General features: G+C 50.9%; 3 protein-coding genes across 3 annotated transcripts; 1 reads left to right on the forward strand and 2 right to left on the reverse strand.

The window, feature by feature from the left end:
* Positions 1–31928: 31928 nt before the first annotated feature.
* Positions 31929–32981, reverse strand: LOC141039194 (uncharacterized). The gene is made up of 2 exons (XM_073506516.1): positions 32513–32981; positions 31929–32374 (listed from the first exon to the last, which is right to left on the reverse strand). Exons 1-2 carry the CDS (start codon positions 32979–32981, stop codon positions 31929–31931), a joined length of 915 nt encoding a protein of 304 aa, XP_073362617.1.
* An 18485-nt stretch (positions 32982–51466) lies between these two features.
* LOC120969429 (uncharacterized) lies at positions 51467–53432 on the forward strand. Its single transcript, XM_045232396.2, has 2 exons — positions 51467–52876; positions 52971–53432. Exons 1-2 carry the CDS (start codon positions 52043–52045, stop codon positions 53301–53303), a joined length of 1167 nt encoding a protein of 388 aa, XP_045088331.1. The 5' UTR covers positions 51467–52042; the 3' UTR covers positions 53304–53432.
* Positions 53433–54940: 1508 nt separating this feature from the next.
* Positions 54941–56218, reverse strand: LOC123493357 (uncharacterized). The gene is made up of 2 exons (XM_040396666.3): positions 56026–56218; positions 54941–55665 (listed from the first exon to the last, which is right to left on the reverse strand). Exons 1-2 carry the CDS (start codon positions 56119–56121, stop codon positions 54994–54996), a joined length of 768 nt encoding a protein of 255 aa, XP_040252600.2. The 5' UTR covers positions 56122–56218; the 3' UTR covers positions 54941–54993.
* Positions 56219–71180: the final 14962 nt, after the last annotated feature.

Here is a 71180-nt window from a genome sequence, read left to right on the forward strand (position 1 = left end):
CCAACTTCACGTCTCCAGCGAGCCTGCTGCGGACATGGAGTCGGTCGGCTCCACCGACCCGATGCTCATCGACTCCGACACCGCGTCGCTTAACGCTTACCCCTCCGACGTGGTGGTCTTCGACGACCCCCTCCCTCGAGCTGACAGCGGCAGCAGCGCTGTCACCGAAGTGCTGGTCATCAGCCACGTCTCCAACTCGGGCGAAAATGCCCGCGATGCTCAGCAAGCGGCGATGCACGACCTCTCCGTCCCCATCCCGGCCGACACCGACGCCGAGACCCTGGAGGCACGCCGCCTTGCCCTCAGCGCGGAGGGCCAGAAGATAGCCTCGATGAGACGCCTCACCGAGGCTCACCAGCGCAAAGTCGACCGCGCCGCCTTCGGTACGCCGCCGCCTAGCGGCCCGAGCCGAGCCGGCTTCGTCCAGAAGCGCGGCGCAGCCGTTGCCAGCATGCTGGGCGCAGATCGCCCCGTCTACGCCACCCCGCTCGAGAATCTGCGAGCCGCTCAGGCGGCTGCAGAGGAGCTCAATGGGCTGGGAGCCGACGAGCTCCCCTACATGACAAGACGGATCCAACACCTAATCGACGCGGCTGCAGAACGGCACGAAGCCGGCGCCCGTGCTGATAGTCATCCCCCGCGCCGGGAGCACGCCGCGACGTCCCACTCGCCGACTGCGAGCGGCGCGCGCCAGAAGAAAGACAAGGAGCCGGCTGCCAGCCGCAGCCGGATTCGCATCACTATCGAGCGCGACGCCGAGGGCCGCCCTCGAGCAGTAGAGCACCAAGGAAACCTGCCTCCTCCCCCGCCTCGAAGAGAAAGACGCCTCACTCCGCCGCCCATCACACATCGGACTCTTGGCGACCGACTCGGCCGCCGAGAAGGAGTCGGCGAGAGTGACGCCCGCCACAGGATCGACCGCCTTGCTCGATCCTTGGCGTTAGAAGAAGAAGACGATGTCGGCCCGCCATGCTTTGGCCCCCGCATCCGCGACGAGCCCTTCCCTAAAGGGTTCTCGCTCCCCAGAGACACGCCCAAGTACAACGGCTCGGTGAAGCCGGAAGACTGGCTCATCGACTACTCCACGGCCGTCAGCATAGCCAACGGCAATCGGCGCGTTGCCGTGAAGTATGTCCCCCTCATGCTGCAAGGCACGGCACACACATGGCTCAACAACCTCAAGCCCTACAGCATCAACAGTTGGCTGGACTTCACCGAAGTCTTCGTCCGCAACTTCACCAGCACCTACAAGCGGCCTCCCAAGCCTCGCCAGCTCTCCCTCTGCGTCCAGGGGCCCAAAGAGTCAACCCGCGACTACCTCACACGATGGGCCGAGCTCCGCAACTCCTGCGAGGGAGTGCGTGAGCTCCAGGCCATCGAGTACTTCACCGCCGGGTGCCGAGAGGGCACCCTCCTCAAACACCGACTCCTCTGCGACGAGCCGGCTACCCTCGACGAGCTACTGGTCACCGCTGACAAGTACGCCACTGCCGACTCCTCCATGAAAATCGAGCTGCGAGCAGACGCCTCGGGAAAAGTAGTTACCCCGGCTCCCAAGACGCCGGCTGGCGACCCTAATCGGCGCCCCTACCAGAACGACCACAAGCGCAAGGGCCCCATGCCGACTTCCTCCAGTCGGTAGGTGGCCACAGTTGAAGACGAGCAGCCCGAGGATCGGCCCGCTCCCAAGAAGAAGGGCGGGCGGCCGCCCTGGCAGCCGTCTTTCTCCTACGAGCAAGCACTCGACGCCCCTTGCAAGTTCCACAGCGGCGCGAAGCCGTCCAACCACACAACCTGGAAATGCCACTGGCTCACCCGCATCACCAAGGGTGAGGGAATGTTGCCGCCTCCGCCTCCCGGCCAGCCGCCTCCAGCCCCCCAGCAGCCGGCGGCTCGGCCGGCAGTCGGCGCCATCCAAGACGAATTTCCCGAAGAGCACGCCGCCTACGTCGTCTTCACCAGTCAAGCCGACGACAAGCGCAGTCGGCGCCGGCAGCACCAAGAAGTGAACGCAGTCGCCTCTAGCACCGCCGAGTTCATGCACTGGTCAGAAAAGCCAATCAGCTGGAGCCAGGCCGACCACCCAGAGGTGATGCCTTCGCCTGGCTCCTACGCAATGGTCTTGGACGTTACCCTCGCGACAGAGAGGCGAGCTGCCAGATTTTCCCGCGTCCTGATAGACGGCGGAAGCAGTATCAACATACTGTACCGCGATACCATGGAGAAGCTGAACATCAAAGCGAAGCAGCTCATGCCGAGCCGCACCGTCTTCCATGGTATCGTACCCGGCCTATCTTGCTCTCCAATCGGCAAGATCAAAATGGATGTTCTCTTCGGAGACAAAGATCATTTTCGCCGGGAAGCAATATGGTTCAAGGTAGTGGATTTGGAGAGCCCCTATCATGCACTACTTGGTCGACCTGCTTTGGCCAAGTTCATGGCTGTGCCCCACTACGCCTACCTGAAGATGAAGATGCCGAGCTCGAAGGGGATCATCACGGTAGCCGGCGACTACAAGAAGTCCATCGAGTGTGCCATGGCCAGCAGCCGGCTGGCCGAGTCCCTCGTGGTGGCAGAAGAGAAGATGTTGGAACGGGTTGTGGCCATGGCCGGCAAGAAGCCGGCCTTGTCCCCCAACCCCAAGGATTGTGATGCGCAGGGCTCCTTCCAGCCTGCCAAAGACACGAAGAAGATACCTCTAGAACCGGAGAACCCGGAGAGGTTCGCTGTGATTGGGGCGAACTTGGACAGTAAATAGGAAGGCGAGCTCTTCGACTTCCTCCGTGAGAATCGAGACATCTTTGCATGGTCCCCAAAGGACATGCCGGGTGTCCCGAAGGATTTCGCCGAGCACAAATTACATGTCCGAGCTGACGCGAAGCCGGTCAAGCAACCCCTCCGCCGACTGTCAGAAGAGAAGCGAAGAATCGTGGGAGAAGAGATAGCCCGGCTCCTTGCAGCCGGCTTCATCATGGAAGTGTTCTTTCCAGAATGCCTTGCCAATCCAGTTCTGGTTCTGAAGAAGAATAACAAGTGGCGTATGTGTATAGACTACACGAGTTTGAACAAGGCCTGCCCAAAAGATCCGTTTGCTCTGCCACGGATTGACCAACTGATAGACTCCACAGCCGGATGCGAGCCGTTAAGTTTTTTGGATGCATACTCAGGGTATCACCAGATCAAGTTGGACCCGGCTGACCGCCTGAAGACTGCCTTCATCACACCCTTTGGAGCTTTCTGCTACCTGACAATGACATTCGGCTTGAGAAATGCCGGTGCCACTTTTCAGCATTGCATGCAGAAATGTCTCTTGAAACAACTCGGCAGAAATGCCCACGTCTACGTAGACGACATTGTGGTGAAGACAGAGAAGCGCGGTACCTTGCTGGAAGACCTGAGAGAAACATTTGCCAACTTGCGCCGATTCCCCGAGAAGTGCGTGTTCGGAGTGCCAGCCGGCTAGCTGCTAGGCTTCCTGGTCTCCGAACGCGGCATTGAGTGCAACCCCGTCAAGATCAAGGCCATCGAGAGGATGGAGATTCCCACCAAGCTGCGAGATGTGCAGAAGTTCACTGGCTGCTTAGCCTCCCTGAATCGCTTTATCAGCCGACTAGGAGAAAAAGCTCTCCCCTTGTACCGACTCATGAAGAAGTCCACTCACTTCGAGTGGAATGATCAAGCCGACCAAGCCTTCCATGAGTTGAAGAAAATGCTGACCACTCCGCCTGTCCTGGCTGCGCCGACTGAGAAGGAGCCCATGCTCCTCTACATCGCCGCGACTAGCCGAGTCGTCAGCACTGTTGTTGTGGTCCAGCGCCCGGAGGAAGGCCGAGCCCAGCTAGTCCAGAGGCCGGTCTACTATCTCAGCGAAGTACTGTCCAGCTCAAAGCAAAACTACCCGCACTACCAGAAGATGTGCTATGGGGTGTACTTCGCTGCCAAGAAACTGAAGCCCTACTTCCAAGAGCACCCCATCACGGTCGTGTGCACTACCCCGCTTGCCGAGATCATAGGCAGCCGGGATGCATCCGGCCGGGTGGCTAAATGGGCTATTGCACTGGCGCCCTACATGATCTTCTACCAACCCCGCACCGCCATCAAGTCCCAAGCACTGGCCAACTTCCTCGTCGACTGGGCCGAGACCCAGTACCTACCGCCGGCTCCCGACTCTACCCATTGGCGGATGCACTTTGACGGGTCCAAGATGCGCACCGGCTTGGGAGCCGGCATCGTCCTCACCTCTCCCAAAGGCGACAAGCTCAAGTACACGCTGCAGATCCACTTCGCCGCCTCCAACAACGTGGCCGAGTACGAGGCGCTCGTACATGGGCTCCGGCTAGCCAAAGAGCTCGGCATACGCCGGATCCTGTGTTACGGCGACTCAGACTTGGTGGTCCAGCAGTCGTCTGGAGACTGGGACGCCAAGGACGTGAACATGGCGAGCTACCGTTTCCTCGTCCAGCAGATCAGCGGATACTTCGAAGGGTGCGAGTTCCTTCACGTGCCAAGGGCCGACAACGACCAAGCAGATGCCCTAGCACGGATCGGCTCCACCCGACAAGCCATACCGACTGGCGTCTCACTCCAGCGCCTCCTCAAGCCCTCCATCAAGCCGTCTCTAGAGTCGGATTCCATCTTCATACCGCCTACGCCAGAAACAGCCGGATCCGACTGGAGAAATCCCGCAGGCGGCACGGGGACTTCGACGACTGGCCCGGGGACTGCCGTAGTCGCACCCGGCCCGGGGACTTCAGAACCCGGCTCGGGGACTGCAGCAGTCGGCCCGGGGACTGCAGCGACACAAGAAGCGGTGGCCGACTCCAATTCAACACCCAACCCACCCACCCGAGTCATGGTGGCTACATTAACAGAAGAAGAAGTCACGGCTCCCTCATGGGCCCAGCCCATCCTCAAGTTCCTAGTCAGCAGAGAGCTGCCGGCTGATGAGATCTCAGCAAGACTAGTGCAACGACGAGCCGCAGCATATACAATAATCAACAGAGAGCTTGTGAAGCGCAGCGTTACTGGAGTCTTCCAGCGTTGTGTCGAGCCAGAAAAAGGAGTGGCAATCCTCAAAGACATCCACCAAGGCGAATGCGGCCATCACGCAGCCTCAAGATCCCTCGTGGCCAAAGCTTTCCGCCACGGTTTCTTCTGGCCGACTGCCTTGGAGGATACTAAAGAAATAGTCAAGAGCTGCAGAGGATGTCAAGTTTTTAGTTCCAAGCAACACCTGCCGGCTTCTGCCCTCAAGACCATTCCCCTTACTTGGCCTTTTGCCGTCTGGGGACTGGACATGGTGGGCCCTTTCAAAACAGCCCGCGGCGGCCTAACACATCTACTTGTTGTTGTGGACAAGTTCACAAAGTGGATTGAAGCAAAGCCAATCAAGAAAATCAATGGGCCGACTGCCGTAACATTCATCACCGACATCACCACTCGGTACGGCGTGCCGCACAGCATCATCACCGACAACGGCATGAACTTCGCCAAAGGAGCACTGGCACGTTTCTGCGCGACGCAGGGCATCCGACTAGACTTAGCGTCCGTTGCCCACCCGCAGTCAAACGGCCAGGTCGAGCGAGCAAATGGACTCATCCTCTCCGGCATCAAGACCCGACTGGTTGTACCACTGGAGCGATCGGCCGGCTGCTGGCTCGAAGAGCTGCCGGCTGTCCTCTGGAGTCTGCGCACTGCACCCAACATGTCAACCAGCTTCACTCCATTCTTCCTCGTGTACGGTGCCGAGGCTGTCATCCCAACAGACATCGAGTTCGACTCGCCTCGGATCACCATGTACACGGAGGAGGAAGCCAAAGAAGCAAGAGAAGACGGCGTCGACCTACTGGAAGAAGGCCGGCTGTTAGCCCTCAGCCGGTCCGCCATCTACCAGCAAGGCCTGCGCCGCTACTACAACCGCAAGGTCAAGCCAAGATCCTTCCAAGAGGGCGACCTTGTGCTCCGGCTGATCCAGCGAACAGCCGGCCAGCACAAGCTCTCGGCCCCTTGGGAAGGCCCCTTCATCGTCAGCAAGGCACTCGGCAACGACTCCTACTACTTGATCGACGCGCAAAAACCAAGAGCACGCAAGAGAGACGACTCCGGCAAGGAGTCAGAGCGACCATGGAACGCAAACCTCCTAAGACGATTTTACAGCTGAAAAGCAGTATGTATCACGCTACCCCTTTTGTATTAAGTACAAACCAACAGGCCCCCCGAACAGTACTCGGGGACTGCCTTTTATTTATCTATGAATGACGAGTGTCATATCCATGAATGTATTATTACATTTTGAATTTTTGTCCGGCACCGGGTTCGACTAGTCGGCCCGGGGACTGGCCGCCTTGAGCTATATCGAAAGTTTTTCCTAAAGTCAGAAAAGTAGTGCGCCGGCTCCCAAGTCCTCTCTTGTTGAAAGTCGCAGCTCAAAGAACTGACTGTACGACTAGCAAGAGAGAAGACAGAAAGGACGCCCACACGAAAAATGGCTAAGGAACAACTAACCTATATAGCAAAGAGACGGCCTCCAAATATGCCTGCCGGCTGTCAAAGCAGCCGGCTGGCCGGCTTCCTAAAAAACTTAGCTTTAGTCCAGCAGAGCCAAAGTACTTCCCCTTCCCCAATCGGCCAGGCACCCCCCGGCTACAGATTGCAGAGCAACTGTTTGACTGGGGAGGCGGCAACCAAGGGAGGGCGGCAAAGGAAAAAGCAGAAGGACAAAGAGCAAAGCACAAGGAAAAGGCCGAATGCATAAGTTATATACGTAAAAGCCGCCAACAGGCCGGCAGTTGACATAAGTTCGAATACACCCAGTGGGTGGAATTGTGCGAATTTAACCAAACATTGTTCTAAAGAGTAACAAAGCAGAAAAGCAAAAGGCGGCAGACGGGGCGCGACATGAAGGCCGAGCTGGTCGGTGAAGGCGGCCTCGCCGGCTGAAGGAGTGGCCGACTAGCGGGCCCCGGCTTGACCACCACTTGCGGCAGGAGGCATGGAGGCGCGCGACGTAGTGCTGGAGGCGCGGTCAGGCTGAGGCTGGCCGGCTACTCCACCAGCCGGCTCGGCGTCTTCACCCTCCTCCTCCTCCTCTTCGCCCTCGTCGCTGGAGTCGATCTCCTCCGCCGAGTCCTCACCGTACGCCGGGTCCAGCCCGAACCACTCTTCCGGCTGGGCGACTCCATTGTCGTCCACCTCGGGGGCGAAGACGCTGGTGTCGGTGTAGTCGGCGATCGCCGAAGCCCGCCGAATGATGGCCGGCCGCGCCGGCTCCAGCTCCGTGTCGGCTTGCTGCCGCCAGGTAGCCAGCTGGTCCAGGCTAAGGCCGGCATACCAGGCCTTGACGAACTCCAGCGCCCGCCTGGCGCCGGAGCGAGCCGCCGAGGCCTTCCAAGCCTCGAAGCGGCCGACTGCCACCTCCAGCCAGTCGGCAGTCCGACTGGGGGTGCGAGGGACCACTTGGCCGGGCCAGAGGGCGGCCAAGACCTGTGACCCAGCATGTTGAAGCCGGCGGAGCAGCCGGTGAGCCGGCTGGATGCGAGCCTGGATCGCCAGGAGCTGTTCCTCCAGCGAGCGGCCGGCGGTTGGCGAGATTTCAAAGCCGGCTTGCCTCCGCGCCTGGCGACGGGCCTCGATGGTCTGGTTGGCGGCAGTCGAATAGCCAGGGAAATACTCTGCGCGAAGAAGAAGAAAAGAACACCAAAATCAGAAAGCAAGCCAAAGTGGCAGACGGCAAGAAAGGACGAAGAGGTAGGCGGCTTACCGTCAACCAGATCTTCGATCTGGCCGTAGCCAGAGACCAGAGTTTGCCTGGCCTCTGCCCAGCCGGCCGCCTCCGTCTCGAACTCGGCCTGGAGAGTGGCTTCGCGGTCCTGCACCGCCTTCAGTGCCGCCTTATGGCTTTCCTCCTGGTCGGCCAGCTTCTTGACCAGGCGGTCGCGCTCCTTCACCAAGGCGGCGAGCTCGGCGTCCTTGGCACGAAGAGCAGTCTAGGACTCCCCCAGCTGTGCCCTCAGACTAGCGTTGGCCGTTGCAGAAACGGAAGAAGAAGAAGAACAATAAGAAATCGTCAAGGAAGATCCGACCCGACTGCTCAGCAGTCGACCCGAATCTCGGGGACTACACCCAGTGGGTGCGCTGACGCGCCCCCACATGAGATAAAGATCAAGTCACGTACCTCGGCTCTCAGTAAGGTCGGCGGTCTTCTGAGTCAGCTCCCGAGCCTGGGAGTTGAAGGCGGCCGCTCGAAGGTTGTGGTAGTCCTGCAAGATGGACAGAAGACCAAAGTAAGAACAAAAACAGCAAAGGCAAATCCTCCAAGAAGTTCCAAGCCGCCTGCTTAGCAGCCGACTCGGAACTCGGGGACTACACCCAGTGGGTGCGCTGACGCGCCCCCACGGAAGAAATCAGGATCAAGAAGAGAAATCAAGATTAAGAAGAAACAAGATGGGAATACTAACCCGGATGGCCGCCCGCGTTGCGAGGAACTCGTCGGTGAACTGCCTCAGCGCCGCGGCTTGGCTTTGGAGCCGGGTCCGGACGTCTTGTGTAGCCACGTTCACTACGGCTGTCCCTCCGCCTGGCGTCCACCCCGAGGTAGCGCTGGCCGCCTCCGCGTCTCGGGCCGACGAGCTGGAGCCCACGGCCGGCTGTGGCTCCGACGCGGCCTTCCCCGCGCGCCGGCTCGGCGGCACCCGGACCACCACCTCAGCCCTCGCGGCCGACTCCCCCTCCGCCGACTGTGCAGGCAGCGAATCAGGCTGGCCGCCTTGGGCCGCCCCAGTTGGCGGGGTCGGCTCCGGCCCCTTCTCCAAAATGATGACGTCGTCGCCGCTTCCTCCCAGCCCCGGCTGGGAGCCGCTGGCTCCCCCTGGTGAGGGCTCCACGTCCCCAGGCGCCATGACGCACAGGGGGGTGACCATCAAAGCCTCCCCTGCTGCCGCCGCGGCCTCAGCCTCTGCCTGGGCCCTGGCTGCGGCCTCGGCGAGTGCCTTCGCCGCCTCCTCCTCCCGTGCCGCCTGGGCGGCGGCCGCCTTCCGTGCCTCCGCCTCCCGTGCCTCCTGCTCCTCCCGCGCCTCCCGCGCGTTCCTTTCCGTCGCCTCCTGGAGGTCGGCGCGGGGGTCCACGCGGCGGGTGGTGCTCCCAGAGCCCCCTGGCGACTCGACGACGGAGCCAGCAGCCGCCCGCTCAAGTGACAACGGAGCTCTGATCGTCGAAGAAAAAGACAAGAGTTCAAGAACCACCAAAGAAAGAAAGAAGGAGAATACACAAAGAAAGATTCAGACTTACGCCGACACGGTTTGCGGTTGCTTCACCACTTTGCGGAAACGAGCCGCCTTCGCGGCCGCCTCTTCCCGCCTGGTGGCTGCCGCCCCGCCCCTGGGCTTCTTCGTTCGGCTGCCGAATAGACCCTGGGCGGCGCGACGCTTCTGCCCTCCACCCCGAGCAGGCTGCGCGGCGGAGGAGCCCGCGCCGCGTCCAGATGCCGGCTGGCGGCGCGGGACGGCTTCGGCTTCATCCTCGTCCGGCCAGTCGTCGAAGGTAGCAGTGAACCCGGAGCCGCCTGCTTCGCCGCCGGCTTGGCCACCGCCGGCTCGACGGCGTCGTCCATATGGACCGCCCCCAGGTCGGGGTCCTCCAGGTCGTGTTCGGTCCGGTCGGGGACGAAGCGGCGCTCCGCGTCTGACCCGCCAGCCGGCCGAAGCAGAGGGCTCTGTCGAAGAACAAGCCGACTAAGTCAGAGTCGGCCAAGAGATGCTCGGCAACAAGGCTGAGAGAGAGAGAAAAAGAGACAAGGGGAGCATACCGTAGGCGGAGGATTGGCTCGGCTATATGGCTCCTTGCCGAACTGCCACTCTTCAGTGAGTTGGCAGTTTGGAAGGTAGTTCACCATGTAGGCGACCTCATGGCGCGGCATCTCCTTGGTGCACATTCGGCTCGGATCGAGCTGGCCGCTCATCTGACAGATCAGATGAGGCCGGCTCTGGAGCGGAAGAACCCGATGCGTGACGAACGCGGCCAGGAGGTCGGGCCCCGTCAGGCCCTCCGACTGGACCATCACCCGCAGTCGGGCGATGGCGGCGTTTCCCGCCTGCGACAGCGTCACAGCCCGGAAGGACCACTGGGGCAGCCTGCCCGCCGGTGGGCCGGCTACGTAAGCCGGCAGGTTGATGTAGTCACCCCGTGGAGCGATGTTCCGCACGTAGAAGTACGACTTCTGCCACTTCTTCACCGATTGGATTAGCGTGATGACGGGGAAGGGGTTGTCGGCACCCGATCTCCGCGACGCGATGAAGGCGCCAGTATGAGCCGGCACGCCCTTGCTGCGCGTGCCCAGCTTCGACTGGAAAAGCTCCCCCCAAAGCTCAAGGGTGGGGAGGACACCGAGATAGCCCTCGCACAGGGTGACGAAGGCAGACAGCAGCACCACCTCGTTGGGGGTGAGATGGTGCGGCTGGAGCTGATAGAATTCGAGCCAGGAGCGGAAGAAGGCGCTCACTGGCAGGCCGAAGCCGCGCAAGAAGTGCGAGCGGAAGACCACCCGCTCGCCCTCCTGCGGCCTCGGTGAGATTTCCTTCGCCGGCGCGAGGCGGACCTCCACTTTGCCCGCGCTGGGCAGCCGCCGCGTGTCGCGGAGGAAGTCGACGTGGTCGTCATGGACGTTGGAGCCGTCCCAATCCCCGCCAAGCTGCTCTACGGTGGGAGGCATGGCGAAAGCTAGCACGGCGGCGGAGGAGCGTGCGGTGGAAGAGCGCGGCGGCGAGGCGCTTTCGCGAGAACGGGCGAGCGAAGAAGACGGTGGAAGTAGGAGGAGTGTGCGAGGGCCTGCCGCCCTCCACCTCCCCCTACTTATAGCCTCACGAGGCCAAAGAGGCAGGACGTGGGATCAACTGCGCCCACTCCCCCCACGTCTCGCGTTTATTGCGCATAAGTGCGAGCCGAAACTGCCGCACGGAACGTGCGGGCGGTTTCGGGATACAAAGGATCCGCGCTTGGGCCAGGGCGCGGACGTGGCAGGCCCCCTCCCTGCGGCGACGTCCCGTCACGCGCGTGGGCTGGCAGGCTTTCCGGCCACGTGGTTCGCCGACGGCCCGTGGCCGGCCCGCGGCCCAGTGCACGTGCCAGCGGGTTCCCGCCCTCCGACTTCAGAAGATTTCGACTCAGGCGGCGCGCCTGACCAAGGCCGGCTCTCAGCTGCCGGCTTGTCAAGATAGGAAGCTGATCGAGCTTCTCAACCCCTACTCCACCTCGAAGCCCAATCAGCTTCGGGGACTACTGTCGGAGTAAATGGCCACGGGTAGCCCAACCGACTACCCCTGGTTCTTCAGAAAAATTATCAGGCCTTTGGGCCTTCAAGCACTCCAAGCATTTGGGCCGCCTTCCCTGGCCGGCTACCTCTGAAGCCGCCTCCCAGAAGGCGACCCAGCCTCGAGCAACCTCTCCCCAGGACGACTACGGGGTGGCCGACTCCAAGAAGCCGGCCAAGAAGGACGCCGGCTCCTAGCAGCCGGCCGAGACCACAACCACCAAAGCTGTTCCCACATAACGGCGACACGACGGGGTGTGGCCGCAGTGCGGCCCACTACCCCCGAAGCCCGAGGCGGGCATGGCTACAGGAGGCCATACGGGACGGCCGTCTCCCGTGCGGCTCGGCACTGTAGCCATGCTAGCCTCGACGTCATCCACGACCAACTCCTGTACGGCCCAAGGACTGCGGGCCCCTTCCGCCAGAGAGAGGCGTGAAGGCGGCCCGGCCTTTCCCAGTCGGCCAAGAGCATAGCCGGCCTCCAAAAGCCGGCTACTCCCTTCCTCGAAGTAGGAGCCCCATTAAGGAGACAAGACGAGGTAAGGCTACAGTGATAGCCCCCGAGGCGGCCCACTGTAGCCACGCTTACCTCGACAAAGCCCTCGTCATCACAGGCGAGGCTACAGTAAGCAGTCGCCGACAAGACCCTAGGCGGTGGGGCCGGCCTGTCGACCAAGTAGGCGGCAGCCGGCGGGACCCACCAGCCGGCGGGACCCAGCAGCCGGCGGAGAAGCCGGCGAGCGTAGACACTGACGGCTGGGACCAGCTCCCAGTCGGGTTACCATTGTACCCCCGGGGGGTAGGCCTGTATAAACCCCCCGGAGCACCCATGCAAAGGGTTCGCTTCTAAGCATAGTTGGCCTCGGAGCATAGAGTTGCCTCCTAAGCATAGCACACACACCATAGATAGAGAGAAGCAACAACTAGTCTTGTTCTTCTTCTCCCTTGATCTCAACAGCTCTAGGAGCGATTGTAGCTACCTTTCATCGATCTAGTGATCATGCGGAGACCCCGCAGAGCAAGACTAGGGGTGTTATCTCCTCGGAGAGCCCCGAACCTGGGTAAGATCCGCCGGCGTGCATGTCTTCGCCTCATCCCGTTTCCAGGCACCGGCGACGTTTTATTGGCTCCCACAATGATAAGTCATCCCTTGGCATATGTCGCACCAACCACCCGACAGTTGGGTAGGAGTTGAGAAGCCCGATCAGCTTCCTATCTTGACAAGTCGGCAGCTGGGAGCCGACTTTGGTTAGACGCGCCGCCTTGGTCAAAAATTCCGGAGTCGGAAGGCGGGAGCTCGCCAGTGCGTGCACCGGGCCACGGGCCGGCCACTTGCCGTCTGCGAACCACGTGGCCTCTCTCGGCGAAAAAGCCTGCCAGCCCACGCGCGCGACGGGACGTCGCCGCAGGGCGGGGGCCCGCCACATCCACGCCCGGGCCCAGCCGCGGATTCTCTGCAGCCCGAAACCGCCCGCACGTCTCCTTGCGGCAGTTTCGGCACGCCTTTAGGGCGTAATAATCGCGAGGCGTGGGGGGAGTGGGTGCAGTTAATCCCACGTCTCACCCCACGTCCGGCCTCCCCGGCTTCACCTCGCGAAGCTATAAGTAGGGGGAGAGGGAGAGCGGCAGGCTCTCGCACGCTCCTCCTCCTTCCACCATCTTCTTTCTTTTGCCGTTTCTTGCAACAGCGCCTCGCCGCCGCGCTCTTCCACTACTCGTTCCTCCGCCGCCGCATTCGTTTTCACCATGCCTCCCGCCACGGAGCAATATGGCGGAGATTGGGACGGCTCCAACGTCCACGAAGATCACATCGAATTCCTCCGCAAGACGCGGCGGCTGCCCAGCGCGGACAAGGTGGCGGTCCGTCTCGCGCCGGCGAAGGAGCTTACGCCGGAGCCGCGGGAGGGCGAGCGGGTGGTCTTCCTCTCGCATTTCTTGCACGGAATCGGCCTGCCTGTGAGCGCCTTCTTCCGCTCTTGGCATGAGTTCTACCAGCTCCAGCCGCACCACCTCACCCCGAACGTGGTGGTGGTGCTGTCTGCCTTCGTCACCCTGTGCGAAGGCTACCTCGGCGTCCTCCCCACCCTCGAGCTCTGGGGGAAGTTCTTCCAGTCCAAGCTAGGCACGCGCTCGCGGGGTGTGCCGGCACAGACTGGCGCCTTTATCGCGGGGCGGAGGGCTGCCGACAACCCCTTCCCCATCATCATGCTGATCCAGTCGGTGAAGCTATGGCAAAAGTCGTACTTCTACGTCAGGAGCATCGCCCCGCAGGGCGACTACATCAACCTGTCGGCTTACGTAGCCGGTCCACCGGAGAGCAGGCGGCCCCAGTGGTCCTACCGGGCCGTGAGTCTGACGCCGGCTGGATCCGCAGTCGTCGCCCGAGTGCGAGCGATAACCCAGTCGGAGGGCTTGACGGGGCCCGACCTGCTGGCCACCTTCGTCACGCGCCGGGTACTTCCGCTCCAGAGCCGCCCTCATCTGATCTGTCAGATGAGCGGCCAGCTCGATCCGAGCCGGATGTGCACCAAGGACATGCCGCACGCGGAGGTTGCCTATATGGTGAACTACCTCGCGAACTGCAAACTCTCCGAAGAGTGGCAGTTCGGCAAGGAGCCATATAGCCGAGCCAATCCACCGCCCACGGTATGTTCTCCTCGTCTCTTCTTTTTCTCTTAGCTTTGTCGCCGAGTTCCTTTGGCCGACTCTGACTAGTTGGCTTGTCTTCGACAGAGTCCTCTTCTTCGGCCCGCCAGCGGGTCAGATGCGGAGCGCCGGTTCGTCCCCGACCGGACGCAGCACGACCTGGAGGACCCTGACTTGGGGGCGGCCGCTATGGACGACAACACCGAGCCGGGTGGTGGCCAAGCCGGCGGCGAAGCAGGCGGCTCCGGGCATGGAGTCACCTTCGATGACTGGCCGGACAACGATGAGGCCGATGTCGTCCCGCGCCGCCGGCCGGCATCTGGACGCGGCGCGGGTTCCTCCGCTGCACCGCCTGCTCGGGGCGACGGGCAAAAGCGTCGCGCCGCCCAGGGTTTGTTCGGCAGTCGGACGAAGAAACCCAGGGGCGGGGCGGCGGCGACCAGGCGGGAGGAGGCGGCCGCGAAGGCGGCTCGCTTCCGCCAGACGGTGAAGCAACCGCAGACGGTGTCGGCGTAAGTTCGAACTCTTTTGTATACTCTCTTTTCTTTCTTTTCTCTGGTGGTTCCTGAACCCTTGTCTTTTTCTCCAAACAACCAGAGCTCCATTGTCGCTTGAGCGGGCGGCTGCCGCCTCCGTCGTCGAGTCGCCGAGGGGGTCTGGGAGCACCACTCGCCGCGTGGACCCCCGTGCCGACCTTCAGGAGGCGACAGAACGGAACGCGCGGGAGGCGCGGGAGGAGCGGGAGGCGGAGGTACGGAAGGCGGCCGCCGCCCGGGCGGCGCAGGAGGAGGAGGCGGCGAAGGCGCGCGCCGACGCCGCAGCCAAGGCCCAGGCGGAGGCTGCAGCTGCAGCGGCGGCGGAGGGGGCCTTGTTGGTCACCCCACTGCGCGTCGCAGCGCCTGGGGCCCCCGGAGCCCTCACCAGAAGGTGCCGGCGGCGACCAGCCAGGGCTGGAGAGGGACGACGACGTCGTCATCCTGGAGAGGGCGCCGGTGCTGACCCCGCCGACTGGGGCGGCTCAAGGCGGCCGGCCTGATCTGCCGCCTGCGCAGTCGGCGGGGGCCGAGCCGGCCGCGAGGACTGAGCTGGCGGTCCGGATGCCGCCGAGCCGGCGCGCGGGGAAGGCTGCGTCAGAGCCACAAAAGGCCGCGTCGGAGCCGCAGCCGGCCGCGGGCTCCAGCTCGTCGGCTCAGGATGTGGAGGTGGCCAGCGCTACCTCGGGGTGGACGCCGGGCAGAGGGACGACCGTGATGAACGTGGCCGCGCAGGACGTCCGGACCCGGCTCCAGGCCCAGGCTACGGCGCTGAGGCAATATACCGACGAGTTCCTTGCGACGCGGGCGGCCATCCGGGTTAGTCTTCTTATCTTGCTTCTCCTTGGTCTTGATTTCTTCCGTGGGGGCGCGTCAGCGCACCCACTGGGTGTAGTCCCCGAGTTCCGAGTCGGCTGCTGAGCAGGCGGCTTGGAACTTCTTAGTGGATTTGGCTTTGCTATTCTTGTTCTTACTTCGATCTTCTATCTATCTTGCAGGACTACCACAATCTTCGTGCGGCCGCCTTCAACTCCCAGGCTCGGGAGCTGACCCAGAAGACCGCCGACCTTACTGAGAGCCGGGGTACGTGCTTTATTCTTTATCTCACGTGGGGGCGCGTCAGCACACCCACTGGGTGTAGTCCCCGAGATTCGGGCCGACTGCTGAGCAGTCGGGTCGGATCTTCCTTGACGACTTCCTCTTACTGTTCCTTCTTTTTCTGCCGTCTCTGCAGCGGCCAACGCCAGTTTGAGGGAACAGCTAGGAGAGTCTCAGACTGCCCTCCGTGCCAAGGATGCCGAGCTCGCCGCCTTGGTGCAGGAACGCGACCGCCTGGCCAAGAAGTTGGCCGACCAAGAGGAGGGCCACAAGGCGGCTCTGAAGGCGGTGCAGGACCGCGAAGCCGCCCTCCAGGCCGAGTACAAGACGGAGGCGGCTGGCTGGGCTGAAGCAAGGCAAACTCTGATCACTGGCTATGGTCAGATCGACGATCTGGTTGATGGTAAGCCGCCTACTTCTTCATCCTTTCTAGCCATCTGCCGCTTTTGGCTCGTTTTCTGACTTGGTGTTTTCTCCTCTTTCTTTTTTCTTTCTTGCGCAGAGTACTTCCCTGGCTATTCTACCACCGCCAACCAGATCATCGAGGCCCGCCGCCAAGTGCGAAGGCAGGCTGGCTTCGAGATTTCGCCAACCGCCGGTCGTTCGCTGGAGGAGCAGCTCTTGGCGATCCAGGCCCGTCTCCAGCCGGCTCACCGACTGCTCCGCCGTCTTCAGCGCGCCGGGGCGCAAGTACTGGCCACCCTCTGGCCCAGCCAAGTGGTTCCTCGCACCCCCAGTCGGACCACCGACTGGCTGGAGGTGGCAGTCGGTCGCTTCGAAGCCTGGAAGGCCTCGGCGGCTCGGTTCGGCGCCAGGCGGGCGCTGGAGTTCGTCAAGGCCTGGTATCCCAGCCTGAGCCTGGATCAGCTGGCTACCTGGCGGCAGCAACCCGACACGGAGCTGGAGCCGGCGTGGCCGGCTATCATCCGGCGGGTTTCGGCGATCGCCGACTACACCGACACCAGCGTCTTCGCCCCTGAGGTAGATGACAACGGTGTCGCCCAGCCGGAGGAGTGGTTCGGGCTGAACCCGGCACACGATGAAGACTCGGCGGAGGAGATCGACTCCAGCGACGAGGGCGAAGAGGAGGAGGAGGAAGGTGAAGACGCCGAGCCGGCTGGTGGAGCAGCCGACCAGCCTCAGCCTGACCGCGCCTCCAGCACCACGTCACGCGCGAGTGCGTCGCCTGCCACCGGTGGTGACCAAGCCGAGACCCGCTAGGCGGCCACTCCTTCAGCCGGCGAGGCCGTCTCCACCGACTAGCTCGGCTTCCGCACCGCGCCCTAGTCTAGTCTGCCATCTTTTATTTTCTTGTCTTGTCACTTTTGGAACAATACTCTGTTAAGTCTGCACAATTCCACCCACTAGGGGTGTATTCGAACCATGTCGATTGCCAGCCTGTTGGGGGCTTTTATATGTATATATAACTTATGCATGCATTTGGCTTTTCCTCGTACTGTGCTTTTTATCCTTCTGTTGTTTCCTTTGCCGCCCTCCCTTGGTTGCCGCCTCCCCAGTCAGACAGTTGCTCTGCAATCTGTAGCTGGAGGAGTGCTTGGCCAATTGGGGGGGAGTACTCTAGCTTTGCTGGACTAAAGCTAAGTGTTTAGGAAGCCGCCCAGCCGGCTGTTCTGACAGCCTGCAAGCGTGGTTGGAGGCCGTCTTTTTGCTATATAAGTTCGTTGGTCCTTAGCCGTTTTTCATGTGGGCATCCTTTCTGCCTTGCCTCTTGCTAGTCGGACAGTCGGTTCTTCGAGCTGCGACTTTCAGCAAGAGAGGACTCGGGAGACGGCACACTACTTGTCTGACTTCAGGTAGAACTTTTAATATAGCTCAAGGCGGCCAGTCCCCGGGCCGACTAGTCGAACCCGGTGCCCAACAAGAAATCAAATGTAATAATACATTCATGGATATGACACTCGTCATTCATAGATAAATAAAGGCGGTCCCCGAGTACTGTTCGGGGGGCCTGTTGGTTTGTACTTTATACAAAGGGTAGCATGATACATACTGCTTTCAACTGTAAAATCTTCTCAGGAGGTTTGCGTTCCATGGTCGCTCCGACTCCTTGCCGGAGTCGTCTCTCTTGCGTGCTCTTGGTTTTTGCGCGTCGATCAGGTAGTAGGAGTCGTTGCCTAGTGCCTTGCTGATGACGAAGGGGCCTTCCCAGGGGGCCGAGAGCTTGTGTTGGCCGGCTGTTCGCTGGATCAGCCGGAGCACAAGGTCGCCCTCTTGGAAGGATCTTGGCTTGACCTTGCGGTTGTGGTAGCGGCGCAGCCCTTGCTGGTAGATGGCGGACCGGCTGAGTGCTAACAGCCGGCCTTCTTCCAGTAGGTCGACGCCGTCTTCTCTTGCTTCCTTGGCCTCCTCCTCCGTGTACATGGTGATCCGAGGCGAGTCGAACTCGATGTCTGTTGGGATGACAGCCTCGGCACCATATACAAGGAAGAATGGAGTAAAGCCGGTTGACTTGTTGGGTGTAGTGCGCAGACTCCAGAGGACAGCCGGCAGCTCATCGAGCCAGCAGCCGGCTGATCGCTCCAGTGGTACAACCAGTCGGGGCTTGATGCCGGAGAGGATGAGTCCATTTGCTCGCTCGACCTGGCCGTTTGACTGCGGGTGGGCAACGGACGCTAAGTCCAGTCGGATGCCCTGCGTCGCGCAGAAACGTGCCAGTGCTCCTTTGGCGAAGTTCGTGCCCTTGTCGGTGATGATGCTGTGCAGCACGCCGTACCGAGTAGTGATGTCAGTGATGAATGTCACGGCAGTCGGCCCGTTCAGCTTCTTGATCGGCTTTGCTTCGATCCACTTTGTGAACTTGTCCACAGCGACAAGTAGATGCGTCAAGCCGCCGCGGGCTGTCTTGAAAGGGCCCACCATGTCCAGTCCCCAGACGGCAAAAGGCCAGGTGAGGGGAATGGTCTTGAGTGCAGAAGCCGGCAGGTGTTGCTTGGAACTAAAAACTTGGCATCCTCTGCAGCTCTTGACTATTTCTTTAGCATCCTCCAAGGCAGTTGGCCAGAAGAAACCATGGCGGAAAGCCTTGGCCACAAGTGATCTTGAGGCTGCGTGGTGGCCGCATTCGCCTTGGTGGATATCCTTGAGGATTGCCACTCCTTTTTCTGGCTCGACACAACGCTGGAAGACTCCAGTGACGCTGCGCTTCACAAGCTCTCTGTTGATTATTGCATATGATGCGGCTCGTCGTTGCACTAGTCTTGCTGAGATCTCATCAGTCGGCAGCTCTCTGCTGACTAGGAACTTGAGGATGGGCTGGGCCCATGATGGAGCTGTGACTTCTTGTTCTGTTAGTGTAGCCACCATGACTCGGGTGGGTGGGTTGGGTGGCGTGGAATTGGAGTCGGCCACCGCTTCTTGTGTCGTTGCAGTCCCCGGGCCGACTGCTGCAATCCGCGGGCCGGGTTCTGAAGTCCCCGGGCCGGGTGCGACTACGGCAGTCCCCGGGCCAGTTGTCGAAGTCCCCGTGCCGCCTGCGGGGTTCCTCCAGTCGGATCCCGCTGCATCTGGCGCAGGCAGTACGAAGATGGAGTCCGACTCTGGAGACGGTTTGATGGACGGCTTGAGGAGGCGCTGGAGGGAGACGCCAGTTGGTATGGCTTGTCGGGTGGAGCCGATCCGTGCTAGGGCATCTGCTTGGTCGTTGTCGGCCCTTGGCACGTGAAGGAACTCGCACCCTTTGAAGTATCCGCTGATCTGCTGGACGAGGAATCGATAGCTCGCCATGTTCGTGTCCTTGGCGTCCCAGTCTCCAGACGACTGCTGGACCACCAAGTCTGAGTCGCCGTAACACAGGATCCGGCGTATGCCGAGCTCTTTGGCTAGCCGGAGCCCATGTACGAGCGCCTCGTACTCGGCCACGTTGTTGGAGGCGGCGAAGTGGATCTGCAGTGTGTACTTGAGCTTGTCGCCTTTGGGAGAGGTGAGGACGATGCCTGCTCCCAAGCCGGTGCGCATCTTGGACCCGTCAAAGTGCATCCGCCAATGGGTAGAGTCGGGAGCCGGCGGTAGGTACTGGGTCTCGGCCCAGTCGACGAGGAAGTCGGCCAGTGCTTGGGACTTGATGGCAGTGCGGGGTTGGTAGAAGATCGTGTAGGGCGCCAGTGCAATAGCCCATTTAGCCACCCGGCCGGATGCATCCCGGCTGCCTATGATCTCGGCGAGCGGGGCGGTGCACACGACCGTGATGGGGTGTTCTTGGAAGTAGGGCTTCAGTTTCTTGGCGGCGAAGTATACCCCATAGCACATCTTCTGGTAGTGCGGGTAGTTCTGCTTTGAGCTGCACAGTACTTCGCTTAGATAGTACACTGGCCTCTGGACTAGCTGGGCCCGGCCTTCTTCCGGGCGCTGGACCACAACAACAGTACTGACTACTCGGCTAGTCGCAGCGATGTAGAGGAGCATGGGCTCCTTTTCAGTCGGCGCTGCCAGGACAGGCGGAATGGTCAGTATTTTCTTCAACTCATGGAAGGCTTGGTCGGCTTGGTCATTCCACTCGAAGTGAGTGGACTTCTTCATGAGTCGGTACAGGGGGGCCTTCTCCCCTAGTCGGCTGATAAAACGATTCAGGGAGGCCAAGCAGCCGGTGAACTTCTGCACATCTCCCAGTTTGGTGGGAATCTCCATCCTCTCGATGGCCTTGATCTTGACGGGGTTGCACTCGATGCCGCGAGACCAGGAAGCCTAGCAGCTGGCCGGCTGGTACTCCGAACACGCACTTCTCGGGGTTGAGCTTGATTTGGAATCGGCGCAAGTTGGCGAATGTTTCTTTGAGATCTTCCAGCAGGGTACCGCGCTTCTCTGTCTTCACCACAATGTCGTCTACATAGACGTGGGCATTTCTGCCGAGTTGTTTCAGGAGGCATTTTTGCATGCAACGCTGAAAAGTGGCGCCGGCATTTCTCAAGCCGAACGTCATAGTCAGGTAGCAGAAAGCTCCAAATGGTGTGATGAAGGCAGTCTTCAGGCGGTCTGCTGGGTCCAACTTGATCTGATGGTACCCTGAATAGGCGTCCAAAAAACTCAACAGCTCGCATCCGGCTGTGGAGTCTATCACTTGGTCAATCCGTGGCAGAGCAAACGGATCCTTTGGGCAGGCCTTGTTCAGGCTGGTGTAGTCTATACACATACGCCACTTGTTATTCTTCTTCAGAACCAGAACTGGGTTGGCAAGCCACTCTGGAAAGAATACTTCCATGATAAAGCCAGCGGCAAGGAGCCGGGCTATCTCTTCTCCCACGATTCTTCGCTTCTCTTCTGACAGTCGGCGGAGGGGTTGCTTGACCGGCTTCGCGTCGGCGCGGACATGTAATTTGTGCTCGGCGAAATCCTTCGGGACACCCGGCATGTCCTTTGGGGACCATGCAAAAATGTCTCGATTCTCACGGAGGAAGTCGACGAGCTCGCCTTCCTATTTACTGTCCAAGTTCGCCCCAATGACAGCGAACCTCTCCGGGTTCTCCGGGTCCAGAGGTATCTTCTTCGTCTCTTTGGCAGGCTGGAAGGAGCCCTGTGCATCACAATCTTTGGGGTTGGGGGACAGGGCCGGCTGCTTGCCGGCCATGGCCACAACCCGCTCCAGCATCTTCTTCTCTTCTGCCACCACGAGGGACTCGGCCAGCCGGCTGCTGGCCATGGCACACTCGATGGACTTCTTGTAGTCGCCGGCTACCGTGATGATCCCCTTCGAGCTCGGCATCTTCATATTCAGGTAGGCATAGTGGGGCACAGCCATGAACTTGGCCAGAGCAGGTCGGCCAAGCAGAGCATGATAGGGGCTCTCCAAATCCACTACCTTGAACCAGATTGCTTCTCGGCGAAAATGATCTTTGTCTCCGAAGAGAACATCCATTTTAATCTTGCCGATTGGGGAGCAAGACAAGCCGGGGCGATACCATGGAAGACGGTGCGGCTCGGCATAAGCTGCTTCGCCTTGATGTTCAGCTTCTCCATGGTATCACGGCACAGTATGTTGATACTGCTTCCGCCTTCTATCAGGACGAGGGAGAATCGGGCAGCTCGCCTCTCCGTCGCGAGGGTGGCATCCAAGACCATCTCATAGGAGCCAGGGGATGGCATCACCTCTGGGTGGTTGGCCTGGCTTCTCTGACCAGTGCATGAACTCGGGGGCGCTAGAGGCGACTGCATTGACTTCTTGATGCTGTCGGCGCCGACTGCGCTTGTCGTCGGCTTGACTGGTGAAGACGACGGAGGTGGCGTGCTCTTCAGGGAATTCGTCTTGGATGGCGCCGACCGCCGGCTGCTGAGGGGCTGGAGGCGGCAGCAACCCTTCGCCCTTGGAGATGCGGGTGAGCCAATGGCATTTTCGGGTCGTGTGGTTGCACGGCTTCGCGCCGCTGTGGAACTTGCATGGGGCGTCGAGAGTCTGCTCGTAAGAGAAAGCCGGCTGCCAAGCCGGCCTGCCACCCTTCTTCTTGGGAGCGGGCCGCTCTTCGGGCTGCTCATCTTCAACGGTGGCCACCTGCCGACCGGTGGAAGTCGGCATGGGGGCCTTGTGCTTGTAATCGTTCTGGTAGGGGCACCGATTAGGGTCGCCAGCCGGCGTCTTGGGAGCCGGAGCAATCACCTTTCCCGAGGCGTCTACTCGAAGCTCGTTCTTCATCGAGGAGTCGGCCGTGGCGTACTTGTCCGCGATGACCAGCAACTCGTCGAGGGTAGCCGGCTCGTCGCAGAGGAGTCGGTGCTTGAGGAGGGTGCCCTCTCGGCACCCGACGGTGAAGTACCCGATGGCCTGAACCTCGTGCACCCCCTCGCAGGAGTTGCGGAGCTCGGCCCACCGCGTGAGGTAGTCGCGGGTCGACTCGTTGGGCCCTTGGACGCAGAGGGAGAGCTGGCGAGGCTTGGGAGGCCGCTTGTAGGTGCTGGTGAAGTTGCGGACGAAGACTTCTGTGAAGTCCAGCCAATTGTTGATGCTGTAGGGCTTGAGGCTGTTGAGCCATGTGCGCGCCGTGCCTTGCAGCATGAGGGGGACGTACTTCACGGCGACGCGCCGATTGCCGTTGGCTATGCTGACAGCCGTGGAGTAGTCGATGAGCCAATCCTCCGGCTTCACTGAGCCGTTGTACTTGGGCGTGTCTCTAGGGAGCGAGAACCCTTTGGGGAAGGGCTCGTCACGGATGCGGGGGCCAAAACATGGCGGGCCGACATCGTCTTCTTCTTCTAACGCCAAGGATCGAGCAAGGCGGTCGATCCGGTGGCGGGCGTCGTTCTCGCCGACTCCTTCTCGGCGGCCGAGTCGGTCGCCAAGAGTCGGGTGTGTGATAGGCGGCGGGGTGAGACGTCTTTCTCTTTGAGGCCGGGGAGGAGGCAGATTTCCTTGGTGCTCAACCGCTCGCGGGCGGCCTTCCGCGTCGCGCTCGATGGTGATGCGAGCCCGGCTGCGGCTAGCAGCCGGCTCCTTGTCTTTCTTCTGGCGGGCGCCGCTCGCAGTCGGCGAGCGGGACGTCGCGGCGTGCTCCCGGCGCGGGGGATGACTATCAGCACGGGCGCCGGCTTCGTGTCGTTCTGCGGCCGCGTCGATCAGCTGCTGGATCCGTCTTGTCATGTAGGGGAGCTCATCGGCTCCCAGCCCATTGAGCTCTTCTGCGGCTGCCTGAGCGGCTCGCAGATTCTCGAGCGGGGTGGCGTAGACGGGGCGATCTGCCCCTAGCATGCTGGCGACGGCCGCGCCGCGCTTCTGGACGAAGCCGGCTCGGCTCGGGCCGCTAGGCGGCGGCGTACCGAAGGCGACGCGGTCGACTTCGCGCTGGTGGGCCTCGGTGAGGCGTCTCATGGAGGCTATCTTCTGGCCTTCCGCGATGAGGGCGAGGCGGCGTGCCTCCAGGGTCTCAGCGTCGGCATCGGCCGGGATGGGGATGGAGAGGTCGTGCATCGCCGCATGCAGGGCGTCGTGGGCGTTCTCGCCCGAGTTGGCGACGTGGCTGATGACCAACACCTCGGTGACAGCGCTGCTGCCGCTGTCAGCTCGAGGGAGAGGATCGTCGAAGACCACCACGTCGGAGGGGTAGGCGTCGAGCGATGTTGTGTCGGAGTCGACGAGCATCGGGTCGGTGGAGCCGACCGACTCCACATCTGCAGCAGGCTCGCTGGAGACGTGAAGCTGGTCGAGGAGGCTGACGAGGCGGCTCTCGGGGTAGTCCGTGCCTGCGTCGGACGCATGCTCGTCGGAGATGGGGGGCTCGCCGAGAAGATCGGCGAGGCAGCTCGCTGCGCAGGCGTCGTCGACGCCCTGCAGCGCGTGGTCGGAAACAGGTGACAGCCGTATCTTCGGCCCAGACATGCTTAAAGAGGCCGACGAGAAAGTTAAACAAATCCGGGACAGACTCAAGACAGCACAGAGCCGCCAAAAGAGCTACTATGATTAGAAGCACCGTGAGGTCAGCTTTGAACCCGGTGATTCCGTATACCTCCAAGTATCTCCTATGAGGGGTCTACAACGGTTCAAAATTAAGGGGAAGCTAGCCCCAAGATTTATTGGACCATTTTGTGTAAAGGCACGAAGAGGCACGGTAGCCTACCAACTAGACCTACCCAAGGAGCTGTCAGACGTCCATGTCGTGTTCCACGTCTCACAGTTAAGAAAATGTGTGAGCAACCCAGAAAAGCATGTACCTCATGAGGACATTGATATGCAACCAGATCTCACCTACAGAGAAAGGCCAGTAAAGATTTTAGAAGAGTCTGAACGGAGGACCTGTCAGAAAACGACAAAGTTTTTCAGGGTTCAGTGGAGCAACCACACTGAGGATGAAGCTACATGGGAAAGGGAAGATTTCCTTCGGGCAGAACATCCATATCTATTTGAGGATCAGCAAAAATCTCGAGGACGAGATTTTTCCTAAGGGGGTAGGTGTTGTGACACCCAAGTTTTTATTTGGATTTTTCAAATGATTTTATTTGACTTGAGGGGAGTGATTTAAATTTTTCTTCAAGAGAACTCTCACTCTCAAATATTTTTCTTTATGGCAAAAGTTTTATTTGGATTCAACCAAGATTTGTCTTTGGTCTTGGAGGTTCTTGCTTTTCACTTGGACTCAAGACAAAATATTTTTACTTGGGAAATGACTTTTGAAAATCTCCTTGAAATTTGCACTATGGCTTTTGGAAAATCCTTTGCCACTTTCAACAATTCCTTCTTGCCATGGCCTTAGTGCAAATCCCCTCTCCTAACCCTTTCCTCACCTTTGGATCATGATTTGCATCGAATCCAGCAAGTTGAACCTCCCCATGTGATTATTTCCATTTATATTCTATTCAAATAAATTTCTGCCTTCTTTCCTAGCACTTGGAGATTTGCAAAGGAACTCCACTTTCTGTCTTGATTTTTGCCCCCAAACCTTTTTCCCCTCCTAGTCCTTTGAACCCTCAACCAAGAACCATGAAGATCCACTGGTCTTCAGTTCAAAAATTTTAAACTACACCTGCTGCAAGTTTGGACCAGATTTGTCAAATTTGGTGAAATTCATTCAAAACCTTCTCCAAAAATTCCAAGTAAAATCAGGCAGCCTCTGGGTGCATTGAGTGGTCACCTCACCAAGTTACAGCTCCAGAAAAATTTATCTCATTGCAAAATCCTCCTGTCGAACACCTGCAGTGCACTGTCTGTATCAAGTTCAGAAAAATTCAGAGATTCAGTCAGTGGCTTGCTGTCGTTTTCTTCAGAGAAGGACATCGATCTCGCCAGTACCACCGCGTCGCCTTGCTCCTCGTCCCCGCCCTCTTGTTCCTGCACCGCACGAACGCCTGGCGCCTTGCGGGCGTCGGCGACGAGCAGCAGAAGGTGCGCCGCCCCGTGACAGACGCCGGCGGCGGCTTTGCGGACGCAAGCGGGAGACACGGCGCCGACGCTGCCACCCAGCGCCGCCCAAACCACCGGAGCTCGCCGCGTGGCCTTCCACTCCCCCGAACGCGCTGCCGCTCTCGTCGTGAACCGCAGGGCGCGGAGCGCGCTCTCTGCCGCCGTTGAGCCCATGCAGTCACCTCACCGTGGACCGACGCCATTACGCCAAGACCGACCCCGTTTAGCTGTGAAACGACTCCAGTAACCTCCACTGATGCTGCCTGGCCACTCAAACCTCCTGCCAATCCACTGCTCCGCCGTAATCGCTCGCCGGAGATTCTCCGTTCACGGCCACCCCGTCGATCTGCCTATAAATAGAGGCCCCGAGCTTCAACTCGAGCACCCACCATCGCTGCACTCCCCCTAGAGCAAGCCTAGCCACTGGTAGAGCCCCGAGGAGGTCTCCTTCCTCGACTCCGGCCACCGCGACCCGCCACGGGTTCCAGCCCGATTCGCCCCCGTGTGCGCTCCTCCGCCTCCATTCTCTTGCCAGTAGCTTCACCTTGCATCCCTCGTTCTGACCCGCGCCTCAATTCGTAGTTTGCAGCCCTCCACCGGAGTCCCCCATCCTCACCCGAGCCGCCGTCCGCCGGAGATAGTGTCGCCGTCGACGTGGTGCTCCCCGTTGGACGAGTCCACCACCCACCGACGCGGAAGAAGACGCTGAAGCTCTTGGTACCCTCCGTTTCTCCTAACTCGCCGTGGTTCGATGCCGGCGTCCACCGCAGTCTTCGGGCGCCGGCGAGCTTTTTAAACCTGACAGGTGGACCCCGCCTGTCAGCCTCTATTCTATTCTCCTCCGAACCGTTTTCTGTTGGCGCCTTCGGGCAAATACGTTTTCTCCTTTGCGCTTACGCATTCCCAACCGAAGCGTTTTCTGTTTTCTCAGTTAAAACCCTGGAACTTTTTTGTTTCATTACAGATAAGTCCCTGGACAGAAACCTTTATAACTTTTTAATAAAAAGGAATTTTTGAGTGATTCTTTTCTGACAATCTTCAAATTTTGTCTAGTTTTTTATGGGATTTATTTGAAAATTATTTGGAAAAGTTTCTGTGCAAGTGTTGGTTTCCACGTTAGTACCCGTTTCGTGATTGCCGTAGGTTCCGGAAGAGGTGAAGGAGCCGTGAACTTCGCCGAGCTAGACTCCGACTTCTCCGAACCAGGCAAGCATGTTTGAACATTTGATATGATGAGTGTTTTTGCATGTTCGCTTGAAAGGTTGTGCGTGGCATATGAGTGTCGGTAAATACCTCGTTGCTTGTAAGGCAACGACCCGGTTGTTCCAAAGTCGCGATGATCTCTGATGAGAGATGGCCTAATCATGTGGTGACATGAAGGGCAGCAGGGTGGTACTGTTGTAGCATACCAGCCTTGCGTCATCCGACTTTCTCCGACGTTAACGTGGTTGGAGCCACGTTATCGTTCTCTTCCCGCATGTTCCAAGGTTGCGATGATCTCTGATGAGAGATGGCCTAATCATGTGGTGACATGAAGGGCAGCAAGGTGGTACTGTTGTAGCATACCAGCCTTGCGTCGTCCGACTTTCTCCGACATTAACGTGGTTGGAGCCACGTTACCGTTCTTTCCCCTTTCCGTGCTACCACATGTCTCATTGCCAGGATGCGGTTTAGTAAGTTGGTAACCTCTTTCCGTGTACACACCAAACAGAGAGGCCGGGATGATGGTACCTTGGCCCAGGATTAAAGCCAGTCATCCGGTCAGGGGGCATGGGTGTTTCCGGTTGGGACCGAGAGGGGGGGCACCCCCTTAGAGCGCGCGTATAGAAATTTGATCCCATGCTACGCGAGGTTGTAGCCTCCCCGTCTCAAGGTTTTTCTTGAACGTTGCCGAGGGTGATCCCTGGCTTCGGAATGTTGAATTGGGTGTGTACTGGTTAGACGTGTTTCTTCCAAAACACCATAGACGGAACTAGTCCAGGTGACTACGGAAATCCGTTGGCTGTGGTTAAGTACAAACTCTGCAGAGTCAATTCTTTCCAAATCATCGTATCCATGATCAAGTAGTGTAAACATTATATCCATATCTATCCGTGTGAAAAACTTGTCCCCGGTGAACAAGCTCAAGTGGTAAATCCAGTTTTATTGTTATTCCTGTGGATGGACTAACTTTATATTTGTCGCATGCTTGTGATAATTTATGTTCCCGAACGATTGTATTATTGAGCTGTGATATAAGCCCTTTATGTGACGTCGTGCAGACGTCCGACTGTGGCGTGTTCTTGTTTCTTACTTTAAATATAAGCCCTTTATGTGATGTCGCCCAGACGTCCGATTGTGGCATGCACTGTCTTTATTTTCTGTTATAAGCCCTTTATGTGGTGTCGCCTCGACGCCCGACTGTGGCATTATTTATTGTGCATTTTCCTCTCGAGGAGTCTTTCAGACACTCATTTGGCACCCGCATTATTATTCCGCATTTTCCGCTCGAGGAGTCTTTCAGACACTCGTTTGGCACCTGTATTATTATTCCGCATTTTCCGCTCGAGGAGTCTTTCAGACACTCGTTTGGCACCTGTATTATTATTCCGCATTTTCCGCTCGAGGAGTCTTTCAGACACTCGTTTGGCACCTGTATTATTATTCCGCATTTTCCGCTCGAGGAGTCTTTCAGACACTCGTTTGGCACCAGTATTACTATTCTGCAGTTTCCGCTCGAGGCGTCATTCAGACCCTCGCTTGGCACCCAGTATTTATTATCTCTATGTCTGAACGCACGGGTTAACTTGTTCATATGCTTCATGTTTGCATTTGTTATGTCTTATGTCCGAACTGTCTTGCGAGTACTTTCATAGTACTCACCTGACTTGTTGATTTGGCTAGATGTTGACGAAGGCGATCTCTTGGATGAAGAGTTTGATAGCGCGTCCGATGCCTAGAGGAGTCCCAGTCAGTCCTGCGCGATCCCGGATATTGGTCACTTGTATTGTATACGCTTCCGCCACCCGCAATAAGTCTTCTCGAGCCTCACTCCGACGCTCGAAGAGTTGTAGTCTTCTGGAATCATATCACTCGCTTCGCGATGATATTCCCACCACCGTTATTATCGTGAGTTAGTAGTTTGCCACCCTATCCGCCGTCTTGTTTTAGCGGCGTGCATGTAATAAATTGTTGGGCAGTCTCTGCTCAACCTTGTATTATATTTAGTACTCCTGGTATTTTTCTTCTGTGACCAAGATATTGTCTACCAGTGAGAAGGAATTCTTCCTCGCTGGTCCGTAAAAGGGATTGGTCTCTCAATAATTATTTTATTGAAAAACCAGTCGTGACACCGGCTGCCGGCCTCTTGGTCGACAGGCCGGCCCCACCGCCTAGGGTCTTGTCGGCGGCTGCTTACTGTAGCCTCGCCCCTGATGACGAGGGCTTCGTTGAGGTAAGCGTGGCTACAGTGAGCCGCCTCGAGGGTTCTCACTGTAGCCTTACCTCGTCTTGTCTCCTTAATGTGGCACATGCTTCGAGGGAGGGGGTAGCCGGCTTCTGGGGGCTGGCTGCACCCTTGGCGGACTGGGGGAGGCCGGGCCGCCTTCGCGCCTCTCTCTGGCTGAAGGGGCCCGCCGCCCGTGGGCCGTACTAGCGTCTGCCGTGGGTGACGTTGAGGCTAGCATGGCTACAGTGCGGAGTCGGACGGGAGATGGCCGGCCACCCCGTGGTTATCCTGGGGGGAGGTTGCTGAGGCTGGGCCGCCTTCCGTGAGTCGGCTTCAGAGGTAGCCGGCCAAGGGAGGTGGTCCAATGCTTGGAGTGCTTGAAGGCCCGAAGGCCTGATAATTTTTTAGAAGAGCCAGGGGCAGTCGGTTAGGCTACCCGTGGCCATTTACTCCGACAACTCCGCTGCGTCCCTCTCCCTTGCCCGCTGCCTCTCGCGGCGGGCGGCGCGCGTCTCTGACTCCGGCATGCGCGTCCGGGCCGGCTGGGCGGGCACAAGCACCCAACGCTCCCCACGCGGGGGAGCAGCGACCGGGGCGGGGGGCTGGGGCCGTCGTGGGGGAGGCGCGGACTCCGCAGCCCCGCGGGCCGAGAGGAGCCAGCGTCAGCATCCTTGCTGCGTCCGGCGGGGGGGGGGGGGGGGGGGGCGGCGAGGGAGTCGATCCGAAACTGCCCCATGTCCATCTTGGACCTCTCGAGGGCAATGCGAAGGGTGAGCTCCTCGTTGATGTCAATGTCTGTTTAAGGCCGGTTTAGGAGCTCCTGCTGTAGATGCTCTAAGCGAGTCCCTACAAAATGCATTCATGCTTTCTTCCGTTGCCGTTGGCGATCGACATGAGTGCATGGCCGGCCGTTCCCGCAGGATGAGGAGTCTCTGCTTTATCTGCCGCACATACGTACTGGCACACGCATACGTATACACAAGTGCGACCTGGCTCTGTTTTGTTGTTGTTGTTCGTGCCTGAGTGCTCATTCACTCGCTCGCTGTCAGTAAGCCAGTCAGCGTGTCAGCATCACGCGAGGTTTGGCGTGCAAGCCACCGGTCTCCTGTCGGGTGCTTAAATTAGCTCGCACCGTGCGTACGTGTATTCTCGCGTGTGCGTTGTGCCGTGGACGCACGGGCAGTCCCTAACTGGACCGCCTGGACGATATATAGATCCATCGATCGTCAGTGACCATGTGGGTAGTAATCGCAATAGTACGTGTGTGTCTGTCTCTCCCACGGCAACGCCGTACCGGCCGGAACCCGACGAGATCCATGGAGTTCATTAAGCACGCATGCAGCCTTGGTTTGGTTTGGGTGTGCTTGGTTGGTGCACAAGTTTTTTTTGTTTTTGTTTTGCGGGGTTGGTGCACAAGGTTTTGGTGTACCGTTAGGCAAATGACCCTGAATATTATTACGAACTTATAGTACATGATGATTACTCCCTCCGTTCCCAAATATAAGTCTTTATAGAGATTCCAACAAATGACTACGGAGCAAAATAAGTGAATCTACACTCTAAAATATGTCTACATACATCTGTATGTTGTTGTTCATTTGAAATGTCTAAAAAGACTTATATTTAGAAACGGAGAGAGTACAAAATAGGAGGGTGAGGGGGGGGGGGGGGTGGTAATAGAGAGGCTACATTTCTTTTAGAGTGAAAAAAGAGAGACTTCATGCATGGATCATGAGGCGAGTTTCATCCGGTTAGTTTCCTTGTTTCTTCTTCCTTCTTTGTTCGAAACATAGCATGGTTTAGTGGGTAGCATGCACCCTCTTGCCTGCTTTCTGCGATGCAACAACGATATCCTGATAGTTCTTTTTTTTTTTGAGGGGCTGATAGTTGACCATATAGATAATCAATCAGATTGGTACTATTATGGACGGATTGACCAAAGATTCAGATAAGATACTCTGGTTGACCAACAGGAAGCCGGCCTTCCATGTAAACTGCTAGTTTATAATTTTTCTGTAAAGACCGAAGGCCATATATTAAGAATCACAGGTCCTTACAAACACATCCTTTCCTTTAAAAAAATACAAACACATCCGTACTAAAAAAAATTAAAAACTATATTCAAAATGATGAGGGTGCCGAAGTCTTCTTCCTTCTGCGTTCACCGGTGACGCGTCGTGAGTATAGCTTGATGTCGTCTCTGGGCCTCCGCCATGGCAGAGCAAACCTTTTTAAACGCCGGAGCTTGTAAAAGTAGCGTGTCATGGGAAGTCATCGATGCAGGTCAGGAGACATCGGCGGTGGCTTTTTCCGAAGAAGAAAACGCCGATAGGGGCCTATAAAAACTCCAAAGACCACGAATACTGGCTGAATCCTCCGGAAATCTAAACCGGCCGAATAGTGGGAGACCTGTCGGAGACATGGCTCCACACGATTATACTTCCTGTGTTCGGGTTTTACTAGCTCCTCGCAAATTCTGAGGCTAACTTTGATCTAAAATTGAAGTGACGAATTAGGAGTTCCGCGGAACGAAAATTGTATCATCTGAAAGTTCTTTTGCATATATATTTAATGATATAATTCTATGACATATAATCCATATTTTGTTATTCATTTCCTTAGTTATATTTAGACTCAAAATTCAAAGAGGACTAATAATCCATATTTTGTTATTCTATGGCATGTCATCGTGAACGGAACGTCCTAAATGATAGGAGTACTCCGTGCTGCCGTGCACGTACGTTCGCATAGTCACATGCAGCCGACGTCCTCGGGAGAATGTCAACTGTACATATGTAGATTGTCAACTACTATATGTATGTGTATGTGTCGCACTGACGGTGCCTTTATGAGATTTCCCAGAATAGTGTTTGATAGTAATATATACAGTATATAAAAAGAAGGGCTGTTTGTTGCATGCCCACAGCCCACGGTGCTTTCCATCCGTTGCCGTTGGCGCTCGGCATGCACACGAATGGCCGGCCACTCCCGCAGCACCAGCAGCCGCTGCTTTCCGCTAACGCAGACCAGACATATGGACTGGCGCACGCATACATACGTTAGTCAGGCCAACTGTACCGCGCGATCCTAAAGGGATGTCTTGTCCGGATACTGTCCGTTTGGATAGGTAATAGAGTCAAATCCTTGGTCGAAGATACTCTCATCACGCTCGTCCTCGACGATCATGTTGTGCATGATCACACAAGCAGTCATCACCTTCCAAAGCTTCCTTTCATCCCATGACAGTGCAGGGTTTCGAACGATACCCCACCGGGATTGAAGCACATCAAAAGCACGTTCCACATCCTTTCTAGCACTCTCTTGCATTTGGGCAAATCTCGTTCTCTTCTCACCTTGGGGTTTCGAGATTGTCTTCACAAAAGTTGACCAGTAAGGATATATACCATCAGCTAGATAGTATCCCTTGTTGTACTGGTGGCCATTGATCTCAAAGTTGACAGGTGGGGAGTGGCCTTCTGCAAGCCTTGCAAAGACTGGAGAACGCTGCAGCACGTTGATATCATTGTGAGAACCTGCCATGCCGAAGAAAGAATGTCACATCCAAAGATCCTGCGAAGCCACCGCTTCTAATATGACAGTGCACGCCTTGACATGCCCCTTGTACTGGCCCTGCCAAGCAAATGGACAGTTCTTCCACTCCAAGTGCATACAATCTATGCTGCCAAGCATGCCTGAAAAGCCTCTAGCTGCGTTGGTCGCCAACAATCTCTGTGTAGCAGCGGCAGTTGGCTGCCTCAAGTACTCAGGGCCAAACACCTCGATCACAGCCTGGCAGAACTTGTACATTGACATCAGACATGTTGTCTCACTCATACGCACATACTCATCCACCAGATCATCTGGAATTCCATATGCAAGCATGCGGATGGCCGCGGTGCATTTCTGGTAAGAGGAGAATCCAAGCTTGCCAAGGGCATCCGTCTTGCAGTCGAAGTATGGGTCATGAGCAACCACTCCCTCTCGGATACGATTGAACATATGCCTTGCCATACGAAAACGGCGACGAAATTTATCCGGCTTGAAAAGCGGGGTGTTCGCAAAGTAATCGGCATAGAGGAGGGCATGGCCTCTCTCCCTGTTGCGGTTCAGGTTGGGAGCACGGCCAGGGACTGACCCCATGTACCAAGGAAGTTGCTGTTGAATATGGTTGTGAACTACCAGTGCAGCCACCACAAGATCTTCATCATCCGACGACGAATCGTCCGATGAACAAATGAAGTGATAGAAGAAAAACTATTCCACTGTCCATACCTTTGTGGGCAAAATGTCGAACACCTTGCGGTCGTGGTGGCGAAGAGTCCACGATGACCACCTCGACACAGCAGGGGTGGTTGCCGGCCGGCTACTGGTCACTCTGGAGCTCTCATCGGAAGATGCCGCGGCCGCCGTGGTACGTCGCCAGCGGTCGTGTCCCCTCTGCCACCGGCAAAGACGGCGACGGCCAAACCTCCTCCGATCGACGACCAAAACTACGGCGAAAGCGCGAGCGTGGTGGCGGCCATGTCGAGACGTGGTTTGGTATGGACGGCCGGGGGCTGCGCGGTGAGGAGGCGGCCGGAGAATAGCGGCGGCACCGGCGGCGGGGCGGGGTGGGGAGAGAGGGTGGAAGCGTTGTGAGCGGAGGGACTGCTAGTGTCCCCGACAGGCGGGCCACGGGGGAGGGGGAGACAAGGGCGTGCGTCGAGGCCGCGCGCGCGTCCGTTTCACCCCCAAACCGAGTTTATCTGTTTGGGCCGGGGATGGGTCGAAAACGGAAGAAATCCGGACATTTATCTGTTTGAGGCCGCGCTATTCGTCTATTTTACCCCAAACGGACGCACTTGAACAAGATAGGGTCACGCGGTGGAGTTGGCCTCAGTCACTCGGTCGCTTCCCACGAGGTTTGCCGTGCACGCCATGATCGATCGGTCTTCTGTCAGTCGGGTGCACGTACGTGCATACGGTCTTCTCCAGCGACGGCTAGCTCGCACCGTGTACATACGTGTCGTGGTTACTGCGTGTGCCCATGTGCGAGATAACGACAGCCGTACGGTGCCCGTCTCCGATCGACCGTGGATGGCAACGCCGTACCGGCCGGCCGGCGACGTGACTGGTCAATAATAAGCGTGCATGAAGCTTTGCTTAACTGCTTTTAGGTTGGTGCTGGGATTGAGAGGTGTCCTTTGATTAGCCACAACGTTTGGCAAATGATGGACAACATCACATGAATGATGTGAATCTCGTCCGGTCATAGGGTTGGTGGTGGGTACCACTAGCACGCTCATGCGCTTTGTGTTATGCTACGGCGGTTTTGTAGTTGCCTTGCGGGCTTCCAGTTCGGTCATCCTTGTGTTGTCAATCAAACTTTTCATCATCAATTCGACCAATAAACGACACTTATATTATATGTAACAAAGATTATGCCATTAAGAATACCATTACTTTGAATACGAAGCCCGTATTCCATCTATTTGTAACATACCCTAACTTATACTTCCTCCGTCTACTTTTTTCATCTGGGAAAAATCAGATCTATTATAAAGGTTCACCAGAGCATCCCATACATAATAAAAATTATCGAGGTTCCTGCACCATTGAACGACCGATGTCGCTGCTCCGATACAAGAACCGGCTTAAATGGCAGCCGAGAAGTCTTCATACGCATGCCCCTGAGGATCAACGCGCCGAAGCCGCCGCAGTCATCGTCGTTGAACCTTTGAATTGATTTGAAGAATCTGACACCAAATCTCGAGGTCGCATAGACACGACAAGAAACCCTAATCTCGCTGCTCCGAGGAGCCAATCGAGATCTACGGCAGAGCTCCATCGAACCCGTCCCAACAGACAAACTCGAGGAACATGAGAGCCCTAAAGACTAACTTGAAGATGAAGTGTCGCCTTTGTGAGGACTAAAACCCTAACACTAGTAGGAAAAGGGGCTTTTACCCCGGTTTGTAAGGGCCTTTTGTCCCGGTTTTCGAACCGGGACTAAAGGGTCGTTACTAAAGCCCTAACCCTTTAGTCCCGGTTCTTACACGAACCGGGACAGAAGGTCCTCCACGTGGCCGCTGCTGCCAGCCCAGGCAGGGGGCCTTTGGTCCTGGTTGGTGCCATCAACCGGGACCAATAGGCAGGGCCTTTTGTCCCGGTTGGTGCCACCAACCGGGACCAATAGGCATCCACGCGTCAGCATTTCAAGGGCTGGGGTTTTTTTTTTAAAGGGGGGGTGGGGTTGGGGGGTTAATTTAGGTGTTTCATATATTGTGTTAGCTAGCTAATTAATAAAGAGAAGTGTCCTCTCCTATCTCCATGCTTGGTCGACGCTACGTACTATATACGTATGGAGAGGACTAGACACGCTAGCTAGTAATCAAATGAAGGAAACAGAAGATCGTCATGAACATATGCATACAGAGAGAAGTGATATCGACCACCTCTCCTTCTCCGAGAGATTGGTCGAACAACAAGTTCTCGTATATCTATCCGACACTACCGGCTACATATATACAATAATTATCTCTTACAATACAATCTCCTAATTAAATTGTAAGAACACAGGGTCCACATAGTATTCTTCGTTTTGAGCGATCACGTGGTCAAGGAAGGATGCCGCCAATTCCTCTTGAATTCCTCGCATACGATCTGGTGCTAGGAGTTCATCCCGCTTCCGAAAGATCTAATTTGAAGAAGGGGGTCAATACATATATATATATATGAATAAATGAAACTCAACACAAATGATGGTAATAAAATAAAATTGTGAATATTATTGCTTACGCACTTCATATTGTTCTTCAGTGTAGCCCCGCTCACAGGTCGTGTAGCGGATGGACTCGCAAACGTAGTATCCACAGTAATTATTCCCGGGTTCCTGCCACAACCACTTTACAAGAAATAGAGGTCAATCAAACTGATAAGCAAGCATGCTAAATGGTATTGATGAAACTAGCGCTTGAATCACTAGGAGATGCGCGGAACATGCTACTATAGTACTTACTTTCGGGTGTTTAAATTGCAGCTTCTTCGGCAGTCCCGGAGCTATTGTGGTGAATTTTCTCCAAACCCTGCCAGACAAAGAAAACAATTACTTGATATCAGGAAATGAACAAAGTTGCTGATATGGTGGATAATGATCGATTTAACTTACTTCTCGAGCATTTGAGTCATGTTCGCATAGTCCTGGGGATCTTTTCGTCTCGAGTCTAAGACGGTTACTACTCCCTGCTCAAGCTTAATCTCTAGGAGAATATAGTGGAAGCTGCGCATGCATGCATAAGTCATCAATTACATTACCATAACCTGGACTAATAAGGGAAACCGAATATGCACAAGACAGTAACACTCACTTGAAGTTGTAAGGAAAAAGTATTATATCTTTGTTTTGATTTAATACCAACGATTGTAGCAAGTTGGCCTCGGCTTTTTTGGGATGTTTTTCAACCGTATATGCATCTATGAGATTTGTGTTAATGAACCCAATATCACCGATTTGTCTTTTCTTCAATTCGGCGATCTTCAATCTGCATAATATAGTGAGGATAATTATAAATACATGCAATGAAAGAGTTGACCTATATAGAGAGACTTAATGACAGAAGTAGTACTACTTATATACAGTAGCAAGTGATCGTTGTTTTATCGAGGGATTTTTGATTGTAAAACTGGAAGAAATCCTCAAATGGAACATTCAGCAGTTCAATTCCAACGAGGTCATGCTCCGGTTTAACTCTCAGCGTCAAAGTACTCGTCCCATCAAACTCTCTGCAGGTTTTCATGTACCAATCATGTAATCTTCGCATCATCGTTGTTAGAGATCTTTCATCTTTGACGAGAGGCTTCCCGTAATGGTATTTGTGTTCGTCCACCTCCATGATTTCATAATGTACATCGTCGGGCAGGTAATCTCCAAGATTGCTATAACCGGGCACCATCCTCGGATCATTAGCGACGATGTCTTTTGACACCTTGAGCGGGGGGCACGATTGGTTCGCTTGTTCGCCGAGCTGGGCAAATTTTTTCCCAGCTCGTCGTTCTTTTAACCTTTGATCACTGACAGTACTTCCCGACCGCTCCGCTTTGGCATATGTCTTTGCAAGAATGCGCTCATAGTTGCCTCTCGGCGGAGACTCTGGTGGTTTTGTCAGGGCAGCCAGAGTGCGCTTTGCTTTCACCGGATCAACCTTCTCCTCCGGAGGTGGATGTTTCTTTGCTTTCACCCCTTCAAAGAAGTTTGTCACTTCGGCTCGCACGATCTTCCTGGTTTCCTCCTCGGTCCTCTCGTATGGTAACTTCTCTGGAGTCTTCAGAGAAGGACCGAATCTGTATTGCCTCCCGCCTCTGGCAGCTGTACTGCTAGACGCCGGTAGAGCAGACGGAGCGGCTGCGGCTGTCTTCTTTCCTTGCTTACGAGGCGGAGGAGAAGGACTACGACGCGCCGGAGCAGCCGCAGCGGCGGCGGGTCTCTTCCGCCCTTGCTGACGAGGCGGAGAAGGAGGAGGCTGGCTGCTCTGGCGCGCCGGCGTAGGCGAAGAAGGAGGTGGACTGCCGCCACGCGCCGGAGAAGGAGGCTTAGTGCCCTGATCACTCGCCGGAGGAGGAGGCGGAGTGCCGCCACGCGCCGGAGAAGGAGGCTGAGTGCCCTGATCACTCGCCGGAGGAGGAGGCGGAGGAGGAGGCGGACTGCCCTTACTCGCAGGAGCCGTCCAATTCGGAAGGTTGATGAGCTCCTTCCGCCATAGGCACGGAGTCTTCAGAGCTAAACCCAGCCGAGTCTCCCCTTCACCGGTAGGGTGGTCAAGCTGGAGGTCCTCAAATCCCTCCGTTATTTCATCCACCATCACCCTAGCATATCCTTCTGGAATCGGCCGGCAATGGTAGGTTGCGCCAGGTTCAGGAGGTAAAACAGAGCCAACAGCCGCCTTGACTTTGAAGTTCTGCCATTGCGCCATAAGGTGGCAATCTTGAGACTCCGTGATAGCATCCACGGGGTAGCTAGCAGGAGCCGTCAAGACATGCTCCAGCTGAAGCAGCTCGGTGGAAGCCACGCTGCTTCTCCGCTGAGATGGCGGGGTAGTTTCGGCATGTCGATTGCTGTCTCGTTCCTCTAGCGCTTGAACCCTTTCGTGCAGCTTCTGAAATTGGGTCTGCTCCATTTTTTTCCTCCTCTCCTGGCTTTTGTAACCGCATGCGTCCGGAAAACCAGCCTTCCACGGCACGGAGCCTGGCGTGCCTCGTGTCCGTCCAGGGTGCTCAGGGTTCTCGAGGGCCATTGTGAGCTCGTCGTTCTCTCTGTCTGGAACGAACGTCCCTTGCTGCGCTGCATCGATATATTGCTGAATCTTCTTGACTGGTATTCTCAAAAGCTCGTTCGTCCAAACGCACCTCCCTGATACAGGGTCCAAGGTTCCGCCAGCCCCGAAGAACCAAGTCCGGCAACGGTCTGTCCAGTTCATTGTCTGTGGTTCGATCCCTTTTTCAAGCAGATCATTCTCAGCCTTGGCCCACTTAGGCCGGGCTTTGAGGTAGCCACCTGACCCAGTGCGATGGTGAAGCTTCTTCTTCGTAGCATTCTTCTTGTTTGTCGCTGACATCTTCTTACTCTTTTCCGATGTCTTGTGGGCCACAAATGCGGGCCAGTGATCTCTGATCTTCTCATACCGGCCGATGAATTGGGGTGTCTCTTCTTTGTCGACAAACGTTTTCAGCTCATTCTTCCACCTCCTGAATAGGTCTGCCATCTTCTTAAGAGCATGGGACTTGATTAATTGCTCTTTAACTAGCTTCTCCGGATCCTCCTCTGGCGGTAGGGTGAAATTTGCCTTCAGCTCAGTCCAAAGATCATCTTTCTGCATATCATTGACATAAGACACCTCAGGGTCTTCCTTCTTAGCTTATACGATTGGTGGATGCTGATCGGGATCTTGTCCCTAACTAGAACCCCGCACTGAGCAGCAAATGCATCCTTTGTCCGAATGGGTTCAATCGGTTGGCCGTCGCGCGCGATTGCTGTGATCTCAAACCTTTCATCTGAGCGCAACTTTCTCTTCGGGCCTCGTCTTTTTACCGCAGTTGTGCTCGATCCGGAGGGCTAGAAAAAAGAAGAAAGACGAATGTTAATTAATATGTGTACATACCAAAATAATGAATGCATCAATTAGCTAGTCAGCAAAGGCTTAACTAATATATTTACCTGGCCGGACTCTATTCGGTCACCGGAGCCGTCACCACGGGCTCCTTCTTGCACCAGCATTGGGTCACCGGAGCCATCATAATCATGTCTTTCCTCCTCCACTCTTCAATCACCGTAGCCTGCTTCTTCACTCTGTTCTTCCAGACCATCATTGTCGTTAAGATACGACAAGATATCACCTCCTGCTAAGATTATGTCCCCCAACACCTCTTCTGCTTGCTCGTCTCGTCCGTGCTCCATTCTTTCTGCAAATATTACAACATGGCAATTATTACACAAACATGACAGCAGGTGGTTAGTGCAAACGTAGACCTAGCTTATTCCGGGTTTGGGGTGGCCTCAGCAACGCTTCAAGGGTAGGGGCGCGGCGGGAGGGGGTAGGAGACCGACATTGTTTTTTTCTACGGTTTGGGTGTGATCGAGAGTTTTGGTCGAGCGAGAGGGCCGGGGGGTGCTCCCGTGGTATAAGTTATCACGGTCGAGAGGGGGTATAAATATCGACCGTCCATCATGTCGAAGTTATCTGGGAGGGAGTTATATATATCGACAACGACGACATACATACATGGGAAAATAATGTTATCGGGGAGGGGGTATATCGACCCCCCCCACGTGTTGAAGTTATCGGGAGGGGGTTATATCGACAACGACAATGAACGTAAATGGGAAAATAATATTATCGGGGAGGGGGTATATCGACCCCCCTCGTGTTGAAGTTATCGGGAGAGGGGTATATCGACGACGACAGACCCGATAAAACATAAGAAAACGAAGAAGAAACAAAAAGAGGAGAAGAAGAAAAGGAATAGAGGAGAAGATCGAAGAAAAAAAAGAAGAAGAAAAAGAGGAGAAGAAGAAAGGAATAGAGGAGAGAAGAAGAAAAAATAGAATTTTTTCTATTTTTTCTTCTTCTCTTCTATTCCTTTCTTCTTCTCCTCTTCTTTTTCTTCTTTTTTCCTCTTCTTATTTATTTCTCCTCTTCTTCCTCTCCTGTTCTTCTCCTTTCTTCCTCTTCTTATTATCCTTTTTCCTCTCATTCATAAAAAAAGTTCAAATAGAAAATTTCGAAAAAAAGTAAAGGTTTTGCCTAATGCATTGTTCATATGAATATACAAACATTTGCATATTCTACAATAATTAATATCACCAAAAAAATCTATGAACAGAAAAAAATCCTAACTTTTCTAAAAATCTATCTTTTGCATATATACATGAACATATATATACACAGAGAACATATATACATACATATACACAGGGAAAATGCAAAAAATAAGATCTAAAAAAAGGACATATAAACAGATATACACACATACATATACTCATACATATACATATAATTAAGCATATAAATGTGCAGAAAAAACATGGAGGAATTAGGGGGCAGTGCCGGCCCTGACCAAGGCGACAGCGGCGCGTCGGGGCAGGGGCAGAGGCGACGGCGGCGTGGTCGGGGCAGGGGCAGAGGCGTCGGCGGTGAAGGGCGAGGCATGGCGACGACGACGACGGGGACGGGCCGAGGCGGCGTGCGTCGGGGCAGGGGCGCGGCTGACGGCGAGGGCGCGGGCAACGGCGACGGCGACGACGGGCACGGGCAACGGCGACGGCGAAGGCGGGGGGGGGGGGGGGCGGCGGGCGGCGTCGGGGCAGCCTGGCGGCGTCGGCGTCGTCGGGGCGGCAACTGCTAGGTAACTCTGAAAATTTCCTAAGTGTGAACTTATATAGCAAAGCCTTTAGTCCCGGTTCGTGGCACCAACCGGGACTAAAGGTAGGCATTAGTCCCGGTTGGTGCCACCAACCGGGACCAAAGCCCTCTTTTCCCGCCCTTTGCGCGACCAAAGCCCTCTTTTCAGCAGCACAAAGGGCGGGAAGCGGCGGTCTTTGGTCCCGGTTGGTGGCACCAACCGGGACCAAAGGCCTCTTGCTGCCCGCGTCGCGGCCAAAAGTTTAGTCCCACCTCGCTAGATGCGAGGGGCTCGGAGTGGTTTATAAGCCCCGCTGCGGCTGCCCTCTCGAGCTCCTCTCAAATGCAGGCTTACGGGCCTAATCTCAGACTATGCTGTCTGTGGGCCTATTGGGCCTTCTGCGGGCCTGAATCCTGGCCCAGGTTGGGTTTCTAGTCGTATTCATGCCGTGGTAGCCCAATAGGTGGCAGTTTTTTGTCCAGTTTTTTTGTTTTGTTTTTTGTTTTATTTATTTTATTTTGTTTTTTGCTTTATTTTTTAATTCTTTTTGCTTTTAGGTCAAAAAATTATAAACTTTCTGTTAGTGCCATTAGTTTTCAAATTTGAATAGTTTAAATTTGAATTCTTTGAAATTTGTGTGAATCACTAGTTTGTGATTAACTTTACTATAAAAATAGATTTTGGAGTGATTCTTTTTCCTGCTATTTAATATTACTGTGTTTTATGATTCTATTCAAAAACAGATTTTGTTATTTTAGTTTCTAACAAAAAAATCTTTATGATAATGCTTTTTTTATTAAAGTTTCTAACAAAAACATTCTTTATGAAAATTCCTTTTGCTATTGGAGTTTTATAAAAGCTTTTTAGTTGATTCTTTTGGCTATTGAAGAATATTATAGTTTTGTTTTAGTTGATCATAACAGCATATTTTAATTGATTATTTTAGTTCATTCTTTTTGCTATTAGTTCATGAGCTATAAATGACCCTAAAATTGAAAAGCACTACAAATGAACTCTGAATAGGTTGAAAGTTGGCATGGTTTCATCATTTCACCCACATAGCATGTGCTAAAAAGTTGAGAGGGTTATGGCAAAAACTGGATGCACTTCGTGTACAAAACGGACAATCTCTTTCGAAGTATCAGGATTCATACGGAAACTCGTCTGTTACAAAGGGATTTCATTTTTTAAAACTTATTTGAACTCCTGACTATTTGTGTGTTCAAAATGCACCATTCAAAGCCACATCTCATCAATTTTCAACCCTTTCTGAGTTCATTTGTTATTTTTCATGCATTTACTAATTATTTTGAGCTATAAGACCCTAAAATTGAAAAGCATTTCAAATGAACTCTGAAAAGGTTGAAAGTTGGCATGGTATCATCATTTCATCCACATAGCATGTGCAAGAAAGTTGAGAGGGTTACGGCAAAAACTGGATGCACTTCGTGTATAAAACAGACAATCTCTTTCGAAGTATCAGGATTTCATACGGAAACTCGTCTGTTACAAAGGGATTTCATTTTTTAAAACTTATTTGAACACCTGACTTTTTGTGTGTTCAAAATGCACCATTCAAAGCCACATCTCATCAATTTTCAACCCTTTCTGACTTCATTTGTTATTTTTCATGCATTTACTAATTATTTTGAGCTATAAGACCCTAAAATTGAAAAGCATTTCAAATGAACTCTGAAAAGGTTGAAAGTTGGCATGGTATCATCATTTCATACACATAGCATGTGCAAGAAAGTTGAGAGGGTTACGGCAAAAACTGGATGCACTTCGTGTACAAAACGGACAATCGCTTTCGAAGTATCAGGATTTCATACGGAAACTCGTCTGTTGCAAAGGGATTTCATTTTTTAAAACTTATTTGAACTCCTGACTTTTTGTGTGTTCAGAATGCACCATTCAAAGCCACATCTCATCAATTTTCAACCCTTTCTGACTTCATTTGTTATTTTTCATGCATTTACTAATTATTTTTAGCTATAAGACCCTAAAATTGAAAAGCATTTCAAATGAACTCTGAAAAGGTTGAAAGTTGGCATGGTATCATCATTTCATCCACATAGCATGTGCAAGAAAGTTGAGAGGGTTACGGCAAAAACTAGATGCACTTCGTGTACAAAACGGACAATGGTATCATACTCGTCTGTTACAAAGTTGGCATGGTATCATCATAATAGTTGCGGGAGAAAGTCTTCACTTTTTCTTCGCTTGTGTCATTTGCTTATTGCGCCGTAACCATGGATAATCTTCATTGTTTATCAGGATGCTTGGGTCAGCCTTGACTTTGAAGGGAGGAATTTCATGAAACTTTTCATAATCTTCAGACTTGTCTGTCTTGCCCTCCACTCCCACAATGTCCCTTTTTCCTGAAAGAACTATGTGGCGCTTTGGCTCATCGTATGATGTATTCGCTTCCTTGTATTTTCTTTTTCTCGGTCTGGCACCAACCAATGCCCCCTTTAGTCCCGGTTAGTGGCACCAACCGGGACCAAAGGCCTTGTGCTGCCCCGCGTCAAAAGTTTAGTCCCACCTCGCTAGTTGAGAGGGCTCGAGAGTGGTTTATAAGCGCTGCTGCGCCCACCCTCTCGAGCTCCTCTCAACTGCAGGCTTTCGGGCCTAACCGTTCTCTTTGCCTGTGGGGCCTACTGGGCCTTCTGCGGGCCCGAATCCTGGCCCACGGACGGGTTTCAAGTCGTATTCAGGCCGTGGTGGCCCAGTAGGTGGCATAATTTTTTTCTCTGTTTTTTGTTTTCTCTTTTGCTTTATTTGTTTTGTTTTGTTTCTACTTACAACAAAAAACTTATTTATTTTATTTCTAATTACTTATGTATTTTACTTTAATTATTTTATTTTTATTTATTTTACTGCTGCTATTTTTATTTATTTTACTGCTGCTTTTTGTATTTAATTTATTAAGGTTTATTTATTTTAGTTACTATAGTTTATTTTATTTTACTTTATTAAGGTTTATTTATTTTTATTTATTTTATTAAGGTTTATTTATTTTATTTACTATAAAAAAATGAACATAGATGCGCTTATAGAGGAAATTCAACCTAAATTCATAATAAATTTCTATGAAATTTACTGTGAATTTAGGTCAAATTCCCTGTATAAGGGCATCTATTTTCACTTTAAGAGGAGGTCAACAAGGCAGAGAGGGACGAGCTTATAAACTGGTGTGAGCGCCCTTCGGTTGCCGAGGTGGGACTAAACACTGGCCGCAACTAGGACCAGCCCTTTAGTCCCGGTTTGTGGTATGAATCGGGACTAAAGGGTGGTGGGCCAGGAGCGTGGCCCATTGGTCCCGGTTTGTCCCACCAACCGGGACCAAAGGGTCCGGACGAACCGGGACCAATGCCCCCACGAGGCTCGGCAGGCCCCTGGCCGCACGAACCGGGACCAATGCTCACATTAGTCCCGGTCCGTGACTGAACCGGGACTAATGTGAATATTGCCCTGTGACCAAAGCCCAGTTTTCTACTAGTGTAACCTATCTACTATTTCAAGCGAGACACCAAGATTCCCCTCCCGCCACCGGCCAATGGAGCGACAAGCAGGCGTGAGGCAAATACATGCTCACCCGCGGAGATCGGTGGAGGAAGGCTTTCCCCTAGTTGCCTTGTGTGAGGGGGGAAGAAAAAAGTTGTTTAGGTTATCCCCTCCGTCTGTGTTTATTAAGCCCCCTCTTATTTTGGACCGAATTTTGGCCATGAAGTTAACTAATAAAATGTGAACTACTATATGCCACAAGAATTATACGGTGAGAAATCTCGTTCAAAGACAAATTCAGTGGTATATTTGTTCGCTAATCAAATTCATCATCAAAATTTGACCCCAAAAACAAGGGTGCCTTGCAAACCTCATTGGAGTAGTTGATATTCGAGATGCTACATAATTGAATAATATAATTGACCACAAGGCATGCCTCCTTACACCCATGTGCCTGTCGATTAACAGGGTTCATCTAGCTTTCAAAAAAAAAAACAGAGTAGATCCCCCTCTCCTCTCTCTCCTCCTAACTGGACACCAAACCGCAAATATTCTACCACATGCATGGTCCCCACTTACTTTCTCTTCTCCCAACAGGATTAATTTGTGATTGGCATTGGATGGCTCCCTCCGAAATCTTTTCTGCGGACCGGACATAGAAAAGAACATATACCATAGACATTTGCAAGTCAGCTTTGAAGATGCCCTAAACTACATTTTTTTTTCTTTCTACTATGATAGTTATAGCAAGGACTTGATCCTCCGCGAAATCCACGCAGCTTTCCCGTGGTGCAGTTAATTTAGTAAGACCCAAAATGCCACGATGTCTAATATTTGCGCTTTTCTTGTTCTTATGTTTCTTTTCATATTCTTGTAACACGGTACTCCAAATACGCCATGACATCTAGCTAACTGGTACTCCGGATTCAGCATGAAAGGAACACCAATCACCATTTAGCAATTGTATATTGTTTCTTTTGTGAACCTAAGTACTAAGTAAAGTGAAAGCGGAAGCCAAGGCGTTCTCTTTGCTTTAAGAACAAAATTAAGGTCGAATTAAAGGAGGGAGATGCCTTTCCTTCCAGATTCGTGATCGGAGATGATCCCTTTTATCTCCTAGTTTTTTCTTTCTTTTATGCGATTGTGAAACCCTTTATGTCCCAGTTGTGTGCTCTCGTTCTGCATTCTTTGTATCTAAGGCATAGATTTCTGTAAAGACGAGAGATATATATGTTGTGGCCAGGGTGCGTGCGTTAGGAATCTTGAACTTTTTTGATCAAATTGGTGGAGAACAGAACTGATAGGAGATCAAGCCGCTTTTTCCTTTGGATATATACAATGCTTTATTTGACCACCAGCTGTTGAATGTATGGACATTGCCAGCAATATGAGAGTAAGAAATGGACGACATCATACTACCCGATAGAAACCGTTTCCGCTAGAATTTATTTTACCCCAGTTGTGTGCTCTCTTTCTGCATTCTTTGTATCTAAGGTATAGACTTTCATAAAGCAGAGAGATTTATATATTGTGGCCAGGGTGCGTGCATCAGGAATCCTAAACTTTTTGATCAAATTGGTGTAGAACATAACCGATAGGAGATTAAGCAGAGAGATTTATACAATGCTTTATTTGACCTCCAGCTGGTTGTATGTATCGACGTTGCCAGCAAAATGAGAATAAGAAAATAATACTGTGATTAGCCAGCGTGTCCATAGCAGAGGAAAGGATTTGCTTGCTTCAATGCTTGTAGTCGTCGCTAGATAGTCCACGGACATGGTTGTAATTTTGTTACCTCTGTTGTTCTTTGTACTGCCATGATTGAAGATGAATAGATTGTAAGTTTCTCGCAAAAAAAGAGGAAAGGATATGCCCGTTATTTCTATCACCGTGCAAATTATTAATTAAATAAGCTGAAAAATGTTCAATCCTGCTCATATATAGTCTCACGTTTTTAAAACTGATTATCGGCTCATATATAGCTAGAGAGAGTGTGTATGTGTTGTTGCTGCATGCAGTACTATAGCATGTGTTGAAAAGCACCATAGTTAATTAACTGTGCCATGTAGGAGTACTACTAATTACCTACGTATATATTAGTACACATATAGTTAGGTCAGTGTCGTGCCATCCATTTGTGTTTGTCGGTAGATGGGTGGATAGCCAGAACTGGACATGCTTAGAAGAAGGTAGGCGCCGACTATATATAGATATAGCTCACAGGTGGAGACACTGGTTATCACGCGAACATAAACATGACAAGACGAGCATGGAACTAGCTTTTTCTTTTTAGAAAAGGGAGCATGGAACTAGCTAGATTAGATATCGATCTGGATTGCTTAGCTCCATTCCAAGATGAAATGGTTGGTCCAATGTACGTATCAATCATGCACGCATCCAGTCCAAGGATGTCTGTGTAAGTATGACCACGCACAAAGTAGGCGTAGGCACGTCGTCGTCTAGATTCGTTCATTAGACACAAAATGATTCCGGAAGATAAGAATTAAGGTCGAGATAAGTAGGTGCGACCCGACCGAGTGGCCGGCCCACGGCTCATGCCGATATTAATCCCCACCCACCCAACCAGCCTACCACACACAACTATAGTACCACGCGTGCACGCATGTGCATGCATGGAAAATAATATTTCCCTCATTTGGAAATACTTGTAGAAGAAATTGATGTATCTGAACGTATTTTAATTTCAGATAATTATTTTTATTCATTTATACGCCAAGTAACTCCGGACGACATATGTGTGACATAGGAACTAAGCTGACAACCCACACCACCCAGAGCCGCCGATTGAGCTGCATGTGCGGGTGACGAGAACATGATGACACCGGCCATTTTGCCCACACGGATGCTAAAATATTATGGAAGCTCATAAGAATTAGTACTCGTGACTTGTGAGACGTCAACGTCGTGGGGCTATCTATGTATGCATGATCGCGAACTAGTTTGTTTGTTTTTGTTTGGACATGCATCCTTGGTAAATTGGAGAGGACGGGCGCGGCTGGCTACATAGTACTGGGTGGGCATACACACCAGCTGTTTAACTAACCAACACACACAAAGAGATTCAGATCAGAGAGAGACACGGGTGGTAGCTAGAGCACACACGAGACACGACATGCATCTACTACAGGAGTCTGCTAGCTGAGTTTGTGGTGTTGGGAGGAGCCGGAGCTAGCTTAGCGGTAATGATTGAGAAGGCACACCCGCCGGAAATTTGGAAAGGGAAAGGGCAGGCAATGATGTGTGCCGGGGAAAACAGGACAAACAAAACAACCCGATGGCCGGCCAATGAGATCGCCCACTGCCTGCTCCGGCTCTCTCGTGCTCTTGCTTTTGTCATCGCGCAAAAAGGGTTAGCGGCTAGTGGAGGTAATCACCGGTGTTCCTTCCGTCTGATCCAGCGTTGTTCAGTTAGAACGCCAGTTTTGCTGGAAGTAAGAGCATGTACACTACAGTCGGACTTGGTAAATCTGACCCCTTAATCGCTCGTGCACGCGTCCGCTGGTACTCACCGGCACCCCTTAAATAATGTAATCCACATCCGGACACCACAATTATCATATCTCAAATCCATACAAACTCATGCAACTACGTCGGCGCACACACATCGTCCGGCTACTCCATCGCACTAAACTAAATATGTCATGTTTGGCTATGGTGGAGTTCATCCACGGCTGCCCTTGCCCTTCCTGCCGCCATTGTCGTCCTTCTCGCGTAAGTACCAGTCCAAGCGCAGTACGGATCAAGCCGGATTTGCTCGTCGCCGGAGCTGTCCTCGTCGCCGCTGTCCTCCTTCTCCTCCTTCGATGGCAGTCCGGCCATGGCACAGACTGCCCGATTCTACTCTCGAGCGAGGGCATGCATGTTCCTCCGCTGACGTTTCTTCACAATACGGGCGCGGATGGCTTCCTCCTCTGCGGCCGCCCGCGCCGCCGCCATTTCCGCCATGATACGGGTCTCGGCAGCCCTTATCCTCTCATTCCCACGGCGGGCCGCCCGTTCCCGGTGGGACTCATACTCTGCCCGACCGGTGATGGGGAAGGAGAGGTGTTCCGGCCGGGACCGCGAGGATCCAGCACCAGAGGACCCGAGCGCCCGGTGAACCGACGTTATGGCGTCGTGGCGTACGGATCCGTTCGTCGGTCGGGCGATGTCCTCCCGGGAGCGACGGAGTGCAATGCGGACCGCCATTGCCTCCTCCAACCCACACAGGATGACGTCCCAGTCGACGGATCCGGACAGGTCAGAGTCCAATCCGCTGCCTGCCATGGCGGAGAAGGCTGGAAACCGTCGGAGGTGAGCTCGGATGGCGGAGGGGAGTGGAGTGAAGTGGCTAGGGTTTGCTTGGCGCGCGGTCTGGGCCCGGGTCTTGGAATTGACCGCGGCGTTGTGGCGTCAGCAACCGGCTGCACGGCGGTGAAACGTGCAACGTTTTTGAAGGCTACCGGCTGCTTACCCGGCGGCGAGGCAGAGCTGCTGACTGCGAAACGGCGGGCGCTCCGCGTGGCTCCTCATGGCGTGGACGCCTATGGCGCTCCGGGAGACGAGCTTGTTCCCGAGTAAGCGCGGCTTCCCGCAGCATGGTCTGCAGTGGAAGAGTTAATTGCACAGAAGTACCACAATTGGGGCATCACATGCAGATTGGTATCACGATTGCTAATTTTTGCATGTCAGTACCATGATTGCTCCAGGTTTTTTCAAATAAGGCTAAAATGCGTATTTATACGTATTGACGCTCGATCCGACAGCTCGGGCCCACCCGTCAGGTGCCACGCTGGCCAATCGGCGCGTGCCCGCGCGCTGACTAGGACGAGCCGGTGCGCTGCTGCTCTCCAACCCGGTCCGGTCGCACCAGCTCGCCCCCGCCGCACCATTCCCCTCCCCTCCTCGTCTCCTCACTCGCTCGAACCCTAGTCTATGGCGTCGGCGACTCCGGCAGGCGGCGGCGAGGGCATCCATGGCGGCGGTGAGATGCCGTTCTGGCCTCCTAGCGGAACGGCTGGCGTCGACGGCGATGGCGGCGACGACTCCAGCTCCGCGTACTCGACCGACGACGAGGAGGAGTCGATGTTACTCAGCATGGAGCAGCGGTTGCGGTTGGCGCAGCAGTGGGTGGCAAACCCTAGCAGCAGCCATCAGTTGACGCATGGACTTGGCGGCGTGCTGTAAGTACCCTTGTCCTCCTCCTGCTCTGGTTTATCCAATTGGGGATTTTTAGGGTTTGTTCATCTTCTTGTTTATCCAGTTGGGGATTAGGGTTTGTCCAATTGTAGTGACTAGTATAGGACAATTACAGTAACCTAGCAACTCAGTGTATTGCACTCTCAAATTAGTTCAATTACAGTAACAATTTGGGATTATGACCTTGTCTTTTTCCTTGATTTTGCTATTGTGCTGAAATAGTAAAGTACATTGTTCTGTACTGTAAATATTAGACTTACAGGTTACTTTAGTAGCATTGTTCTGTGCTGAAATAGCATCTGTAATAGTAGAGTTAATAGTAAATATTAGACTTACAGGTTACTCTAAATTGTTCTGTACTGTATTGTTGCTCTCCAAATTAAGAGTAATTATAATGAATACATGAAATTTAATTTGTTCTGTAGTTTGGATGAAGACATTTGGCAAGTAAGGATCCATTTTGATGCAAGAGAACCATTGGAGATGAAGCTGTGTGGTTCAGATATTACTTATCTGAATTTGGTTGCAGTGATGGAAACCCAAGGATTTAATGCATATGATTGTTTGTATCACATTGAAAATCCATCTTTAGGAGAGAAAGGGCTGGATTTGGTAGACAGTCATGCAGAATTACAGAAGATAAAGAGGAAGATCCAGGACAAATTGGTGCTTGATTTGCTAGTCAGGGCTTGTCCACCCCCTGATACTGATTTTGAGTTGCAGCAATGTGAAATGCCAGAGTTGTCCACTGTGGTGTACCAAGAGCCTGTTGTTTTCGATCTGAGTGAGCCTCCTGTCTTAGCTGTTGATCAGCAAGGAGTAGTTTTTGAGAGTCAATGTAGCAACTCTAGCACACCTCATCCTGCTGGTGTTTGCACACAAGAAAGCAAGAATGCAACAGCCAAGTTGAAAGCAGTTTTGGAAGAAGAAGAAGAGGGATATCAAGGATTTGAGGCATATGAGGACAGTGATGCTAATGCCTCTGATGAGGATGCTCAAATTGGAAATGACCATCATTACATGGGTGATGATGAAGATGTAGAGGTGGAAGAGGGAAAGAAACAGAGAGAGCTAGAAGTACAAGAGGAAGAATCAGATGATGAGCAATCAGAAGAGGAAGAAATGCTGCATTATGAGGGTGACACTAAAGTTGAGGACCCATTTGAGGTAGAGGAAGATAGGACTTTTGAAGAAGAAGAAGAAACTATAGTTGAACCTGTGAAGAAGAAGCAGAAGCTACCAGTTAGAAGAGGACCAACAACTAGGTCACATTGTAGTAAGCTACCAGAGGTTGAACCTGATTTCAGACCATCATCAGATGAAGAAGAGAAGGTGTTGTTGAGGGAGAGTGATGATGATGGTTTTGAGCCAGCCTCTTTTGTCCTACCAAAGAAAAGGAAGAGTAGGGCAAATAAAAGGCCTGCTAGGAAGTGGTACAATGAGAAAATGGAGCAACCACATGAGCAACTGTGTATGAAGTTGTGTTTTAGGGATCAACATCAATTCAGAGATGCTTTATTGAATTTGCACATACTCAGTCCAGGAATTTTAAGTATCACAGGAATTCAGATCAGAGGATAATTGTTGAGTGTCCAGATAAACAATGCCAGTTCTTTATGGTGGCAGCAGTTATAAAAGGGGAGAAAACCTTTGTAATTAAGAAGATGAGACTAGAGCACACTTGCCCTAGTACCACTGAGACCACCAGGGTTAGTGCTAAGTGGCTAGCACAGAAATATGAGCATCTCTTCAGAACTGATATATCTACTGGTATTCAGACAATAATTGATGCATGCATGGAAAAATATGGTGTAGATGTGCCCAAGTGCATGGCATATAGGGCAAAGAGCATAGCTATTGAAGCTGTCTTAGGAGATCACAAGAAGCAATATCCTAGGCTTAAAGACTATGCTCAGACTGTCATGGACACAAACCCTGGGAGTAGAGTAATAGTCACTATTGTTACTCCAGTACCAAATGCAAAAATACCCCACCCAGGCCCAAGATTCCATGCCATGTTCTTTTGCCTGAATGGAGCAAGGGAGGGGTTTCTCAATGGGTGTAGGCCATTCATTGGTTAGTTCCTGAACCTTGTGCACCATTTACATATTGTAGAGTACTCCATATTGTATATCACTTGAATGTATTTAATGTTTGGAAATGTTGATTATGCAGGTGTTGATGGATGCTTCAGTAAGCTCACTACAGGAGCTCAACTCCTTGCTGCCACTGGTAGAGATGGCAACAACAACATATATCCACTGGCATTTGGCATAGTTGGACAAGAGGACACACCTAGTTGGTGTTGGTTTCTACACCAACTGAAAATTTGCCTAGGTGGAGAAGTGGGCAAGTTTGGACCTTATACTATAATGTCAGATAGACAAAAGGTATGTGTTTGCACATTTCATTTTGTTTTGCACAAGTGTTAACAGTAGCTAAGAGTTTCATTGGTGCATATTTATTTACCTTGTAGCTTAGACTTGTTAAATTGTTTGTGTCAGGGGTTATTGAATGCAGTGAATGCTGTCTTTCCAAATTGCAACCAAAGATTCTGCCTTAGGCATTTATATGCAAATTTCCAAAATGCTGGGTTTAGGGGTGAAGATCTTAGGAAGTGCATGGATAATGCTACCTATGCCTACAATGAACACAAATTTAATATTGCAATGAATGATCTTAGAGCTGAAAGTGAGGAAGCTTGGGAGTGGCTTACTGCAATACCAAAAAAAACATGGGCAAGGCATGCATTTGACACAAACTGCAAGACTGACTTGGTAGTGAACAACTTGTCTGAGGTGTTCAACAAGTACATTCTAGATGTTAGGAGAAAACCTATAAGGACAATGTGTGATGGGATAAAAGATAAGCAGATGGTGAGGTGGCATAGGAACAGAGAGAGTGTAAAGGCAGCAAGATGGGATATAACACCTCATTACAGTGAGAAGCTAGAGGTTGAGAAGGAGAGGGCCAGATATTGCAAGCCAATACAGGCAGGGGTCAACTTATGGCAAGTTACAAGTGGGCAACAAACACATGCTGTCAACCTGGAACTTGAGACTTGTGGATGCAGGAAGTGGGACCTTAGTGGCATACCTTGCAACCATGCCATCTCTGCAATAAACAAGGCTAAAAGGAAACCAGAGGATTATGTCAGCAAATTCTTCAAGAAAGATTTTTATGCTGCAGCTTATGAACCAATGATCTTTCCTGTGCCTGGTGAGCATGATTGGACAAGGACCCCTGGTCCAGACATAGAACCACCTGCATTCAAAATCAAGAGAGGAAGAAAGAAAGAAAAGAGGATCAAGCGCAAATTTGAAGTACCAAAGCCAAAAGACACTTCAAGAATGGGGACCATAACATGTGGCAATTGTGGTCTCCAAGGGCATAGGTACACAAACTGTCTTAAACAGTTGAAGCCTGAGCTAGCTTTGAGGAAGAATAAGCATGTGGTAATAATTTTTCACCTTGAAATATACAAATCTTTCCTTTATTTCTTGTACATTTCTTTCTAGCATTATTAACTGTTTTCCTTTTCTTTGTAAGGCTACTCCAAGTAACTCACAGCCAAGAGCTGCTGGTCCTTCTACTACAACAACAGCAAGACAGCCAAGAGCTGCTGCCAGAGGAGCTGCCAGAGGAAGAGGAGCTGCTACTTCTACTACACCACCACCATCTGGAAGAGGAAGAGGAAGAGGAGCTGCTACTTCTACTACACCACCACCATCTAGAAGAGGAGCTGGCAGAGGAAGAGGAGCTGGAAGAGGTGCTCCAAGGCCATTCAGTGCCCCCAGGCAATATGCTGACATTCCTACTGATGGTACACACACTGGATGGATGTCCTACTTCACTGCTAGCAGAGGAAGAGGAGCCATGTAATTTGAAATGATGTGGTGTTATTTTGGTTGAACTTGATGCTGATGTTGATGTGTTGTTGCCACTTGATGCATAATTTGGCACAATCCAGTACTGGTTATTGTAATGTTGAACTTGAGGTGGAGTACTATAGTTGGGGCACCATATTTTGGTGTTGAATATGTTGCTACTGGATATGTATGTGTTGAACTTGAGGTGGTTATCTGAATGTTGAACTTGAGGTGGTTATTGTAATGTTGAACTTGAGGTGGAGTACAGTATTTGCAAAGCAGTAACACATTTTCAGTTACTTGTTTCAAATCAGTACCAATACTGCTGCTAGTTGTTGCATGTCAGTACCAATATTGGGGCATCACATAACATGCAGTACCACATTTGGGGATTCTGACATGTGGGATAGATACCTCTCCTACTATTAAAGTGACAGCACAAGATCTCAGATTTGGGAAGGAAACTAGGGTTCGTCCACGCTGTGTCCATTTGGAGCGCAGCAAAGGAGAAGAAGGAGAAATCTCAGCGTGGAGGCGCTGACTGGGGCCGGCGGTGGAGAGAGAGATGTCGTGGTCGTCCAGTGCCGGGTTCGCTCCCGGATTTCGTCGAGCTGCAGGAAGGAGGATGGAGGAGTCGCGCTCGCCGGTGCGCTACCGCGAGCTCCCAATGGCATACGAGCCTCCAGTGATGTGCCACTGCTCACCTCCGAGGAAGGCGCCAAGATGGATCTCCTGGAGCAGGCAGAACCCTGGTAGGAGGTACTATAGCTGCGTGGATGCTATGGTGAGTGTTGTTTTTTTGCCTAATTTCCTTCCTTTTTCTTCTGTGCAATAGTATGTGAAATGATATATTTTTGGAAATTTGTTTGTGCATCTTAATAGCACGGTGGCTGTGGATTTGTGCAATGGCATGATGATCCATTGCCCACATTCTAGAGTGAGCTCATTGGGGATCTACGTGATGAAGTATGGAGGCTTAAAGGTGCAACTGTTGCTAGATCTGAAGATCAATTTCCAATGCTGACTCCAAGTGAAGATGATGGCACAAGGGAGGCCATGTTTCTGTCTCTGCAAACTCAACTCAGAGAGAAGAATGCAGAGATTGTAGGGATTAGGGCCAAATTTCACAATGTGTTGTTTCTTTTCACTATATTTGTGCTTGGGTTAGTTGCAGGCAAGATATTAAGTTAGTTAGTTGGTTTAGTTGCAGCCAATCTAAATGCAATGTACTATCTGGTTTAGTTGCTCTAGTTTAAGCCAAGTTGTAATGGATCAAGTGGTAATGGATCAGTGAAGTTACCTTCTGATGCAATGAGATTTAGTCAGTCTTGTTCCTCTTTTATTTTGTATGACATGAGTGGTTTGCTGCAACATTGTCATAATGTATCATCATCAACATATCCTTCTACATAATCAGCATATCCATACATAATAAGAAACTGATCACATTAGTTTCTGGAGTTCAACTCATTATAGCCATACATAACCATTGTTCACAATACATAGAGGAGTTCAACTTCAAATGCATAGTTCATCCTTTTCTCACAAAAGGATGAATAGCATAACTACTACATACATGCACAGCCATAGTTCACCATTAGTAGAAGCATACAGTACACAACCTTAGTTCCTAGATGCTAGGTCATTACACAACCATCATTCCCAAAAGGTCAGCAATGCCCCTAATCTCATTTTCATCTTCTTCACTTCTCCAAGATGGCCTGAATCCCCCTGAACTTCTCCTTCAACTTTTCATTCTGAAACTCTAACTGCCACTTCTCTTCAATATGCTTTTCATTTCCCTTAAGCAGATCAGCAACCTGAAGCTTCAACTCTAGCTTCTCTTTGGTGAGCTTCTCCTGACACTTTGTTAGCTCTGCATTCTTCAGCTCCAAATTCATACTAGCTTCAGTAAGCGCTTGCTTCTCTTTCATTTTGTTCAACTTCAAGTTCTGAATGACTGTTGCTTGAGCTCTTGTCAGGTTGAGCAGCAGCTCATACTTCAGAGTAAGTTTCTGGGTCTCTTCATCTTTCTTTGCCATCTCACTTGCCATATGTGCCTTCATATCATCAATCAGTTCTTTTCTTACCTCCTGCTGATATGTAATGGCAGACTGCAGATGTCTGAAATCCACCACCTTATCTTCCTGGAAGTTCATCAGCTCATGCACATCTTGGACTAGCTTGTCATAGTTGGCATCCAGCTTGTTCTTCTCTTCTGTCAGATGGTGGATAGTGAAAGAACTTTCAAGATTGTCATTCACCCTAGCAGTTTTGGCATCTTCAACCATTGCCCATAGCTTCAACAATGCATTCTGCATTGTTGGGGGCCACTGGTGATCAACCCATTCAACAAAGCCACAATTGCTACCTGCCTGCAAAAACAACAACAACACCAACACAGTTCATACAACAAGTAATTACACAAGATAACTGCAGTTGCCAAAAAGAATATCTATATTTAGCATCAGACCACTACATTTAACAAGAGGAGCAGCCACTTGAGTAGCTGACTGACTAGGTTAGTTATCATTTTTAAGCTACTCTAGTACCACTATTAACCAAAATTACTATGCCATTGTACTCCAGCAAAATATACTCATGCTTGACCTAAATAAGTTACTCTAATGCCACTATGAACCAAAATGTTGACAGCAAGGAGAGTACTCCAGCAAACAGAGTTCAATATTGCACTGACAAAGTAAGAAAAAAATCACTATGCCTACAATCCATACCGGCTGTGCACATGCTAAAAACCGCCTGCCTGTGTCTGTTCCTTCAAAGGCAACAAGCCTCTCAGATGCCATCCCGTGCTTCTCACATGGAGACATCACATCCAGCTCAAGCCCCTTGTAATCTGGATCTTCAAGGCTGAAAGGGACCTGCAGAAGCTCGCACAAAGACAATGGGCAAATCAAAACCTACCAAAATCAACCAAATCAAGAAATCCCAAATCTGCAACCCTAACCCTAAACTCACTGTACTGACCTCGTTGAGACCGTCTGTGGAGGAAGAATGCATGTACGGGAGGCTAGACTGGTCGTCGCTACTTTCGTCCTCCAAAACCATGGCGTCGGCGGGGCGGTGCGGCGGCCGGCAGTCGGGACGCAGGCGGCGGCGACGGAGGAAACGAGTGAGGAGAGGAGGAGGGGAGGGGAATGGTGCGGCGGGGGCGAGCTGGTGCGACCGGACCGGGTTGGAGAGCAGCAGCGCACCGGCTCGTCCTAGTTAGCGCGCGGGCACGCGCCGATTGGCCAGCGTGGCACCTGACGGGTGGGCCCGAGCTGTCGGATCGAGCGTCAATACGTATAAATACGCGTTTTAGCCTTATTTGAAAAAACCTGGAGCAATCATGGTACTGACATACAAAAATTAGCAATCGTGGTACCAATCTGCATGTGATGCCCCAATTGTGGTACTTTTGTGCAATTAACTCGCAGTGGAAACACAAGAACGGCCACCGTTTGGATCGGGATTGGGGCGGTTGGTAGATGGGGACGAAAGCCGTCCCGTTGCCTCTCCCTTATCCGATCTGGGGGCGTTGCGGGCCTGTGGGCAGGCCATATGGTTGAACGGCCGAAGGCCCATCTCTATCCCCAAAAAAAGGGAGAAACAAATACAGAAATTTGGGTTGTGCCCAATGCTTTGGGTTCCGCAGATTCGGCCTAGGTTTTTCTTTTAAGTTTCTCGTTTTCTGTTTAGCTTTTAGCTATGCAGTTTTTGTCTATGTGTGTTTTTTTTTACAGTAACTTATTGTATATTACTGTACCACACGCACATTGTGTATCAACATATATGTTCCGGCAATTTATAAATTGCTATGTGTTGATCGATTCACATGCATTTTTACAACATGATTAATTTACATGGAAGTAAATTAATGGGCATGATTATTCATGCTTTATATATTGGGCATATCCAAGAAAAATGTTGATGAGATTGCCATTGATAGCATCGAATTTTTGACTTGGGCGATGAATGTCAAGATTAATTTGGCAGCCCGGGATCTCAGTTCCCACATAACCACACCCGCTCAGGGGCTCCAGCTATAGTCGCTATAGCAAAGTATGTCGCATTGCACTTCACTACACCATGATCTATAAAAATAGAGTATCTGATACTCTAGAGCTCTTTTGAGGAGCAATATGATCAATATAGGGTGATGATAATGCTTGAAGTGCACAGGAAATGGATGCACGTCCGATTCCATGACTTGGAGTCTATGGTAGCATACAACTCTTATGTGCATCAGATCAACTTGTAGTTGAGGTTCTGCAATATTGCAGTTCTGGATGTTAATCTCATCGAGATGCTCTCCACTTTCAATCCTTGTATGAGGATTTAGATTGAATAATTTCATCAGTTGTGAAGGAAAGTGGAGGTGTGATGAGAAGTAGAATAAGAGTAGAGCTCAAAGGGCCAAAAGTCATTTCAGGAACAATGACAGGGCTAGCAACTCTGGTGGTTGCTATACGTGTGGTTGTATAACTGATTGCAAGGACAAGTGATATTTCCAATCATTTGGTGGATCCGCATGCAATCAATTGCCAAGGGAAAGAGGCTCATGGAACAAGTGTGAATCTTACCTCACTTGACATAACAATGATTTACCAATGGTTGAAGTTCCTAGATGTTCCTCAGAACATGGATAACCAGGAGCATGCTCAGCAAAAGGAAGGTCCACTATTGAGTGTCGATGACATGTTAGTGGACTTCAATTTTAGTGACATATACAGAGACCGGATTCAGTCTCTTTTGTCATGCATTGTAATGATGTATATGTATTATTTCCGTATGAGTTCAATCATATGTTGAAATTGGTTTATTTCTAAAACCTATGGAAATAATCCAATTGAGAAGAATGTGTTAAGTAGAAACTGGGTCTACTAACACAATATTAATGGAGTTGAAGTATTTTCATACTCTTGAAAAGAGTAATGGAGCCATCATGGAAAGTGATGGTCGTGATACGGGAATTGTTGGTTCTGGTCAAGCCACAATTGCACTCCCTATGGGTACTACATGATAATCTTGGATGCATTGATGTATCTAGATTTTACTCGTACCTTGTTGAGTTTTAAGGATATCTGCAATAGTTTCTATGTTGAAACTCATAAAGCGAGTAAGGTTGGAAGCCTACTCATGACTCGGCAAAAGGGATTTGAATGAAATCCTAGAGTAATTGTATTTCTCTATCTTTTGGACTGTACTATACATACATTAAATCGGTTATGCATTAGGCGTACAAGATAATTTTCTAGAATCTTGATAAGTTCAAGATGTGGCATGGTTGGCCGGGTCATCCTAGTATAGGGATGATAAGAAAATTATTGATGGTTCTACTACACACAATCTAATGGTGTGAATTTTCCAAATTCATTGGATTATGTATGCACAATATGTGCAGACTGGAAAATTGATCACAAGGCCATCATATCTAAAGATAAAGGATGAGCCAGTAGATTTCCTTATACAGGAGATGCATGTGATCCAATTCAACCATTATATGGAATATTGAGATATTTCATATTACTTTTGGATGCATCGGCGAGATGGTCCAATGTGTGTCTTACTTCTATAAGGAACCATGTTTTTACAAAGCTTATTACTCAAATCATTAATGTGAGAGCAAATCATCCTGAGCACGGGATAAAATCCATCATAATGGACATGGCTGCGAAATTTAGTTCGTGAGCATTTGATGATTACTGCCTAGATTGAGGCATAACTGTGGAGCAGATTGGTACCTGGTGTACATACCCAGATTGGTCTTGCGGAATCACTTGTCGAGAGGATAAGTTGATAGCAAGATTGCTCCTACAAAATTGTAATCTCCCAAAATCTAGTTGGGGACATTGCAGTTTGACATACTGCATATACAAATTCGACGAACTGCATATTATACGGTCTCCCCGTTGCAGTTAGTACGTGGAAATCAGCAAGTATTTTCCATCTGCGATAGTTCGGTTGTGTTGGATACGAACCGATTTCACCACCACAGCATATAAATATGGGCCTTCATAGAGAAATGGGGATCTATGTGAGGTACAATTCTCCGTCAAACATAAAGTACCCGAAGTCTCTAGAAGGGGGCTTGTTTATGGCCCGGTATGCTCGTTGTATTTTGGTGAGGACATTTTTCTGGCATTAGGGGGAGATAAGAACCACATTGAATGCCAGGAAAATAGAATGAGATGTCAATAGACATCTAGTCCTTAGGTCCACGTACGAATGAGTCTGAACTAGAGGTTCAGAAGATTAACAATTTGCAAAGTATCGCAAATAATCTGCCAGTTGCATTTACTAAGTATAAAGGTGTCACAAAGTAAAATGTTCCAGAGAGAGTGGTTGTGACCCATAGGTTCACTCGGCCACCAATGAGGGGGAGTAATATGGACACACAAGAGGACAAAGCTTCAAGGAAGCGTCCGAGGGGAATGAGGAATCCTCAAATAGTAAATGTAGGTCAACTTCATGTTGACATTCAACCTAGGGTTGAAGGACACCTGAAGGATGTCGGACACATCCAGGACCCAACACGAGTGTGCACACAAATTTTTGTGCTGGGACATCGGAAGACCTTGACTCAACTGTTGTGGGAAATCACAAAGAGTCAAAAGATAATGACGAAATCTCCACTATGGATATGGATTCGGGAGAATCATATAATAAAGACTACATTATGTCGACATTTGTTTATCCTCTGAATTGCAAAAGACCTTGGATTGGATCTAGAACCTAAGTCCATGCATGGCTGAGTGTCTAAAACGCTCTAGTTGATCCAAAGGAGGGCAACAATTGAGGATGCGCTCGCCCTCAAGAAGAGGGGGTATTGACCTAATCAGTAATACCCACTCCTCTGAATTTGCTCCCTGGGGGAGCAAATGGGTTTTTGTTCATGTGAGGAACGAAAACAATGAGGTGGTGAAACATGAAGCGAGGCTTGTAGCACAAGGGTTCACGCAGAAACCTGTGATCGTTTATGATGAAACATATTCTCCTGTTATGAGTGGATAACGTTCCGATATTTTATATCACTGGCAGTGAATAATGAATTTGTATATCAAACTGATGGATGTTGTGACTGCATAGATGTATGAGTCACTTGATTCGGATATCTCTATGATAGTTCCCAAGGGAACGAAGATTCCGAGTTTAATCGCAACATGTGTTGCGTCAAGCTCCAGAAGTCATTATGACTTGAAGTAGTCGGCAATGATGTGGTATAACCGACTGAGTGAGTTGCTTTATTAGAAGGTTACTCAAACATCGATGATTGTTCATGTATGTTCATCAAGAAATCCAAAGAGGGATTTCGTACAATTTCTGTGTATGTTCATGATCTGAGTAACATTGGAGCTACACAAGATATACATGATACAATCATATCATCTTAAGACGGAGTGTAAGATGTAAGATTTGGTTGAGACCAAATTTTGCTTGAGTTTGGAACTTAAGCGCATTTCTTCAAGAATACTTGTTCATCAGTCTACATTTATCCAAAAGATTGTTGAAAGTTCAACATGGATAAGTCATATCCATTAAAGAACTATGGTTTTGAGATCTCTGGATTACAAGAGATAAAGACCCATTAATGCCTAATGGCAGTGATGAAGAGATATTCGGAATTGAGTTTTCATATCGAGGTGCAATGAGAGCACAAGTGTATCTAGCAAACTGCACCATGCCTGGTATTTCATTAGAAGTAAATTCATTGGCTAGATACAATGCATCACTGATTAAAAGGCGTTGGGTTGGTGTGAAGAATATTTTTGGATATCTTCTGGACACCATAGACCTTGATTTGTTCTATGAAAAATAATAATCAAGATATGGCCATGGTTGGATATTGTGATGCTGGGTATATTAGACCCCCATAATCCTAGATCACATACTGATTTTTGTCTCCTCGAATGAAGGTGTGACCTTCTCTTGGAAGTCGAGAAGACAAACTTTAGTGGCTGCATCCACTAGTCATTCCGAAGTCATTGATTTGTATGAAGCATCACATAGATGTATGTGACTTCTCAAAATGATGAACTTTGTTGAAAGTTCAAGTGGGATTGGTTGGTAGGAACCGCCCACCATTATCTATGAAGATAATGTTGTTTGTATTACACAGATGCAGACAGGTTATAAGTAGCAATTACAAAGTGTATTGCTCTGAAAGTATTTTCTTCCCCATAAGTTAAAATGAGGTGGGGAGATAAATATTTTGCAAACAAAGTCCAGTGATAATCTCGATTATCATGTTAATGGAACTGGTACAAGATGACTTTATGTTTTGCAAGATTCAGGGGGAGTGTACTCCCATATGATAACTTGTTCAAGATCTTTGGATCTTTGATATTGCACTCTTTTTCCCTTTATGAGCTTTTCCTATATGGTTTCTCATAGAAGGTTTTTAATGAGACAATAGTAATACAAACATTGGGATATGTCATTTTCTATTTTCCCACAGGGTTTTTGAAAGGAGTTTTTCATGGCATATTATGTATATCTCCTCATATTTTTCCCACAGGGTTTTTGGAGGAGCTTTTTCAAGATGATGATTGTACATAATCAATGCGGAGATTAGGGGGAGTGTTAGGGAATAATTAATTGTGATTAATTAAGGATAATCTCCTTATCTTTGTAAACCGAGGGGCAGTTAGAGTCTGTCACCGTCGCGTCTCTTGTCCCGTCTCCTCTAACCGACGTGTCCCTTGGATGCAACCCCTCGGAGGGTATATACTGTACAATCATCATCAATAGAAAGAGCGGTTGATTCATTCTTGAGATTCTCTTCTAACAGTGTGGTTGTTTGCTGCACAAGGTTTTGGTGTACCGTTCGGCAAACGATCCTCAATAATCAAGATTATTACGTACTAAATTATTTCTCTTATTGTAAGCAATGCTATGATCCTTATGAATGAATAAAGAAGAAGTAGATAATTGTAAAAAAAAAAGTACAAACACAGCGGGGAAAAAAGACGCCATTTTCTCAAGGATCATGAATGATGCGAGTTTCATCTGGTTACACGGTTAGTTTCCTAGCTCTTTCTTTCCCCGACTTTTTTCCTTCTTTCCTCGAAAGATAACATGGTTAGGGCAACTCTAACCGGTCCCCCTATATATAATCCTTATTTTTACTCCACTAAGCTTTGGCTGGATCTAGCCGATCCCCTGTATATAACAGAGTAAAAATCAAATATGCATTAGTTCAACCTAGTTTCAACCAAAATTTGCATAAATTTAAACATAAGTTCAACTTAGTTGAACACATTGCCTTGACAACTGAACTTTAAACATAAATTCAAACTTTAACTACACCAAACCCTAAACTAGAATACTCATCATCATCATCCTTGCCATAGTAGAGATCGAGCCAATCTTGCCTCGACATGCCACCGCCCATTGGTTCCGGGGCGGTGCCGTCGTCGCCGAAGTCGGGGAAGATGCGCCGCCACTCCTCGGTGTCGAACTCCTATTCTCTGCACCGCCGCCGCCGCCGCCTTTCTCATAGTCATCGGAGATGACGATGACCTTGCCGTCGACCTCCCGCTCCGCCTCCACGAGCTCGAGGTCCGCCATGTACTCCTCTTCGGCCTCCCTCGCCTCTTGGTCCTCCCGAGCCATCGTCGCAGTCACCACACCTGGCACCGATGGGAGGATGTGGACCAGTGCCATCCCAAAGGGGGAGTTGAGGCGCGCCGCCGCGCCGTGGAGCCGGACCTGCCACCGGTCGTATTTGAGCGCGGCAAGCTCCGACATGTGGAACGACCCGATCTGCTTTTGGTGTGGGTCTCACAGTCAGTGATCTCCACCACCCACGTCCGCCACGCTCACTGGCGGACGTCGAGTTATTTCCTCTGTGGCTCCCGCGGCGGAGATTGGTCGGGGAAGTTGGTGATGCGGCTGGCGGTGGCCGTATCAGTGGGGCCGCAGTGGCTCAAGGATGCGCCGCTTGAAGACAGACCGCGTGGGCGTGGAGGCGCGGATCGGCGGCGGGGATCACCGGCGATGGGATCCGACCATTGGGAGGAGGCGTGGGGAATGGAGGGGGAAGTCGCCGATGGCGAGGATGGGGGAGGAGAAGAGGCAAAGGAGGCGGAGAGAAAGAGTAGTAGAAGTGGCTTTTTTGTACTCGGACGCGGAGTGGAGGAGTAAAAATAGAGGCGGTGAAGACGGTTGAGGAGAAGTTACCCTCCACTATGGCGTATTAAGGATCGGTTAGGTCCTGGTTTGAAGAGTGAAACCGGGTTTTTACTCCTCTAACCGATCATTGGGGATCGGTTAGAGTTGGCCTTAGTGGGTAGCACCATCATGTACTTTATGTGATGCAACAACGGTATTTTGATAGGGTTTTTTTTGCGGGTGGTATTTTGATAGTTGACTATAGATAATCAATCAGATTGACATTATGGATGGGTTGACTAAACAGAGCCCTCCTTGCAACCGCTAACGAATCAGATAAGATTTTATGAACAACTATACTTTCTCTGTTCGGTTTTATCAGTACCCCCCCCCCCCCCCCCACCCAAAAATAAGTGATCTAAAATGTAAGTATAAATTTTTAGCTTTATGCCATGAAAGTTATATCATTTGAAAGTTTTTTTAATATGAAATCAATGATATTATTCTATGTCATATAATCCATATTTTTTATTCAAATTTGTACTTGTATTTAGACTCAAAATTGGAAGAGGCCTAATAAACTTAGACAGAGAAAATATCCACAGGAGCGAACTAGCGGTCTTGTATTTTCCACCCACACACACACAAAAGAAACTAAACGCTGTTCTATGAGACTATGATGCTAAGTTTCACTTCAGCTCATCGTGAACCGAACATCCTAAATGATACTGCCGTGCACGTACGTACTCATAGTCACTTGCAACCGACGTCCTCGAGAGAATGTCAACTGTACGCATGTAGAATGTCAAACTGTATGTATGCAGAATGTCAACTATACTATACGTATGTGCCATCACACTGACGATGCCGGGCACAGCAATATTTTACGAGATTTTCCGGAATCGTGTTTAAAAAAGCTGTGGTAGATCCACCCGACATGTTGCATTGCGTTGGTGCAGTGCATGCATCCCCACGATGCTTTCCCCCGTTGCCGTTGGTGCTGGACATGCATGCATGGCCGGCCACTCCCGCAGCACCAACAGCGGAACAGCCGCTGCTTTTCTCGAACGCACACCAGACAGTAGTATGTGCCTTCTTTTTAACACAGTACAATTAAAATCGCTCATGTACAAAACATACACTTATTTTCATGAACGTTGGCATAGCATCTTGAGAATTTATAGTCACCGTAGGCGTCCTGCAGTTGACGAGGCCATCTTCTCCCAACGTCTCCGAAAGCCTAAAATAAATCAAAAATATGTAAGCATTAATTTTAAGTCTAGGACTTGAACTCTGATGGGCTGTGATACTATTATATATTCTCGTAATCATCCAACCACATGTTGATTTGCGACCAGACATATGTACTGGCGCACGCATACGTACGGGCGGGCGTGCGCGTGCCTCTTTTGTTTGTGCGTGCTGTCAGTCAGTCAGTCACTCGGTCGCGTCGTTGGCACAAGGTTTGCGTGCAAGCCACATTCGATCGACCGTGCGCAGACGGTCTTTCCAGCGACGGCTCGCTTGCACCGTAGCACGTGGCCTCGATCGTCATGCAAGGACCATGTGCGAGATAGCGAGGGCATTAATCGCGGTCGTGTACGTACGGTGTCTGCCCATCTCCGATCGACGGCAACGCCGTACCGGCGGGCCGGCCGGCGACGTGACGGGTTAGTAGTAATAAGCGCTCATGAAGCCTTTGCTTAACTGCTTTTAGGAGGTTGGTCCTGGAATTAAGGTCCGTCCTTTGATTAGGCGTAACGATAGGCAAATGATCAGGAAGATCACATGAATGATGTGAATCTCGTCCGGTCTACCAGTTGTTGTTGGTGGGTAGCAGCACGCTCATGCCATGCGCGCGCTTTGTGTTAAGCAACGGCGGTTTTGCATTTGCCTCGCAGATCACCCTCGATCGTCTTAGACTAGCCACAGTGGGAGTAAATTCAGCAGTAACATCAAGTCCAACTTGGCAAATTTGTTTATGTGACAGTGAGTTAATGAGGAGAGAGGTAGTTATAGTAACTTAGCTAGTTACTGTAACATCACATGTCCCAATGCAATATGAGTCTATAACCTAATAAATGAAGCTTTACATGTTACCACATTTATGTTACTACCCACTATGAAGGTAGTAACATAGTCTAAAGATATGTGTATGCTACTAATGTATGTTACTCACCATTGTGGCTAATCTTATGGTTATGGATTGAACTTTTGAGCAATAGCCTGGTGGGAAGAGAGCAGTGGCTCTTTCTTGCAGACCGGGGTTCGACTCCCGTCGGGAGCGAATTTTCACGATCTTATATGGGTGGGCTCCTTCTATAAAAATATGTCTTGGTGTTAGTGCCTATGGATCTCTTTTTTTTTTTATGGATCGAACTTTTGAGCATCAATTACTCCTAATTAAACTAATAAATAGTACTTCTTTGGCAGATGCCACATAAAGTTCAGATTTGTTGTTGGCGGCTGCTACATGGAATCGTCCCGCTGAAATCCATACCTGCTAATAGGCATATCGGAACAGATGAAGCATGCCCTATCTACCACTAAGGCGCAGAAGATGTTCGGCACCTGCTTTTTCAATACATTCATGCACATGATCTTTGGCAGTGTATTGGTAATGCATGGAATGGTACCCTCGGCGTCCAATGTATATCTATCTGGTACTGTTATTTTCTAGCACCTATTTACTCTCTCAGATGGTTCTCTCGAGATTATGCCCACCTTTGGGCATCTCCAAGGGGACCTGCAAACCGCCCGCATACGTTTAAACCGCGGAAGCCATCCAACACGGTCCTGTATAAGTTTGCATCGCTGTTCGGACATCATTTTTCTCGCAAACTAGAGACAAAAGTGAAGAGGCTTTGCGGGAGTCTGGACACCAGACACATAGGACTCCGACACCCTGGCCCATCCAAAATCCTTCCCGGACCCCGCGCCTCCTTCCTCCTCATTTTCTCTCCTTCCTTCTTTCTCTCTTTGCCTTCGCCGCCGCTCCACCACCCAGGCCGCCACGCCACACCCCTGCTGGAACTCTACATCTCCGTCACCTCCAGCATTTCAGCCGGGCTCCTCCTCCGTCGCCGTTCAACCCTTGTCCTCCGACCGCCCCGCAGGTACCATCCGACTACTGCTATACTCACCGTGCTCGGCACTTGTTCGATGAATTGTCGGAGCTAAAAAAGTTGTTCCTTCTTCTTTCTAGCAATGGATTCCGATCTGAAGTACATATACGAGCACTATGTTGAGTCGTCCGACGAGGAGGAGTACTTGGATGAGACGGCGATGATGCAGGCGGTCCTTGAGGACGCGGAGCGTGCGGAGAAGCATGTTCTCAATTTCAAGGGCTAAATCAAGGGTCATCGAGTGCTCAACCGCAACAGGGCGCGCAACCATTTGACACTAATGGCCACTTTTTTTGCCCCGAATGCACTCTTCACTGACCATTTTCGCCGCCGTTTTCAGATGCGCAAGACCGTCTTCGATCATTTGTACCATGGCATCTGGTCACATGATGACTACTTTGTCTTGAAGAAGGACGACGTCAAACGATTGGCTTCTCTGGTTACCAGAAGTGCACGGCCGCACTACGGATGGTTGCATATGGCACGGCCGCTGATTTGTAGAACGAGTTCCTATAGATATCTGAGAGCACATGCGGAGATGCCATGGCTAGGTTTGCAACTGTCGTGATTGGGCCTCCAAGTGCAGAGGTTTGTAGGATAGTAGCAAATTTCCCTCAAGTGGATGACCTAAGGTTTATCAATCCGTGGGAGGCGTAGGTTGAAGATGGTCTCTCTCAAACAACCCTGCAACCAAATAACAAAAAGTCTCTTGTGTCCCCAACACCCAATACAATGATAAATTGTATAGGTGCACTAGTTCGGCGAAGAGATGGTGATACAAGTGCAATATGGATGGTAGATATAGGTTTTTGTAATCTGAAAATATAAAAACAGCAAGGTAACTAATGATAAAAGTGAGCGTAAACGGTATTGCAATGTGTTGAAACAAGGTCTAGGGTTCATACTTTCACTAGTGCAAGTTCTCTCAACAATAATAACATAATCGGATCATATAACTATCCCTCAACATGCAACAAAGAGTCACTCCAAAGCCACTAATAGCGGAGAACAAACGAAGAGATTATGGTAGGGTACGAAACCACCTCAAAGTCATCCTTTCTGATCAATCTATTCAAGAGTTCGTAGTAAAATAACACGAGGCTATTCTTTCCGTTCAATCTATCATAGAGTTCGTACTAGAATAACACCTTAAGACACAAATCAACCAAAACCCTAATGACACCTAGATACTCCAATGTCACCTCAAGTATCCGTGGGTATGATTATACGATATGCATCACACAATCTCAGATTCATCTATTCAACCAGCACAAAGAACTTCAAAGAGTGCCCCAAAGTTTCTACCGGAGAGTCAAGACGAAAACGTGTGCCAACCCCTATGCATAGGTTCATGGGCGGAACCCGCAAGTTGATCACCAAAACATACATCAAGTACATCACGTGAATATCCCATTGTCACCACAGATAAGCACATGCAAGACATACATCAAGTGTTCTCAAATCCTTAAAGACTCAATCCGATAAGATAACTTCAAGGGAAAACTCAATCCATTACAAGAGATAGAGGGGGAGAAACATCATAAGATCCAACTATAATAGCAAAGCTCGCGATACATCAAGATCGTGCCAAATCAAGAACACGAGAGAGAGAGAGAGAGAGAGAGAGAGAGAGAGAGAGAGAGGGATCAAACAAATAGCTACTGGTACATACCCTCATCCCCGAGGGTGAACTACTCCCTCCTTGTCATGGAGAGCGCCGGGATGATGAAGATGGCCACCGGGGAGGGATCCCCCCCCTCCGGCAGGGTGCCGAAACAGGGTCCCGATTGGTTTTTGGTGGCTACAGAGGCTTGCGGCGGCGGCACTCCCGATCTATTCTGTTCCTCGATGGTTTTAGGGTATATGGAGATATATAGGCAAAAGAAGTCGGTCAGAGGAGCCACGAGGGGCCCACGAGGGTGGAGGGCGCGCCCGCTGCCTCGTGCTCTCCTTGTTGATCCCCTGACGTGCACTCCAAGTCTCCTGGATTGCTTTCTTTCGAAAAATAACTTCTCCCGAAGGTTTCATTCCGTTTGGACTCCGTTTGATATTCCTCTTCTTCGAAACACTGAAACAAGGGAAAAACAGGAACTGGCACTGGGCTCTGGGTTAATAGGTTAGTCCTAAAAATAATATAAAAGTGTTTAATAAAGCTCATAAACATCCAAAACAGACTATATAATAACATGGAACAATCAAAAATTATAGATACGTTGGAGACGTATCAGCATCCCCAAGCTTAATTCGTGCTCGTCCTCGAGTAGGTAAATGATAAAAACAGAATTTCTGATGTGGAATGCTACCTAACATATTTATCCATGTAATTCTCTTTATTGTGGCAAGAATATTCAGATCCATAAGATTGAAAACAAAAGTTTAATATTGACATGAAAACAATAATACTTCAAGCATACTAACAAAGCAATCATGTCTTCTCAAAATAACATGGCCAAAGCAAGCTATCCCTACAAAATCATATAGTCTGGCTATGCTCTATCTTCATCACACACAAAATTTAAATCATGCACAACCCCGATGACAAGCCAAGCAATTGTTTCATACTTTTGGTGTTCTCAAACTTTTTCAATCTTCACGCAATACATGAGCGTGAGCCATGGATATAGCACTATATGTGGAATAGAGTGGTGGTTGTGGAGAAGACAAAAAGGAGAAGATAGTCTCACATCAACTAGGCGTATCAATGGGCTATGGAGATGCCCATCAATAGATATCAATGTGAGTGAGTAGGGATTGCCATGCAGCGGGTGCACTAGAGCTATAAGTGTATGAAAGCTCAACAAAAGAAACTAAGTGGGTGTGCATCCAACTCGCTTGCTCACGAAGACCTAGGGCAATTTGAGGAAGCCCATCATTGGAATATACAAGCCAAGTTCTATAATGAAAGATTCCCACTAGTATATGAAAGTGACAACATAGGAGACTCTCTATCATGAAGATCATGGTGCTACTTTGAAGCACAAGTGTGGTAAAAGGATAGTAGCACTGTCCCTTCTCTCTTTTTCTCTCATTTTTTATTTTTTTTATTTGGGCCTTTTCTCTTCTTTTTTATGGCCTCTCTTTTTTTTCTTTTTTTTTAGTCCGGAGTCTCATCCCGACTTGTGGGGGAATCATAGTCTCCATCATCCTTTCCTCACTGGGACAATGCTCTAATAATGATGATCATCACACTTTTATTTACTTACAACTCAAGAATTACAACTCGATACTTAGAACAAAATATGACTCTATATGAATGCCTCCGGCGGTGTACCGGGATGTGCAATGACTCATGAGTGACATGTATGAAAGAATTATGAACAGTGGCTTTGCCACAAATACGATGTCAACTACATGATCATGCAAAGCAATATGACAATGATGAAGCGTGTCATAATAAACGGAACGGTGGTAAGTTGCATGGCAATATATCTCGGAATGCTATGGAAATGCCATAATAGGTAGGTATGGTGGCTGTTTTGAGGAAGATATATGGTGGGTGTATGATACCGGCGAAAGGTGCGCGGTATTAGAGAGGCTAGCAATGGTGGAAGGGTGAGAGTGCATATAATCCATGGACTCAACATTAGTCATAAAGAACTCATATACTTATTGCAAAAATCTATTAGTTATCAAAACAAAGTATTATGCGCATGCTCCTAGGGGGATAGATTGGTAGGAAAAGACCATCGCTCGTCCCCGACCGCCACTCATAAGGAAGACAATCAATAAATAAATCATGCTCCGACTTCATCACATAACGGTTCACCATACGTGCATGCTACGGGAATCACAAACTTTAACACAAGTATCTCTCAAATTCATAACTACTCCACTAGCATGACTCTAATATCACCATCTTCATATCTCAAAACAATCATCAAGTATCAAACTTCTCATAGTATTCAATGCACTTTATATGAAAGTTTTTATTATACCCATCTTGGATGCCCATCATATTAGGACTAAATTCATAACCAACGCAAATTACCATGCTGCTTAGGACTCTCAAAATAATATAAGTGAAGCACGAGAGTTCATCTATTTCTCCAAAATAAAACTACCGTCATGCTCTAAAAGATATAAGTGAAGCACTAGAGCAAATGACAAACTACTCCAAAAGATATAAGTGAAGATCAATGAGTAGTCGAATAATTATGTAACCATGTGAAGACTCTCTAACATTTAAGAATTTCAGATCTTGGTATTTTATTCAAGTAGCAAGCAAAACAAAAGAAAAGAAAATGATGCTCCAAGCAAAACACATATCATGTGGTGAATAAAAATATAGCTCCAAGTAAAGTTACCGATGAACGAAGACGAAAGAGGAGATGCCATCCGGGGCATCCCCAAGCTTTGGCTCTTGGTTGTCCTTGAATATTACCTTGGGGTGCCTTGGGCATCCCCAAGCTTAGGCTCTTGCCACTCCTTATTCCATAGTCCATCGAATCTTTACCCAAAACTTGAAAACTTCACAACACAAAACTTAATAGAAAACTCGTAAGCTCCGTTAGTATAAGAAAATAAATCACCACTTAGGTACTGTTGTGAACTCATTCGAAATTCATATTGGTGTAATATCTACTGTATTCCAACTTCTCTATAGTTCATACCCTCCGATACTACTCATAGATTCATCAAAATAAGCAAAC

The sequence above is a fragment of the Aegilops tauschii genome, chromosome 1, assembly GCF_002575655.3.
Source record: "Aegilops tauschii subsp. strangulata cultivar AL8/78 chromosome 1, Aet v6.0, whole genome shotgun sequence".
In the NCBI taxonomy this organism is placed as follows: Eukaryota; Viridiplantae; Streptophyta; class Magnoliopsida; order Poales; family Poaceae; genus Aegilops; species Aegilops tauschii.

Bases quoted from the DNA above. Each gene is read 5' to 3' on its own strand.
- LOC141039194 (XM_073506516.1), bottom strand. From the start codon at position 32,981: ATGGGGTCAGTCCCTGGCCGTGCTCCCAACCTGAACCGCAACAGGGAG. The intron at 32,375-32,512 runs GTATGCACTTGG...TCGGCATGGCAG, and splicing joins CATGCTTGGCAGCATAGATT to GTTCTCACAATGATATCAAC.
- LOC120969429 (XM_045232396.2), top strand. From the start codon at position 52,043: ATGGATAATGCTACCTATGCCTACAATGAACACAAATTTAATATTGCA. The intron at 52,877-52,970 runs GTAATAATTTTT...TTTCTTTGTAAG, and splicing joins TGAGGAAGAATAAGCATGTG to GCTACTCCAAGTAACTCACA.
- LOC123493357 (XM_040396666.3), bottom strand. From the start codon at position 56,121: ATGTCTCCATGTGAGAAGCACGGGATGGCATCTGAGAGGCTTGTTGCC. The intron at 55,666-56,025 runs GTATGGATTGTA...TTGTTTTTGCAG, and splicing joins TTTTAGCATGTGCACAGCCG to GCAGGTAGCAATTGTGGCTT.